A 71,336-nucleotide genomic window follows, 5' to 3' on the forward strand; every position below is an offset into this window, starting at 1 on the left:
TCAAAGTGGGGATACAGCCTTGACACAGGTACTCTCTGTGGATCACCCCACTCAATGCGTCTTCATTCTAGGAAGCAAGCCGGCTAGACAGTAAAACATCACAGGCTGCTCCCAATACTACACTCAGTGTTTCCAAAATTTGTAGACTTTATGGCCACAAGAGACCTTTAGAGCATCTCATCTAAGCCCCTGCATATCATAGGCCTCCTGTATAGTACAATAGTTACTTTTTGGGCACACACATTCCAGAAAGGCATCTAGTCTTCATTCAATGACATCAAGAGATGGAGAATCCACCACTTTCCCTTTTAGTGAGTGCCAGGGGGCTCCATTTCCCCTTCCACTAGTTCCCCATTTACAGTGAGACAGAGCAGTACCTGCAGCAGGGAGCGGGAGTTGCTGAAAGACTCAGAGGAACAACCCATGCAGTGTCTCAGGCACCTGGCGCAAGTGGCGGATGATGCGGGTGCATCACTTTGGCCGTGACGTCCTCCTGCTGCAAGGGAACGAGAACCTATCAGAGACTCAAATGCCCCGAAGAATCAGGGGGAATTAAGGGCACCGGGAACCAGCAGTATTTCCACTCAGCACCTGCCCACCGCTGAGGGATGAATTCACCTCCTGAACCCCAGAATGGAGTCTTCTTGTCCTTTCTAGTAACCTCCAGTGCCAAATCCCCTCCTTGAAGGGTGAGCTGCTGCTACCTCCCTCTCAGTGCCCTTGACAGATGTTCCACCACCAAACCACAGCTCAAGTTATCAGAACCCTCTTCTCCGCCCCCACCCAGGTTGGCCAGGGAGGCGGCTCTAGCAGGGGTGGCAGGAGGGATTCTGCCAGCAGTGAAGTGGGTTCCGGGGAGGTTGAGATCTTGCCCCAAGTCATCCCAGACACCAATGCTAATCCACACGATGGCAGCATCTAGTGTCAGTGGAGTCCAAGCACTATTTCAACCACACAGGTTTGGATGAACTCCCCACAAAGGGAGGTGAAGAGCACCCCCAGCAACACACAAACACACACAGACACACAAACCACTCCCGGTGGTGGGAGGGGAACAGGAGAAAGGACAAAAGAAGTAAGAGATGAAGAGAAAGGAAGGAGGGAGGGAGGAAAAGGTAAAATGAAAAGGACAAACACTAATGTCCCCAGTGATTCTACGGGACAAAATCACAGGGAGGGAATAAAATTCTGCGACCTTGAACTAGTGTTTTCCATGCTTAGAATTCAGCTGGCACCAGGTGGATCAGACTGAACAGGATACAAACCTCTCCGAGGCACTTACTTTCCTCAAAGAGAGACCTCAAGGAGGAGACTTGCTGAAGCAAAGCCAGAGGGGTCTCTGAGGTTTCCCTGGCCCTCATGTCAGCATCTCTCTCTGATGTCAGCATCTCTCTCTGAGGTCACCACCTCCCTAACACATTTGACCAATAAGCTGACGTCCTGCAAAAGGCCTTTGTGGTGTCACTGCCACACCCAACCAAACCCTGAAGTGCTAATGTCCTCCTGCTGGCCTGACACTTTGAAGGTTTGAGCTACTCTGTGTGAATCACCCCACTCAATGGGTCTTCATTCTAGGAAGCAAGCCGGCTAGACAATAAAACATCAGAGGCTGCTCCCAATGCTACACTCACTGTTTCCAAAATTACTACACTTTATGGTCAGAAGAGACCTTTAGAGCATCTCATCTAAGCCCCTGCATATCATGGGCTTCCTGTATAGTACAATAGTTACTTTTTGGGCACAAACATTCCAGAAAGGTATCTAGTCTAAATTAAATGACATTAAGAGATGGAGAATCCATCACTTTCCCTTTTAGTGAGTGCCAGGGGGCTCCATTTCCCCTTCCACTAGCTCCCCATTTACAGTGAGCCAGAGCAGTACCTGCAGCAGGGAGCGGGAGTTCCTGAAGGCCTCAGAGGCGCAGCCCCTGCAGTGTCTCAGGCACGTGGCGTAAGTGCAGGATGATGCGGAGCTGGTGCATCATTTTGGCCGTGACGTCCTCCTGCTGCAAGGGAACGAGAACCTGTCAGAGACTCAAACGCCCCGAGGAATCAGGGGGAATTAAGGGAACCTGGAACCAGCAGTATTTCCACCCAGCACCTGCCCATCAATGAGAGATGAATTCACCTCCTGAACCCCAAAATGGAGTCTTCTTGTCCTTTCTAGAAACCTCCAGAGCCAACCCCCCTCCTTGTAGGGTGAGCTCCTGCTACCTCCTGCTCAGTGCCCTTCACAGATATTCCACCTCCAAACCACAGCTCAAGTCATCAGAATCCTCTTCTCCACACCGACACAGGTTGGGCTGGGAGGCGGCTCTAACAGGGTGTGCAGGAGGGATTCTGACAGCAGTGAAGTGGGTTGCAGGGAGGTTGAGATCTTGACCCAAGTCATCCCAGACACTAATGCTAAGTCACACAATGGCAGCATCTACTGTCAGTGGGGTCCAAGCACTATTTCAACCCCACAGTTTTGGATCAACTCCCCACAAGGGGAGGAGAAGAGAACCATCAGCACCACACACACACACACACACACACACACACACACACACACACACACACACACACTCCTGGTGGTGTGAGGGGAACAAGAGAAAGGACAAAAGAAGTAAGAGATGAAGAGAAAGGAAGGAGGGATGGAGGAAAAGGTAAAAGGAAAAGGACAAACCCTAATGTCCCCATGTCGGACATCAGCAATGGTAACATACATAAGACAGTATGTGAACACTTCAATCTCCCTGGTCATTCTATTACAGATTTAAAAGTCACTATCATTGAACAAAAAAACTTCAGAAACAGACTTCAAAGAGAAACAGCAGAACTAAAATTCATTTGCAAATTCAACACCATTAATCTGGGCTTGAATAGGGACTGGGAGTGGCTGGCTCACTACAGAAGCAGCTTTTCCTCTCCTGGAATTGACACCTCCTCATCTATTATTTGGAGTGGACTACATCCACCCTGATTTTTGAATTGGCCCTGTCAACACTGGTTCTCCACTTGTGAAGTAACTCCCTGCTCTCCATGTGTCAGTATATAATGCCTGCATCTGTAACTTTCACTCTATGCATCCGAAGAAGTGAGGTTTTTACTCACGAAAGCTTATGCCCAAATAAATCTGTTAGTCTTTAAGGTGCCACCAGACTCCTTGTTGTTTTCCTAATATCCCCAGTGATTCTACGGGACAAAATCCCAGGGAGGGAATAAAATTCTGCCACCTTAAGCTAGTGTTTTCCATGCCTAGAATTCAGATGGCACCAGGTGGATCAGACTGAACAGGTTACAAACCTCTCCGAGGCACTTACTTTCTCAACAGGGACTTCTGTTTTCTAGTAAAATGGGTAAAAGGAAAGGAGAAAACTCGAAAGAGGCTCCTGCTCACACTCACATATGTGAACCCTAATACTCTCTCAGTCCTCAAAGAGAGCTCGAGAAGGAGACTTGCTGAAGCAAAGCCACAGGGGTCTCTGAGGTTTCCCTGGCCCTGCGGCCCTGTTTTGCCTGGCTGATGTGAGCATCTCTCTCTGAGGTCACCACCTCCCTAACAACTTTGACCAATAGGCTGAGCTCCTGCAAAAGGCCTTTGTGATGTTACTGCCACACCCACCCATCCCCTGAAGTGCTAATGTCCTGCTGCTGGCCTGACACTTTGAAGGTTTGAGCTACTCTCTGTGGATCACCCCACTCAATGCGTCTTCATTCTAGGAAGCAAGCCGGTTAGACAGTAAAACATTAGAGGCTGCTCCCAATGCTACACTCAGTGTTTCCAAAATTAATACACTTTATGGCCAGAAGAGACCTTTAGAGCATCTCATCTAACCCCCTGCATATCATAGGCTTCCTGTATAGGACAATAGTTACTTTTTGGGCACAAACATTCCAGAAAGGCATCTAGTTTCATTCAATGACTTCAAGAGATGGAGAATCCACCACTTTCCCTTTCACTGAGTGCCAGGGGGCTCCATTTCCCCTTCCACTAGCTCCCCATTTACAGTGAGCCAGAGCAGTACCTGCAACAGGGAGCGGGAGTTGCTGAAGGCCTCAGAGGCACAACCCCTGCAGTGTCTCTGGCACCTGGAGCAAGTGATGGATGATGCGGAGCTGGTGCCTCACTTTGGCCGTGACGCCCTCCTGCTGCAAGGGAATGAGAACCAGTCAGACTCAAACGCCCCGAGGAATCAGGGGGAATTAAGGGCACCTGGAACCAGCAGTATTTCCACTCAGCACCTGCCCAACACTGAGGGATAAATTCACCTCCTGAAACCCAGAATGGAGTCTTCTTGTCCTTTCTAGTAACCTCCAGTGCCAATCCCCCTCCTTCTAGGGTGAGCTCCTGCTACCTCCCCCTCAGTGTCCTTGACAGCTGTTCCACCTCCAAACCACAGCTTAAGTCATCAGAAACCTCTTCTAGACCCCCACCAAGGTTGGGCTGGGAGGCGGGTCTAGCAGTGGGGGCAGGAGGGATTCTGGCAGCAGTGAAGTGGGTTGCGGGGAGGTTGAGATCTTGCCCAAGTCATCCGAGACACTAACGCTAAGCCACAGGATGGCAGCATCTAGTGTCTGTGGAGTCCAAGCACTATTTCAACCCCACAGTTTTGGATGAACTTCCCACAAGAGGAGGTGAAGATCACCCCCAGCAACACACACACACACACACACACACACACACACACACACACACACACACCACTCCTGGTGGTGGGAGGGGAACAGGAGAAAGGACAAAAGAAGTAAGAGATGAAGAGAAAGGAAGGAGGGATGGTGGAAAAGGTAAAACGAAAAGGACAAACCCTAATGTCCCCAGTGATTCCACGGGACAAAATCCCGTGTGGACTACAAAATTCTGTCACCTTGAACTAGTGTTTTCCATGCCTAGAATTCAACGGGCACCAGGTGGATCAGACTGAGCAGGTTCAAAAACCTCTTGGAGGCTCTTACCTTCTAAACAGGGACGTCTGTTTTCTAGTAAAATCAGTAAAAGGGAAGGAGAAAACTCGAAAGAGGCTCCTGCTCGCACTCACATACGTGAACCCTAATACTCTCTCAGTCCTCAAAGAGAGACCTCGAGAAGGAGATTTGCTAAAGCAAAGCCACAGGGGTCTCTGAGTTTTCCCTGGCCCTGCACCCCTGACTGATGTCAGCATCTCTCTCTGAGGTCACCACCTCCCTAACACCTTTGACCAATACGCTGAGATACTGCATGTAGCGGGGCGGCCTGGCTCCCAGGCGCCCCAGGAAGTCAAGGCCACCGCGGCCTGTCCCCACCCCCCGGAAGTCAAGGGGCGGGACAGGAAGTATAAAGGCCAAGCCACAGCGCTCAGTAGCTGGCCGGCAGCGAGAGAGGACAGACGCTGGTGCCCGAGCTCCCGCGGACCTGAGCCTGCCGAGAGCCCGGTATCCTGAGGAACGGTCTGAGCTTCCCCCTGCCAAGGGCCCAGAGGGAGTGACAGACCTACCTGCTGCTCGGGGCCCGGAGCAGCCCATGATCTGCGACCCAGCAGACGGAACTCAGGAGGAACAGGTACCCATGGAGGAGGAGATGGGAAGTGGCCCGGGGATAGCAGACCCCGAACCCATGTCAGTGTGTTGCGGTCAGGATCCCCACTGACTGCGCGGCAGACGGACTGCTGCGGATAGGGCCCCGGGCTGGAACACAGTGGAGTGGGTGGGCCTGTGTTCCCCCCTGCCACCCCGTGCTGGGTGGCAGTCTCTCCTCCTCCTTGTCCAAGGGGCCTGGGCCTCTGACTGACGATTGGTTTGCTGCCCCGCCCTGACCTAGGGCCTGGGCTAACCCAAACTGACCCAGCTCCTGCTACAAGGCCTGGGCCGCTGACTGACTACTGGTTTGTTCCCCGCCCTGACCCAGGGCCGGAGCTGTTGATTGTGTGCTCAGTCCCTGCATAAGGGCCTGAGCTCTGAACTGTTGATTGTGTGCTCAGCCCCTACACAAAGGTCTGGGCCCTAACTGTTATTCGCTTTGTAGCGGGGCGGCCTGGCTCCCAGGTACCCCAGGAAGGGACGAGCCCCACCCCGGAACTACTACACTGCAAAAGGCCTTTGTGATGTCACTGCCACACCCACCCATCCCCTGAAGTGCTAATGTCCTGCTGCTGCCCTGACACTTTGAAGGTTTCAGCTACTCTCTGTGGATCACCCCACTCGATGCGTCTTCATTCTAGGAAGCAAGCCGGCTAGACAGTAAAGCATCAGAGGCTGCTCCCAATGCAACACTCAGTGTTTCCAAAATTACTACACTTTATGGCCAGAAGAGACCTTTAGAGCATCTCATCTAACCCCCTGCATATCATAGGCTTCCTGTATAGTACAATAGGTACTTTTTGGGCACACACATTCCAGAAAGGCATCTAGTCTTCATGAAATGACATCAAGAGATGGAGAATCCACCACTTTCCCTTTTACTGAGTGCCAGGGGGCTCCATTTCCCCTTCCACTAGCTCGCCATTTACAGTGAGCCAGAGCAGTACCTGCAGCAGGGAATGGGAGTTGCTGATGTCCACAGAGGCACAGCCCTTGCAGTGTCTAAGGCACCTGGCACAAGTGCCGGATGATGCAGAGCTGGTGCATCACTCTGGCCATGACGTCCTCCTGCTGCAAGGGAACGAGAACCTGTCAAAGACTCAAACGCCCCGAGGAATCAGGGGGAATTAAGGGCATCTGGAACCAGCAGTATTTCCACCCAGCACCTCCCCACCACTGAGGGATGAATTCACCTCCTGAACCCCAGAATGGAGTCTTCTTGTCCTTTCTAGTAACCTCCAGTGCCAACCCCCCTCCTTGAAGGATGAGATCCTGCTACTTCCCCCTCAGTGCCCTTGACAGCTGTTCCACCTCCAAACCACAGCTCAAGTTATCAGAACCCTCTTCTCCACCCCCACCCAGGTTGGGCAGGGAGGCGGCTCTAGCAGGGGGGGCAGGAGGGATTCTGCCAGCAGTGAAGTGGGTTGCGGGGAGGTTGAGATCTTGCCCCAATCATCCCAGACACTAATGCTAAGCCACAGGATGGCAGCATCTAGTGTCATTGGAGTTCAAGCACTATTTCAACCTCACAGTTTTGGATCAACTTCCCACAAGGGGAGGTGAAGAGCACCCCCAGCAACACACACACACACACACACACACACACACACACACACACACACACACACACACACACACACCCCACTCCTGGTGGTGGCAGGTGAACAGGAGAAAGGACAAAAGAAGTAAGAGATGAAGAGAAAGGAAGGAGGGATGGAGGAAAAGGTAAAACGAAAAGGACAAACACTAATGTCCCCTGTGATTCTACGGGACAAAATCCCACAGAGGGAATAAAATTCTGCCACCTTAACCTAGTGTTTTCCATGCCTAGAATTCAGCTGGCACCAGATGGATCAGACTGAGCAGGTTCCAAAACCTCTTGGAGGCTCTTACCTTCTAAATAGGGACGTCTGTTTTCTAGTAAAATCCGTCAAAGGAAAGGAGAAAACTCCAAAGAGGCTCCTGCTCGCACTCACACATGTGAACACTAATACTCTCTCAGTCCTCAAAGAGAGACCTCGAGAAGGAGACTTGCTGAAGCAATAACAGACACTTGGTGGGATAACTCACATGACTGGAGTACTGTCATGGATGGATATAAACTGTTCAGGAAGGACAGGCAGGGCAGAAAAGGTGGGGGAGTTGCATTGTATGTAAGAGAGGAGTATGAGTGCTCAGAGGTCCAGTATGAAACTGTAGAAAAACCTGAGAGTCTCTGGATAAAGTTGAGAAGTGTGAGCAACAAGGGGGATGTCACGGTTGGAGTCTGGTATAGACCACCAGACCAGGGGGATGAGGTGGACGAGGCTTTCTTCTGACAACTAGCAGAAGTTGCTAGATCGCAGGCCCTGGTTCTCATGGGAGACTTTAATCACCCTGATATCTGCTAGGAGAGCAATACAGCGGTGCACAGACAATCCAGGAAGTTTTTGGAAAGTGTAGGGCACAATTTCCTGGTGCAAGTGCTGGAGGAACCAACTAGGGGCAGAGCTTTTCTCGACCTGCTGCTCACAAACAGGGAAGAATTAGTAGGGGAAGCAAAAGTGGATGGGAACCTGGGAGGCAGTGACCATGAGATGGTCGAGTTCAGGATCCTGACACAAGGAAGAAAGGAGAGCAGCAGAATACGGACCCTGGACTTCAGAAAAGCAGACTTTGACTCCCTCAGGGAACAGATGGGCAGGATCCCCTGGGAGAATAACATGAAGGGCAAAGGGGTCCAGGAGAGCTGGCTGTATTTTAAAGAATCCTTATTGCGGTTGCAGGAACAAACCATCCCGATGTGTAGAAAGAATAGTAAATATGGCAGGCGACCAGCTTGGCTAAACAGTGAAATCCTTGCTGATCTTAAACGCAAAAAAGAAGCTTACAAGAAGTGGAAGATTGGACAAATGACCAGGGAGGAGTATAAAAATATTGCTCAGGCATGCAGGAGTGAAATCAGGAAGGCCAAATCACACTTGGAGTTGCAGCTAGCAAGAGATGTTAAGAGTAACAAGAAGGGTTTCTTCAGGTATGTTAGCAACAAGAAGAAAGTCAAGGAAAGTGTGGGCCCCTTACTGAATGAGGGAGGCAACCTAGTGACTGAGGATGTGGAAAAAGCTAATGTACTCAATGCTTTTTTTGCCTCTGTCTTCACGAACAAGGTCAGCTCCCAGACTGCTGCACTGGGCAGCACAATATGGGGAGAAGGTGACCAGCCCTCTGTGGAGAAAGAAGTGGTTCGGGACTATTTAGAAAAACTGGACGTGCACAACTCCATGGGGCTGGATGCGCTGCATCCGAAGGTGCTAAAGGACTTGGCGGATGAGATTGCACAGCCATTAGCCATTATTTTTGAAAACTCATGGCGATCGAGGGAGGTCCCGGATGACTGGAAAAAGGCTAATGTCGTGCCCATCTTTAAAAAAGGGAAGGAGGAGGATCCGGGGAACTACAGGCCAGTCAGCCTCACCTCAGTCCCTGGAAAAATCATGGAGCAGGTCCTCAAGGAATCAATTATGAAACACTTAGAGGAGAGGAAAGTGATCAGGAACAGTCAGCATGGATTCACCAAGGGGAAGTCGTGCCTGACTAACCTAATTGCCTTCTATGATGAGATAACTGGCTCTGTGGATGAGGGGAAAGCAGTGGATGTGTTATTCCTTGACTTTAGCAAAGCTTTTGATACGCTCTCCCACAGTATTCTTGCCACCAAGTTAAAGAAGTATGGGCTGGATGAATGGACTGTAAGGTGGATAGAAAGCTGGCTGGATCGTCGGGCTCAACGGGTAGTGATCAATGGCTCCATGTCTAGTTGGCAGCCGGTTTCAAGCGGAGTAGTGCCCCAAGGGTCGGTCCTGGGGCCGGTTTTGTTTAATATCTTTATTAATGATCTGGAGGATGGTGTGGACTGCACTCTCAGCAAGTTTGCAGATGACACTAAACTAGGAGGCGTGGTAGATACGCTAGAGGGTAGGGATCGGATACAGAGGGACCTAGACAAATTAGAGGATTGGGCCAAAAAAAACCTGATGAAGTTCAACAAGGACAAGTGCAGAGTCCTGCACTTAGGACGGAAGAATCCCATGCACTGCTACAGACTAGGGACCGAATGGCTAGGTAGCAGTTCTGCAGAAAAGGACCTAGGGGTCACAGTGGACGAGAAGCTGGATATGAGTCAACAGTGTGCTCTTGTTGCCAAGAAGGCTAACGGCATTTTGGGCTGTATAAGTAGGGGCATTGCCAGCAGATCGAGGAACGTGATCGTTCCCCTTTATTCGACATTGGTGAGGCCTCATCTGGAATACTGTGTCCAGTTTTGGGCCTGTGGAAGCAGAGAAAGAGCTCACAGGAAGGGGATGCAATGCATGACAGTTCGTTAGCAAGAGTTAGGCTAACTGTAACCCTAATAACGCGAGATTTGTAGAAGCGAGGAATGTGTGAGGCGGGTGAGAAAGAACTGTGTAAGAAGTCATTATGACCTGGTATAGATAAGGTGTAGAAGACCTTGTGTAGATAAGGTATAGAAAATATTGTATGTTGGCAAGAGTCAAAACAAGTGAAGAAATGAGATATCAAGATGGCCTATGTATAAACAAAACGCAGCTGTCCCTCGTTATTTCTGTAATGAAAGGTATAAATGCTTGCTGTAATTAGTTACCTGGGAGAGACCTGCTTAGCTCTCTCCCTCTGGGCAATTGTGAGAGTTAATAAAGCATCTGACTTGCTGTACCTAAACAAATAGTGAGAACTCTGTTTTTCTCCAACAGGCCCGACACTACAAGAAGGATGTGGAAAAATTGGAAAGAGTCCAGTGGAGAGCAACAAAAATGATTAGGGGTCTGGAGCACATGACTTATGAGGAGAGGCTGAGGGAACTGGGATTGTTTAGTCTCCAGAAGAGAAGAATGAGGGGGGATTTGATAGCAGCCTTCAACTACGTGAAGGGGGGTTCCAAAGAGGATGGAGCTCGGTTGTTCTCAGTGGTGGCAGATGACAGAACAAGGAGCAATGGTCTCAAGTTGCAGTGGGGGAGGTCCAGGTTGGATATTAGGAAACACTATTTCACTAGGAGGGTGGTGAAGCACTGGAATGCGTTAACTAGGGAGGTGGTGGAGTCTCCTTCCTTGGAGGTTTTTAAGGCCCGGCTTGACAAAGCCCTGGCTGGGATGATTTAGTTGGGAATTGGTCCTGCTTTGAGGACGGGGTTGGAGTAGATGACCTCTTGAGGTCCCTTCCAACCCTGATATTCTATGATTCTATGAAAGTCACAGGGGTCTCTGAGGTTTCCCTGGCCCTAAGCCCCTGTCCTGCCTGGCTGATGTCAGCATCTCTCTCTGAGGTTACCACCTCCCTAACACCTTTGACCAATAGGCTGAGGTCCTGAAAAGGCCTTTGTGATGTCACTGCCACACCCACCCATCCCTGGAAGTGCTAATGTCCTGCTGCTGGCCTGACACTTTGAAGGTTTGAGGTTGTCATAACTATAAAGGGAAGGGTAACAGCTGTCCTGTGTACAGTACTATAAAATCCTCCTGGCCAGAGACTCCAAAATCCTTTTCCCTCTAAAGGGTTAAGAAGCTCAGGTAACCTGGCTGGCATCTGACCTAAAGGACCAATAAGGGGACAAGATACTTTCAAATCTTGGGGAGGGGAAGGCTTTTGTTTGTGTTCTTTGTTTGTGTGGGTGTTCGCCCTCGGGACTGAGAGGGACCAGACATCAATCCAGGTTCTCCACATCTTTCTAAACAAGTCTCTCCTATTTCAAACAAGGCGTGTTAGTTTTCCTTTGTTTTCTCAACTTGTAAATGTACCTTTTACTAGAGTGTTTATCTTTGTTTGCTGTACTTTGAACCTAAGACTAGAGGGGAGTCCTCTGAGCTCTTTAAGTTTGATTACCCTGTAAGGTTAATTTCCATACTGATTTTACAGAGATGATTTTTACCTTTTTCTTTAATTAAAAGCCTTATTTTTAAGAACCGGATTGATTTTTCCTTGTTTTAAGATCCAAGGAGTTTGGATCTTGATTCACCAGGAGTTGGTGGGAGGAAGGAGGGGAATGGTTAATTCCTCCTTCTTTTAGATCCAAGGGGGTTGGATCTGTATTCACCAGAAGTTGGTGGGAGGAAGGAGGGGGGATGGTTTATTTCTCCTTGTTTTAAGATCCAAGGGGTTTGGATCTGTATTCACCAGGGAATTGGTGAAAGGTTTCTCAAGGCTACCCAGGGGAGGAAATTAGCCTTTGGATGGTGGTTAAGCTTAGACGTTTTCATGCAGGCCCCTACATTTGTACCCTAAACTTCAAAGTGGGGATACAGCCTTGACACAGGTACTCTCTGTGGATCACCCCACTCAATGCGTCTTCATTCTAGGAAGCAAGCCGGCTAGACAGTAAAACATCAGAGGCTGCTCCCAATACTACACTCGGTGTTTCCAAAATTTGTACACTTTATGGCCACAAGAGACCTTTAGAGCATCTCATCTAAGCCCCTGCATATCATAGGCCTCCTGTATAGTACAATAGTTACTTTTTGGGCACACACATTCCAGAAAGGCATCTAGTCTTCATTCAATGACATCAAGAGATGAGAATCCACCACTTTCCCTTTTAGTGAGTGCCAGGGGGCTCCATTTCCCCTTCCACTAGCTCGCCATTTACAGGGAGACAGAGCAGTACCTGCAGCAGGGAGCGGGAGTTGCTGAAGGCCTCAGAGGCGCAGCCCCTGCAGTGTCTCAGACACCTGGCGCAAGTGGCGGATGATGCGGGTGCATCACTTTGGCCGTGACGTCCTCCTCCTGCAAGGGAACGAGAACCTGTCAGAGACTCAAACGCCCCGAGGAATCAGGGGGAATTAAGGGCACCTGGAACCAGCAGTATTTAAACTGACTACCTGCCCACCACTGAGGGATGAATTCACCTCCTGAACCCCAGAATGGAGTCTTCTTGTCCTTTCTAGTAACCTCCAGTGCCAACCCACCACCTTGTAGGGTGAGCTCCTGCTACCTCCCCCTCAGTACCCTTGACAGCTGTTCTACCTCCAAATCACAGCTCAAGTTATCAGAACCCTCTTCTCCACCCCAACCCAGGTTGCGCAGGGAGGCGGCCCTAGCAGGGGGGGCAGGAGCGATTCTGCCAGCAGTGAAGTGGGTTGCGGGAAAGTTGAGATCTTGCCCCAAGTTGTCCCAGACACTAATGCTAAGCCACAGGATGGCAGCATCTAGTGTCAGTGGAGTCCAAGCACTATTTGAACCCGACAGTTTTGGATCAACTTCCCACAAGGGGAGGTGAAGAGCACCCCCAGCAACACACACACCACTCCTGGAGGTGGGAGGGGAACAAGAGAAAGGACAAAAGAAGTAACAGATGAAGAGAAAGGAAGGAGGGATGGAGGAAAAGGTAAAACGAAAAGGACAAACCCTAGTCTCCCCAGTGATTCCACGGGACAAAATTCCAGGGAGGGAAGAAAATTCTGCCACCTTAAACTACTGTTTTCCATGCCGAGAATTCAGCTGGCACCAGATGGATCAGACTGAGCAGGTTCCAAAACCTCTTGGAGGCTCTTACCTTCTAATTTTCAAGTAAAATCAGTAAAAGGAAAGGAGAAAACTCGAAAGAGGCTCCTGCTCGCACTCACATACGTCAACCCTAACACTCTCTCAGTCCTCAAAAAGAAACCTCGAGAAGGAGACTTGCTGAAGCAAAGCCACAGGGGTCTCTGAGGTTTCCCTGGTCGTAAGCCCCTGTCCTCCCTGGCTGAAGACAGCATCTCTCTCTGAGGTCACCACCTCCCTAACACCTTTGACCAGTACGCTGAGGTCCTTGAAAAAGCCTTTGTGATATCACTGCCACACCCAACCAAACCCTAAAGTGCTCATGTCCTGCTGCTGGCCTGACACTTTGAAGGTTTGAGCTACGCTCTGTGGATCACACCACAAAATTCGTCTTCATTCTAGGAAGCAAGCTAGCTAGACAGTAAAACATCAGAGGCTGCTCCCAATACTACACTCAGTGTTTCCAAAAGTAGGAGACTTTCTGGCCAGAAGAGACCTTTACAGCATCTCATCTAACCCCCTCCATATCATAGGCTTCCAGTATAGTACAATAGTTACTTTTTGGGCACACACATTCCAGAAAGGCATCTAGTTTCATTCAATGACATCAAGAGATGGAGAATCCACCACTTTCCCTTTTAGTGAATGCCAGGGGGCTCCATTTCCCCTTCCACTAGCTCCCCATTTACAATCAGCCAGAGCAGTACCTGCAGCAGGGAGCGGGAGTTCCTGAAGGCCTCAGAGGCGCAGCCCCTGCAGTGTCTCAGGCACCTGGCGCAAGTGCCGGATGATGCGGAGCTGGTGCATCACTCTGGCCATGACGTCCTCCTGCTGCAAGGGAACGAAAACCTGTCAGAGACTCAAACGCTCCGAGGAATCAGGAGGAATTAAGGGCAAATGGAACCAGCAGTATTTCCACCCAGCACCTGCCCACCACTGAGGGATGAATTCACCTCCTCAACCCCAGAATGGAGTCTTCTCCTTTCTAGTAACCTCCAGTGTCCACCCCCCTCCTTGTAGGGTGAGTTCCTGCTACCTCCCCGTCGGTGTCCTTGACAGCTGATCCAGGAGGGATTCTGGCAGCAGTGAAGTGGGTTGCGGGGAGGTTGAGATCTTGCCCCAAGTCATCCCAGACACTAATGCTAAGCCACACGATGGCAGCATCTAGTGTCAATGGTGTCCAAGCACTATTTCAACCCCACAGTTTTCGATGAACTTCCCACAAAGGGCAACAGAGGGTCCTGTGGCACCTTTGAGACTAACAGAAGTACTGGGAGCATAAGCTTTCGTGGGTCAGAACCTCACTTCTTCAGATGCAAGTAATGGAAATCTCCAGAGGCAGGTATATATCAGTGTGGAGATAACGAGGTTAGTTCAATCAGGGAGGGTGAGGTGCTCTGCTAGCAGTTGAGGTGTGAACACCAAGGGAGGAGAAACTGTTTCTGTAGTTGGATAGCCATTCACAGTCTTTGTTTAATCCTGATCTGATGGTGTCAAATTTGCAGATGAACTGAAGCTCAGCAGTTTCTCTTTGGAGTCTGGTCCTGAAGTTTTTTTGCTGTAAGATGGCTACCTTAACATCTGCTATTGTGTGGCCAGGGAGGTTGAAGTGTTCTCCTACAGGTTTTTGTATATTGCCATTCCTGATATCTGACTTGTGTCCATTTATCCTCTTGCGTAGTGACTGTCCAGTTTGGCCAATGTACATAGCAGAGGGGCATTGCTGGCATATGATGGCATATATAACATTGGTGGACGTGCAGGTGAATGAGCCGGTGATGTTGTAGCTGATCTGGTTAGGTCCAGTGATGGTGTTGCTGGTGTAGATATGTGGGCAGAGTTGGCATCGAGGTTTGTTGCATGGGTTGGTTCCTGAGTTAGAGTTGTTATGGTGCGATGCGTGGTTGCTGGTGAGAATATGCTTAAGGTTGGCAGGTTGTCTGTGGGCGAGGACTGGCCTGCCTCCCAAGGTCTGTGAAAGTGAGGGATCATTGTCCAGGATGGGTTGTAGATCACTGATGATGCGTTGGAGAGGTTTAAGCTGAGGACTGTAGGTGATGGCCAGTGGAGTTCTGTTGGTTTCTCTTCTGGGCCTGTCTTGTAGCAGGAGTCTTCTGGGTACACGTCTGGCTCTGTTGATTTGTTTCTTTATTTCCTTGTGTGGGTATCGTAGTTTTGAGAATGCTTGGTGAAGATCTTGTAGGTGTTGGTCTCTGTCTGAGGGGTTGGAGCAGATGCGATTGTACCTCAGTGCTTGGCTGTAGACGATGGATCGTGTGGTGTGACCGGGGTGGAAGCTGGAGGCATGAAGGTAGGTGTAGCGGTTGGTGGGCTTTCGGTATAGGGTGGTGTTAATGTGGCCATCGCTTATTTGTACGGTGGTGTCCAGGAAGTGGACCTCCCGTGTAGATTGCTCCAGGCTGAGGCTGATGGTGGGGTGGAAGCTGTTGAAAGCATGGTGGAATTCTTCCAGGGCCTCCTTCCCATGGGTCCAGATGATGAAGGTGTCATCAATATAGCGTAGGTAGAGAAGGGGCATGAGTGGACGAGAGCTGAGGAAGCGTTGTTCCAGGTCAGCCATAAAAATGTTGGCATATTGTGGGGCCATGCGGGTGCCCATAGCGGTGCCACTGGTCTGGAGGTATATATTGTCACCAAATTTGAAATAATTGTGCGTGAGGATAAAGTCACAGAGCTCAGCAATAAGTTGTGCTGTGTCATCATCAGGGATACTGTTCCTGACAGCTTGTATTCCATCTGTATGCGGGATGTTTGTGTAGAGAGCCTCTACATCCATGGTGGCTAGGATGGTGTTTTCTGGGAGGTCACCAATGCATTGTAGTTTTCTCAGGAAATCTGTGGTGTCACGGAGATAGCTGGGAGTGCTGGTGGCGTAGGGTCTGAGTAGGGAGTCCACATATCCAGACAGTCCTTCAGTGAGAGTGCCAATGCCCGAGATGATGGGGCGTCCAGGATTTCCAGGTTTGTGGATCTTAGGTAGTAGATAGAATAACCCCGGTCGGGGCTCTAAGGGTATGTTGATTTGTTCCTGTGTTAGTGTAGGGAGTGTCCTGAGTAGATGGTGCAGTTTCTTAGTGTATTCCTCAGTGGGATCTGAGGAAAGCGGCCTGTAGAATTTGGTATTGGAGAGTTGTCTGGCAGCCTCCTTCTGGTAGTCAGACCTGTTCATGATGACAACAGCACCTCCTTTATCAGCCTCTTTGATGATAATGTCAGGGTGGTTTCTGAGGCTGTGGATGGCATTGCGTTCTGCACGACTTAGGTTATGAGGCAAGCGATGTTGTTTTTCCACAATTTCTGCCGGTGCACGTTGGCGGAAGCATTCTATGTATAGGTCCAGACTGTCATTTCGACCCTCAGGAGGAGTCCATGTGGAGTTCTTCTTCCTGTGTTGTTGGTGGGAGGGTATCTGTGTATCAGTGCGCTGTTCAGTGTTATCATGAAAGTATTCTTTGAGTCGGAGGCGGCGAAAGTAGGCTTCCAGATCACCACAGAACTGTATCATGTTCGTGGGGGTGCTGGGGCAAAAGGAGAGTCCCCGAGATAGGACAGACTCTTCTGCTGGGTTGAGTGTGTAGCTGGATAAATTGACGATATTGCTGGGTGAGTTCGGGGTACCCCTGTTGTGGCCCCATGTGGCAGGTAGGATTTTAGACAGCTTACGGTCCTTTTTCCTTTGTAGAGAGGTGAGGTGTGTAACGTAGATCTCCTGTCTTATTTTAGTAAAGTCCATTTGTGTGGAGGGTTGGTTATTTATGAAAGTCTCCAGGTTGGAGAGCTCTTTCTTGATGTTTTTCTGTTTGCTGTATAGGATGCTGATCAGGTGGTTCCTCAGTTTCTTTGATAATGTATGGCATAATCTCTCACTGTGGTCTGTGCAGTATGTAGATAGCAATGGATTTTTCACCTTCAGTCCATTTGGTATGATGTCCATCCGTTTGCATTTGGAAAGGAAGATGATATCTGTCTGTATTTGTGCAAGTTTCTTCATGAGGTTGATAGATTTCCATTCCATACGGCTAAATGCAGTGCCTTGCATGGTGTCAAGTATCAGAGGGGTAGGCGTGTTAGTCTGAATCTGTAAAAAGCAACAGAGGGTCCTGTGGCACCTTTGAGACTAACAGAAGTACTGGGAGCATAAGCTTTCGTGGGTCAGAACCTCACTTCTTCAGATGCAAGTAATGGAAATCTCCAGAGGCAGGTATATATCAGTGTGGAGATAACGAGGTTAGTTCAATCAGGGAGGGTGAGGTGCTCTGCTAGCAGTTGAGGTGTGAACACCAAGGGAGGAGAAACTGTTTCTGTAGTTGGATAGCCATTCACAGTCTTTGTTTAATCCTGATCTGATGGTGTCAAATTTGCAGATGAACTGAAGCTCAGCAGTTTCTCTTTGGAGTCTGGTCCTGAAGTTTTTTTGCTGTAAGATGGCTACCTTAACATCTGCTATTGTGTGGCCAGGGAGGTTGAAGTGTTCTCCTACAGGTTTTTGTATATTGCCATTCCTGATATCTGACTTGTGTCCATTTATCCTCTTGCGTAGTGACTGTCCAGTTTGGCCAATGTACATAGCAGAGGGGCATTGCTGGCATATGATGGCATATATAACATTGGTGGACGTGCAGGTGAATGAGCCGGTGATGTTGTAGCTGATCTGGTTAGGTCCAGTGATGGTGTTGCTGGTGTAGATATGTGGGCAGAGTTGGCATCGAGGTTTGTTGCATGGGTTGGTTCCTGAGTTAGAGTTGTTATGGTGCGATGCGTGGTTGCTGGTGAGAATATGCTTAAGGTTGGCAGGTTGTCTGTGGGCGAGGACTGGCCTGCCTCCCAAGGTCTGTGAAAGTGAGGGATCATTGTCCAGGATGGGTTGTAGATCACTGATGATGCGTTGGAGAGGTTTAAGCTGAGGACTGTAGGTGATGGCCAGTGGAGTTCTGTTGGTTTCTCTTCTGGGCCTGTCTTGTAGCAGGAGTCTTCTGGGTACACGTCTGGCTCTGTTGATTTGTTTCTTTATTTCCTTGTGTGGGTATCGTAGTTTTGAGAATGCTTGGTGAAGATCTTGTAGGTGTTGGTCTCTGTCTGAGGGGTTGGAGCAGATGCGATTGTACCTCAGTGCTTGGCTGTAGACGATGGATCGTGTGGTGTGACCGGGGTGGAAGCTGGAGGCATGAAGGTAGGCGTAGCGGTCGGTGGGCTTTCGGTATAGGGTGGTGTTAATGTGGCCATCACTTATTTGTACGGTGGTGTCCAGGAAGTGGACCTCCCGTGTAGATTGGTCCAGGCTGAGGCTGATGGTGGGGTGGAAGCTGTTGAAAGCATGGTGGAATTCTTCCAGGGCCTCCTTCCCATGGGTCCAGATGATGAAGGTGTCATCAATATAGCGTAGGTAGAGAAGGGGCATGAGTGGACGAGAGCTGAGGAAGCGTTGTTCCAGGTCAGCCATAAAAATGTTGTCATATTGTGGGGCCATGCGGGTGCCCATAGCGGTGCCACTGGTCTGGAGGTATATATTGTCACCAAATTTGAAATAATTGTGCGTGAGGATAAAGTCACAGAGCTCAGCAATAAGTTGTGCTGTGTCATCATCAGGGATACTGTTCCTGACAGCTTGTATTCCATCTGTATGCGGGATGTTTGTGTAGAGAGCCTCTACATCTATGGTGGCTAGGATGGTGTTTTCTGGGAGGTCACCAATGCATTGTAGTTTTCTCAGGAAATCTGTGGTGTCACGGAGATAGCTGGGAGTGCTGGTGGCGTAGGGTCTGAGTAGGGAGGCCACATATCCAGACAGTCCTTCAGTGAGAGTGCCAATGCCCGAGATGATGGGGCGTCCAGGATTTCCAGGTTTGTGGATCTTAGGTAGTAGATAGAATAACCCCGGTCGGGGCTCTAAGGGTATGTTGATTTGTTCCTGTGTTAGTGTAGGGAGTGTCCTGAGTAGATGGTGCAGTTTCTTAGTGTATTCCGCAGTGGGATCTGAGGAAAGCGGCCTGTAGAATTTGGTATTGGAGAGTTGTCTGGCAGCCTCCTTCTGGTAGTCAGACCTGTTCATGATGACAACAGCACCTCCTTTATCAGCCTCTTTGATGATAATGTCAGGGTGGTTTCTGAGGCTGTGGATGGCATTGCGTTCTGCACGACTTAGGTTATGAGGCAAGCGATGTTGTTTTTCCACAATTTCTGCCGGTGCACGTCGGCGGAAGCATTCTATGTATAGGTCCAGACTGTCATTTCGACCCTCAGGAGGAGTCCATGTGGAGTTCTTCTTCCTGTGTTGTTGGTGGGAGGGTATCTGTGTATCAGTGCGCTGTTCAGTGTTATCATGAAAGTATTCTTTGAGTCGGAGGCGGCGAAAGTAGGCTTCCAGATCACCAAAGAACTGTATCATGTTCGTGGGGGTGCTGGGGCAAAAGGAGAGTCCCCGAGATAGGACAGACTCTTCTGCTGGGTTGAGTGTGTAGCTGGATAAATTGACGATATTGCTGGGTGAGTTCGGGGTACCCCTGTTGTGGCCCCATGTGGCAGGTAGGATTTTAGACAGCTTACGGTCCTTTTTCCTTTGTAGAGAGGTGAGGTGTGTAACGTAGATCTCCTGTCTTATTTTAGTAAAGTCCATTTGTGTGGAGGGTTGGTTATTTATGAAAGTCTCCAGGTTGGAGAGCTCTTTCTTGATGTTTTTCTGTTTGCTGTATAGGATGCTGATCAGGTGGTTCCTCAGTTTCTTTGATAATGTATGGCATAATCTCTCACTGTGGTCTGTGCAGTATGTAGATAGCAATGGATTTTTCACCTTCAGTCCATTTGGTATGATGTCCATCCGTTTGCATTTGGAAAGGAAGATGATATCTGTCTGTATTTGTGCAAGTTTCTTCATGAGGTTGATAGATTTCCATTCCATACGGCTAAATGCAGTGCCTTGCATGGTGTCAAGTATCAGAGGGGTAGGCGTGTTAGTCTGAATCTGTAAAAAGCAACAGAGGGTCCTGTGGCACCTTTGAGACTAACAGAAGTACTGGGAGCATAAGCTTTCGTGGGTCAGAACCTCACTTCTTCAGATGCAAGTAATGGAAATCTCCAGAGGCAGGTATATATCAGTGTGGAGATAACGAGGTTAGTTCAATCAGGGAGGGTGAGGTGCTCTGCTAGCAGTTGAGGTGTGAACACCAAGGGAGGAGAAACTGTTTCTGTAGTTGGATAGCCATTCACAGTCTTTGTTTAATCCTGATCTGATGGTGTCAAATTTGCAGATGAACTGAAGCTCAGCAGTTTCTCTTTGGAGTCTGGTCCTGAAGTTTTTTTGCTGTAAGATGGCTACCTTAACATCTGCTATTGTGTGGCCAGGGAGGTTGAAGTGTTCTCCTACAGGTTTTTGTATATTGCCATTCCTGATATCTGACTTGTGTCCATTTATCCTCTTGCGTAGTGACTGTCCAGTTTGGCCAATGTACATAGCAGAGGGGCATTGCTGGCATATGATGGCATATATAACATTGGTGGACGTGCAGGTGAATGAGCCGGTGATGTTGTAGCTGATCTGGTTAGGTCCAGTGATGGTGTTGCTGGTGTAGATATGTGGGCAGAGTTGGCATCGAGGTTTGTTGCATGGGTTGGTTCCTGAGTTAGAGTTGTTATGGTGCGATGCGTGGTTGCTGGTGAGAATATGCTTAAGGTTGGCAGGTTGTCTGTGGGCGAGGACTGGCCTGCCTCCCAAGGTCTGTGAGAGTGAGGGATTATTGTCCAGGATGGGTTGTAGATCACTGATGATGCGTTGGAGAGGTTTAAGCTGAGGACTGTAGGTGATGGCCAGTGGAGTTCTGTTGGTTTCTCTTCTGGGCCTGTCTTGTAGCAGGAGTCTTCTGGGTACACGTCTGGCTCTGTTGATTTGTTTCTTTATTTCCTTGTGTGGGTATCATAGTTTTGAGAATGCTTGGTGAAGATCTTGTAGGTGTTGGTCTCTGTCTGAGGGGTTGGAGCAGATGCGATTGTACCTCAGTGCTTGGCTGTAGACGATGGATCGTGTGGTGTGACCGGGGTGGAAGCTGGAGGCATGAAGGTAGGCGTAGCGGTTGGTGGGCTTTCGGTATAGGGTGGTGTTAATGTGGCCATCGCTTATTTGTACGGTGGTGTCCAGGAAGTGGACCTCCCGTGTAGATTGGTCCAGGCTGAGGTTGATGGTGGGGTGGAAGCTGTTGAAAGCATGGTGGATTTCTTCCAGGGCCTGCTTCCCATGGGTCCAGATGATGAAGGTGTCATCAATATAGCGTAGGTAGAGAAGGGGCATGAGTGGACGAGAGCTGAGGAAGCGTTGTTCCAGGTCAGCCATAAAAATGTTGGCATATTGTGGGGCCATGCGGGTGCCCATAGCGGTGCCACTGGTCTGGAGGTATATATTGTCACCAAATTTGAAATAATTGTGCGTGAGGATAAAGTCACAGAGCTCAGCAATAAGTTGTGCTGTGTCATCATCAGGGATACTGTTCCTGACAGCTTGTATTCCATCTGTATGCGGGATGTTTGTGTAGAGAGCCTCTACATCCATGGTGGCTAGGATGGTGTTTTCTGGGAGGTCACCAATGCATTGTAGTTTTCTCAGGAAATCTGTGGTGTCACGGAGATAGCTGGGAGTGCTGGTGGCGTAGGGTCTGAGTAGGGAGTCCACATATCCAGACAGTCCTTCAGTGAGAGTGCCAATGCCCGAGATGATGGGGCGTCCAGGATTTCCAGGTTTGTGGATCTTAGGTAGTAGATAGAATAACCCCGGTCGGGGCTCTAAGGGTATGTTGATTTGTTCCTGTGTTAGTGTAGGGAGTGTCCTGAGTAGATGGTGCAGTTTCTTAGTGTATTCCGCAGTGGGATCTGAGGAAAGCGGCCTGTAGAATTTGGTATTGGAGAGTTGTCTGGCAGCCTCCTTCTGGTAGTCAGACCTGTTCATGATGACAACAGCACCTCCTTTATCAGCCTCTTTGATGATAATGTCAGGGTGGTTTCTGAGGCTGTGGATGGCATTGCGTTCTGCACGACTTAGGTTATGAGGCAAGCGATGTTGTTTTTCCACAATTTCTGCCGGTGCACGTCGGCGGAAGCATTCTATGTATAGGTCCAGACTGTCATTTCGACCCTCAGGAGGAGTCCATGTGGAGTTCTTCTTCCTGTGTTGTTGGTGGGAGGGTATCTGTGTATCAGTGCGCTGTTCAGTGTTATCATGAAAGTATTCTTTGAGTCGGAGGCGGCGAAAGTAGGCTTCCAGATCACCAAAGAACTGTATCATGTTCGTGGGGGTGCTGGGGCAAAAGGAGAGTCCCCGAGATAGGACAGACTCTTCTGCTGGGTTGAGTGTGTAGCTGGATAAATTGACGATATTGCTGGGTGAGTTCGGGGTACCCCTGTTGTGGCCCCATGTGGCAGGTAGGATTTTAGACAGCTTACGGTCCTTTTTCCTTTGTAGAGAGGTGAGGTGTGTAACGTAGATCTCCTGTCTTATTTTAGTAAAGTCCATTTGTGTGGAGGGTTGGTTATTTATGAAAGTCTCCAGGTTGGAGAGCTCTTTCTTGATGTTTTTCTGTTTGCTGTATAGGATGCTGATCAGGTGGTTCCTCAGTTTCTTTGATAATGTATGGCATAATCTCTCACTGTGGTCTGTGCAGTATGTAGATAGCAATGGATTTTTCACCTTCAGTCCATTTGGTATGATGTCCATCCGTTTGCATTTGGAAAGGAAGATGATATCTGTCTGTATTTGTGCAAGTTTCTTCATGAGGTTGATAGATTTCCATTCCATACGGCTAAATGCAGTGCCTTGCATGGTGTCAAGTATCAGAGGGGTAGGCGTGTTAGTCTGAATCTGTAAAAAGCAACAGAGGGTCCTGTGGCACCTTTGAGACTAACAGAAGTACTGGGAGCATAAGCTTTCGTGGGTCAGAACCTCACTTCTTCAGATGCAAGTAATGGAAATCTCCAGAGGCAGGTATATATCAGTGTGGAGATAACGAGGTTAGTTCAATCAGGGAGGGTGAGGTGCTCTGCTAGCAGTTGAGGTGTGAACACCAAGGGAGGAGAAACTGTTTCTGTAGTTGGATAGCCATTCACAGTCTTTGTTTAATCCTGATCTGATGGTGTCAAATTTGCAGATGAACTGAAGCTCAGCAGTTTCTCTTTGGAGTCTGGTCCTGAAGTTTTTTTGCTGTAAGATGGCTACCTTAACATCTGCTATTGTGTGGCCAGGGAGGTTGAAGTGTTCTCCTACAGGTTTTTGTATATTGCCATTCCTGATATCTGACTTGTGTCCATTTATCCTCTTGCGTAGTGACTGTCCAGTTTGGCCAATGTACATAGCAGAGGGGCATTGCTGGCATATGATGGCATATATAACATTGGTGGACGTGCAGGTGAATGAGCCGGTGATGTTGTAGCTGATCTGGTTAGGTCCAGTGATGGTGTTGCTGGTGTAGATATGTGGGCAGAGTTGGCATTGAGGTTTGTTGCATGGGTTGGTTCCTGAGTTAGAGTTGTTATGGTGCGAGGCGTGGTTGCTGGTGAGAATATGCTTAAGGTTGGCAGGTTGTCTGTGGGCGAGGACTGGCCTGCCTCCCAAGGTCTGTGAGAGTGAGGGATTATTGTCCAGGATGGGTTGTAGATCACTGATGATGCGTTGGAGAGGTTTAAGCTGAGGACTGTAGGTGATGGCCAGTGGAGTTCTGTTGGTTTCTCTTCTGGGCCTGTCTTGTAGCAGGAGTCTTCTGGGTACACGTCTGGCTCTGTTGATTTGTTTCTTTATTTCCTTGTGTGGGTATCGTAGTTTTGAGAATGCTTGGTGAAGATCTTGTAGGTGTTGGTCTCTGTCTGAGGGGTTGGAGCAGATGCGATTGTACCTCAGTGCTTGGCTGTAGACGATGGATCGTGTGGTGTGACCGGGGTGGAAGCTGGAGGCATGAAGGTAGGCGTAGCGGTCGGTGGGCTTTCGGTATAGGGTGGTGTTAATGTGGCCATCGCTTATTTGTACGGTGGTGTCCAGGAAGTGGACCTCCCGTGTAGATTGGTCCAGGCTGAGGTTGATGGTGGGGTGGAAGCTGTTGAAAGCATGGTGGATTTCTTCCAGGGCCTGCTTCCCATGGGTCCAGATGATGAAGGTGTCATCAATATAGCGTAGGTAGAGAAGGGGCATGAGTGGACGAGAGCTGAGGAAGCGTTGTTCCAGGTCAGCCATAAAAATGTTGTCATATTGTGGGGCCATGCGGGTGCCCATAGCGGTGCCACTGGTCTGGAGGTATATATTGTCACCAAATTTGAAATAATTGTGCGTGAGGATAAAGTCACAGAGCTCAGCAATAAGTTGTGCTGTGTCATCATCAGGGATACTGTTCCTGACAGCTTGTATTCCATCTGTATGCGGGATGTTTGTGTAGAGAGCCTCTACATCCATGGTGGCTAGGATGGTGTTTTCTGGGAGGTCACCAATGCATTGTAGTTTTCTCAGGAAATCTGTGGTGTCACGGAGATAGCTGGGAGTGCTGGTGGCGTAGGGTCTGAGTAGGGAGTCCACATATCCAGACAGTCCTTCAGTGAGAGTGCCAATGCCCGAGATGATGGGGCGTCCAGGATTTCCAGGTTTGTGGATCTTAGGTAGTAGATAGAATAACCCCGGTCGGGGCTCTAAGGCTATGTTGATTTGTTCCTGTGTTAGTGTAGGGAGTGTCCTGAGTAGATGGTGCAGTTTCTTAGTGTATTCCTCAGTGGGATCTGAGGAAAGCGGCCTGTAGAATTTGGTATTGGAGAGTTGTCTGGCAGCCTCCTTCTGGTAGTCAGACCTGTTCATGATGACAACAGCACCTCCTTTATCAGCCTCTTTGATGATAATGTCAGGGTGGTTTCTGAGGCTGTGGATGGCATTGCGTTCTGCACGACTTAGGTTATGAGGCAAGCGATGTTGTTTTTCCACAATTTTTGCCTGTGCACGTCGGCGGAAGCATTCTATGTATAGGTCCAGACTGTCATTTCGACCCTCAGGAGGAGTCCATGTGGAGTTCTTCTTCCTGTGTTGTTGGTGGGAGGGTATCTGTGTATCAGTGCGCTGTTCAGTGTTATCATGAAAGTATTCTTTGAGTCGGAGGCGGCGAAAGTAGGCTTCCAGATCACCACAGAACTGTATCATGTTCGTGGGGGTGCTGGGGCAAAAGGAGAGTCCCCGAGATAGGACAGACTCTTCTGCTGGGTTGAGTGTGTAGCTGGATAAATTGACGATATTGCTGGGTGAGTTCGGGGTACCCCTGTTGTGGCCCCATGTGGCAGGTAGGATTTTAGACAGCTTACGGTCCTTTTTCCTTTGTAGAGAGGTGAGGTGTGTAAAGTAGATCTCCTGTCTTATTTTAGTAAAGTCCATTTGTGTGGAGGGTTGGTTATTTATGAAAGTCTCCAGGTTGGAGAGCTCTTTCTTGATGTTTTTCTGTTTGCTGTATAGGATGCTGATCAGGTGGTTCCTCAGTTTCTTTGATAATGTATGGCATAATCTCTCACTGTGGTCTGTGCAGTATGTAGATAGCAATGGATTTTTCACCTTCAGTCCATTTGGTATGATGTCCATCCGTTTGCATTTGGAAAGGAAGATGATATCTGTCTGTATTTGTGCAAGTTTCTTCATGAGGTTGATAGATTTCCATTCCATACGGCTAAATGCAGTGCCTTGCATGGTGTCAAGTATCAGAGGGGTAGGCGTGTTAGTCTGAATCTGTAAAAAGCAACAGAGGGTCCTGTGGCACCTTTGAGACTAACAGAAGTACTGGGAGCATAAGCTTTCGTGGGTCAGAACCTCACTTCTTCAGATGCAAGTAATGGAAATCTCCAGAGGCAGGTATATATCAGTGTGGAGATAACGAGGTTAGTTCAATCAGGGAGGGTGAGGTGCTCTGCTAGCAGTTGAGGTGTGAACACCAAGGGAGGAGAAACTGTTTCTGTAGTTGGATAGCCATTCACAGTCTTTGTTTAATCCTGATCTGATGGTGTCAAATTTGCAGATGAACTGAAGCTCAGCAGTTTCTCTTTGGAGTCTGGTCCTGAAGTTTTTTTGCTGTAAGATGGCTACCTTAACATCTGCTATTGTGTGGCCAGGGAGGTTGAAGTGTTCTCCTACAGGTTTTTGTATATTGCCATTCCTGATATCTGACTTGTGTCCATTTATCCTCTTGCGTAGTGACTGTCCAGTTTGGCCAATGTACATAGCAGAGGGGCATTGCTGGCATATGATGGCATATATAACATTGGTGGACGTGCAGGTGAATGAGCCGGTGATGTTGTAGCTGATCTGGTTAGGTCCAGTGATGGTGTTGCTGGTGTAGATATGTGGGCAGAGTTGGCATCGAGGTTTGTTGCATGGGTTGGTTCCTGAGTTAAAGTTGTTATGGTGCGATGCGTGGTTGCTGGTGAGAATATGCTTAAGGTTGGCAGGTTGTCTGTGGGCGAGGACTGGCCTGCCTCCCAAGGTCTGTGAAAGTGAGGGATCATTGTCCAGGATGGGTTGTAGATCACTGATGATGCGTTGGAGAGGTTTAAGCCGAGGACTGTAGGTGATGGCCAGTGGAGTTCTGTTGGTTTCTCTTCTGGGCCTGTCTTGTAGCAGGAGTCTTCTGGGTACACGTCTGGCTCTGTTGATTTGTTTCTTTATTTCCTTGTGTGGGTATCGTAGTTTTGAGAATGCTTGGTGAAGATCTTGTAGGTGTTGGTCTCTGTCTGAGGGGTTGGAGCAGATGCGATTGTACCTCAGTGCTTGGCTGTAGACGATGGATCGTGTGGTGTGACCGGGGTGGAAGCTGGAGGCATGAAGGTAGGCGTAACGGTCGGTGGGTTTTCGGTATAGGGTGGTGTTAATGTGGCCATCACTTATTTGTACGGTGGTGTCCAGGAAGTGGACCTCCCGTGTAGATTGGTCCAGGCTGAGGCTGATGGTGGGGTGGAAGCTGTTGAAAGCATGGTGGAATTCTTCCAGGGCCTCCTTCCCATGGGTCCAGATGATGAAGGTGTCATCAATATAGCGTAGGTAGAGAAGGGGCATGAGTGGACGAGAGCTGAGGAAGCGTTGTTCCAGGTCAGCCATAAAAATGTTGGCATATTGTGGGGCCATGCGGGTGCCCATAGCGGTGCCACTGGTCTGGAGGTATATATTGTCACCAAATTTGAAATAATTGTGCGTGAGGATAAAGTCACAGAGCTCAGCAATAAGTTGTGCTGTGTCATCATCAGGGATACTGTTCCTGACAGCTTGTATTCCATCTGTATGCGGGATGTTTGTGTAGAGAGCCTCTACATCCATGGTGGCTAGGATGGTGTTTTCTGGGAGGTCACCAATGCATTGTAGTTTTCTCAGGAAATCTGTGGTGTCACGGAGATAGCTGGGAGTGCTGGTGGCGTAGGGTCTGAGTAGGGAGGCCACATATCCAGACAGTCCTTCAGTGAGAGTGCCAATGCCCGAGATGATGGGGCGTCCAGGATTTCCAGGTTTGTGGATCTTAGGTAGTAGATAGAATAACCCCGGTCGGGGCTCTAAGGCTATGTTGATTTGTTCCTGTGTTAGTGTAGGGAGTGTCCTGAGTAGATGGTGCAGTTTCTTAGTGTATTCTTCAGTGGGATCTGAGGAAAGCGGCCTGTAGAATTTGGTATTGGAGAGTTGTCTGGCAGCCTCCTTCTGGTAGTCAGACCTGTTCATGATGACAACAGCACCTCCTTTATCAGCCTCTTTGATGATAATGTCAGGGTGGTTTCTGAGGCTGTGGATGGCATTGCGTTCTGCACGACTTAGGTTATGAGGCAAGCGATGTTGTTTTTCCACAATTTCTGCCGGTGCACGTCGGCGGAAGCATTCTATGTATAGGTCCAGACTGTCATTTCGACCCTCAGGAGGAGTCCATGTGGAGTTCTTCTTCCTGTGTTGTTGGTGGGAGGGTATCTGTGTATCAGTGCGCTGTTCAGTGTTATCATGAAAGTATTCTTTGAGTCGGAGGCGGCGAAAGTAGGCTTCCAGATCACCAAAGAACTGTATCATGTTCGTGGGGGTGCTGGGGCAAAAGGAGAGTCCCCGAGATAGGACAGACTCTTCTGCTGGGTTGAGTGTGTAGCTGGATAAATTGACGATATTGCTGGGTGAGTTCGGGGTACCCCTGTTGTGGCCCCATGTGGCAGGTAGGATTTTAGACAGCTTACGGTCCTTTTTCCTTTGTAGAGAGGTGAGGTGTGTAACGTAGATCTCCTGTCTTATTTTAGTAAAGTCCATTTGTGTGGAGGGTTGGTTATTTATGAAAGTCTCCAGGTTGGAGAGCTCTTTCTTGATGTTTTTCTGTTTGCTGTATAGGATGCTGATCAGGTGGTTCCTCAGTTTCTTTGATAATGTATGGCATAATCTCTCACTGTGGTCTGTGCAGTATGTAGATAGCAATGGATTTTTCACCTTCAGTCCATTTGGTATGATGTCCATCCGTTTGCATTTGGAAAGGAAGATGATATCTGTCTGTATTTGTGCAAGTTTCTTCATGAGGTTGATAGATTTCCATTCCATACGGCTAAATGCAGTGCCTTGCATGGTGTCAAGTATCAGAGGGGTAGGCGTGTTAGTCTGAATCTGTAAAAAGCAACAGAGGGTCCTGTGGCACCTTTGAGACTAACAGAAGTACTGGGAGCATAAGCTTTCGTGGGTCAGAACCTCACTTCTTCAGATGCAAGTAATGGAAATCTCCAGAGGCAGGTATATATCAGTGTGGAGATAACGAGGTTAGTTCAATCAGGGAGGGTGAGGTGCTCTGCTAGCAGTTGAGGTGTGAACACCAAGGGAGGAGAAACTGTTTCTGTAGTTGGATAGCCATTCACAGTCTTTGTTTAATCCTGATCTGATGGTGTCAAATTTGCAGATGAACTGAAGCTCAGCAGTTTCTCTTTGGAGTCTGGTCCTGAAGTTTTTTTGCTGTAAGATGGCTACCTTAACATCTGCTATTGTGTGGCCAGGGAGGTTGAAGTGTTCTCCTACAGGTTTTTGTATATTGCCATTCCTGATATCTGACTTGTGTCCATTTATCCTCTTGCGTAGTGACTGTCCAGTTTGGCCAATGTACATAGCAGAGGGGCATTGCTGGCATATGATGGCATATATAACATTGGTGGACGTGCAGGTGAATGAGCCGGTGATGTTGTAGCTGATCTGGTTAGGTCCAGTCCAGTTTGGCCAATGTACATAGCAGAGGGGCATTGCATATCATAGGCTTCATCTATAGTACTGTCATAACTATAAAGGGAAGGGTAACAGCTGTCCTGTGTACAGTACTATAAAATCCCTCCTGGCCAGAGACTCCAAAATCCTTTTCCCTGTAAAGGGTTAAGAAGCTCAGGTAACCTGGCTGGCATCTGAGCTAGAGGACCAATAAGGGGACAAGATACTTTCAAATCTTGGGGGGGGGGAAGGCTTTTGTTTGTGTTCTTTGTTTTGGTTGTGCGTTCGCTCTCGGGACTGAGAGGGACCAGACATCAATCCAGGTTCTCCACATCTTTCTAAACAAGTCTCTCCTATTTCAAACTTGTAAGCAAATAGCCAGGCAAGGCGTGTTAGTTTTCCTTTGTTTTCTCAACTTGTAAATGTACCTTTTACTAGAGTGTTTATCTTTGTTTGCTGTACTTTGAACCTAAAACTAAAGGGGAGTCCTCTGAGCTCTTTAAGTTTAATTACCCTGTAAGGTTATTTCCATACTGATTTTACAAAAATAATTTTTACCTTTTTCTTTAATTAAAAATCTTCTTTTTAAAAACCTAATTATTTTTTTCCTTGTTTTAAATCCAAGGGGGTTGGATCTGTATTCACCAGGAGTTGGTGGGAGAAAGAAGGGGGGATGGTTAATTTCTCCTTCTTTTAAAATCCCAGGGGGGTTGGAACTGTATTCACGAAAAGTTGGTGGGAGGAAGGAGGGGAATGGTTACTTTCTCCTTGTTTTAAGATCCAAGGGGTTTGGATCTGTATTTACCAGGGAATTGGTGAAGGTCTCTCAAGGCTACCCAGGGAAGGAAATTAGCCTTGGAATGGTGGCAGCGAACCAGAGCTAAGCTGGTAGTTAAGCTTAAAAGTTTTCATGCAGGCCCCTACATTTGTACCCTAAAGTTCAAAGTGGGAATACAGCCTTAACAACCTGTCAGAGACTCAAACGCCCCGAGGAATCAGGGGGAATTCAGGGCACCTGGAACCAGCAGCATTTCCACTCAGCACCTGCCCACCACTGAGGGATGAATTCACCACCTGAACCCCAGAATGGAGTCTTCTTCTCCTTTCTAGTAACCTCCAGTGCCAACCCGCCTCCATGTAGGGTGAGCTCCTGCTACCTCCCCCTCAGTGCCCTTGACAGCTGTTCCACCTCCAAACCACGGCTCAAGTTATCAGAACCCTCTTCTATACCCCCACCCAGGTTGGGCAGGGAGGCGGCTCTAGCATGGGGGGCAGGAGGGATTCTGCCAAGAGTGAAGTAGGTTGCAGGGAGGTTGAGATCTTGCTCCAAGTCATCCCAGACACTAATGCGAAGCCACAGGATGGCAGCATCTAGTGTCAGTGGAGTCCAAGCACTATTTCAACCCCACAGTTTTGGATCAACTTCCCACAAGGGGAGGTGAAGAGCACCCCCAGCAACCCACACACACACACACCACTCCTGGTGGTGGGAGGGGAACAGGAGAAAGGACAAAAGAAGTAAGAGATGAAGAGAAAGGAAGGAGGGATGGAGGAAAAGGTAAAACGAAAAGGACAAACCCTAATGTCCCCAGTGATTCTACGGGACAAAATCCCAGGTGGACTATAAAATTCTGACACATTAAACTAGTGTTTTCCATGCCTAGAATTCAGCTGGCAACAGATGGATCAGACTGAGCAGCTTCCAAAACCTCTTGGAGGCTCTTACCTTCTAAACAGGGACGTCTGTTTTCTAGTAAAATCAGTAAAAGGAAAGGAAAAAACTCGAAAGAGGCTCCTGCTTGCACTCAAATACGTGAACCCTAATACTCTCTCAGTCCTCAAAGAGAGAGACTTGGAGAAGGAGCGGCAAACAGCAGAGGCTAAGAGCGGGAGTTTGCCTGGGAGTTCGCTTGGGGAGAGCTCACTGAGGCTTACATCTGCAGGTTTCTCTGAGTAGTTCCTGCAACAGTTGAGGAAGTTCTTAAGAGGACGGTGATGTGGAAGGTGAGCGATCAGCTGTTGTCACCTGCACAGGCTGTGCCATGTTTGTCTTTCTTCCACAGGACAGAAGCGACTTTGTCTGTACGAAGGGCAAGCTGGTCTCCATATTGGAAGAGAAGCTTCGAGGCCTGGAGAAACGAGTATCGACTCTGCGTTGCATAAGGGAAAATGAAGATTTCCTGGACAGACGTCAGGAGATGCTTCTACGGCCACAATGTTCTTAAGATTCAGAGCAGGCGCAGCAGGGACAGAAGGATTGTGAAGAGGTTTGGCAGCATGTGACTTCCAGAAGGAGAAAGAGGAGCGTCCATGCACCAGCAATGGAGATACAGGTGAGCAATCGTTTCCATGTTCTCTCTACAGGTACTAATGCGGAGAGTGGACTAGATGACCCATCTGAGGGAAGGGAGCAGAAGGAGACTCCACCGATTGGAAGGCAAAAGATGCACTGTCCTAGGGATGGGGGTTCCACGACCACCACTCCCAAGAGGAGGAGGAGGGTGGTGGTGGTCGGGGACTCCCTCCTCAGGGGGACTGAGTCATCTATCTGCCGCCCCGACTGGGAAAACCAAGAGGTCTGCTGCTTGCCCGGAGCTAGGATACACGATGTGACGGAGAGACTGCCGAGACTCATCAAGCCCTCGGATCGCTACCCCTTCCTGCTTCTCCACGTGGGCACCAATGATACTGCCAAGAATGACCTTGAGCAGATCACTGCAGACTACGTGGCTCTGGGAAGAAGGATAAAGGAGTTTGAGGCGCAAGTGGTGTTCTCGTCCATCCTCCCTGTGCAAGGAAAAGGCCGGGGTAGAGACCGTCGAATCGTGGAAGTCAACGAATGGCTATGCAGGTGGTGTCGGAGAGAAGGCTTTGGATTCTTCAACCATGGGATGGTGTTCCAAGAAGGAGGAGTGCTAGGCAGAGACGGGCTCCACCTAACGAAGAGAGGGAAGAGCATCTTCGCCAGCAGGCTGGCTAACCTAGTGAGGAGGGCTTTAAACTAGGTTCACCGGGGGAAGGAGACCAAAGCCCTGAGGTAAGTGGGGAAATGGGATCCTGGGAGGAAGCACAAGCAGGAGAGCGCAAGGGGGGAGGACTCCTGTCTCATGCTGAGAAAGAGGGACGATCGATGAGTTATCTTAAGTGCCTATACACAAATGCAAGAAGCCTGGGAAACAAGCTGGGAGAACTGGAAGTCCTGGCACAGTCAGGGAACTATGATGTGATTGGAATAACAGAGACTTGGTGGGATAACTCACATGACTGGAGTACTGTCATGGATGGATATAAACTGTTCAGGAAGGACAGGCAGGGTAGAAAAGGTGGGGGAGTTGCGTTGTATGTAAGAGAGGAGTATGACTGCTCAGAGCTCCGGTATGAAACTGCAGAAAAACCTGAGAGTCTCTGGATAAAGTTGAGAAGTGTGAGCAACAAGGGGGATGTCACGGTTGGAGTCTGGTATAGACCACCAGACCAGGGGGATGAGGTGGACGAGGCTTTCTTCTGGCAACTAGCAGAAGTTGCTAAATCGCAGGCCCTGGTTCTCATGGGAGACTTTAATCACCCTGATATCTGCTGGGAGAGCAATACAGCGGTGCACAGACAATCCAGGAAATTTTTGGAAAGTGTAGGGGACAATTTCCTGGTGCAAGTGCTGGAGGAACCAACTAGGGGCAGAGCTTTTCTTGACCTGCTACTCACAAACAGGGAAGAATTAATAGGGGAAGCAAAAGTGGATGGGAACCTGGGAGGCAGTGGCCATGAGATGGTCTAGTTCAGGATCCTGTCACAAGGAAGAAAGGAGAGCAGCAGAATACGGACCCTGGACTTCAGAAAAGCAGACTTTGACTCCCTCAGGGAACAGATGGGCAGGATCCCCTGGGAGAATAACATGAAGGGCAAAGGGGTCCAGGAGAGCTGGCTGTATTTTAAAGAATCCTTATTGAGGTTGCAGGAACAAACCATCCCGATGTGTAGAAAGAATAGTAAATATGGCAGACCAACTTGGCTAAACAGTGAAATCCTTGCTGATCTTAAACGCAAAAAAGAAGCTTACAAGAAGTGGAAGATTGGACAAATGACCAGGGAGGAGTATAAAAATATTGCTCAGGCATGCAGGAGTGAAATCAGGAAGGCCAAATCACATTTGGAGTTGCAGTTAGCAAGAGATGTTAAGAGTAACAAGAAGGGTTTCTACAAGTATGTTAGCAAGAAGAAGAAAATCAAGGAAAGTGTGGGCCCCCTACTGAATGAGGGAGGCAACCTAGTGACCGAGGATGTGGAAAAAGCTAATGTACTCAATGATTTTTTTGCCTCTGTCTTCACGCACAAGGTCAGCTCCCAGATTGCTGCACTGGGCAGTACAGCATGGGGAGAAGGTGACCAGCCCTCTGTGGAGAAAGAAGTGGTTCGGGACTATTTAGAAAAACTGGACATGCACAAGTCCATGGGGCCGGGTTCGCTGCATCCGAGGGTGCTAAAGGAGTTGGCGGGTGAGATTGCAGAGCCATTAGCCATTATTTTTGAAAACTCATGGCGATCGGGGGAGGTCCCAGATGACTGGAAAAAGGCGAATGTCGTGCCCACCTTTAAAAAAGGGAAGGAGGAGGATCCGGGGAACTATAGGCCAGTCAGCCTCACCTCAGTCCCTGGAAAAATCATGGAGCAGGTCCTCAAGGAATCAATTATGAAACATTTAGAGGAGAGGAAAGTGATCAGGAACAGTCAGCATGGATTCACAAAGGGGAAGTCGTGCCTGACTAACCTAATTGCCTTCTATGATGAGATAACTGGCTCTGTGGATGAGGGGAAAGCAGTGGATGTGTTATTCCTTGACTTTTGCAAAGCTTTTGATACGGTCTCCCACAGTATTCTTGCCGCCAAGTTAAAGAAGTATGGGCTGGATGAATGGACTGTAAGCTGGATAGAAAGCTGGCTAGATCGTCGGGCTCAACGGGTAGTGATCAATGGCTCCATGTCTAGTTGGCAGCCGGTTTCAAGCGGAGTGCCCCAAGGGTCGGTCCTGAACCGGTTTTGTTTAATATCTTTATTAATGATCTGGAGGATGGTGTGGACTGCACTCTCAGCAAGTTTGCAGATGACACTAAACTAGGAGGCGTGGTAGATACACTAGAGGGTAGGGATAGGATACAGAGGGACCTAGACACATTAGAGGATTGGGCCGAAAAAACCTGATGAGGTTCAACAAGGACAAGTGCAGAGTCCTGCACTTAGGACGGAAGAATCCCATGCACTGCTACAAACTAGGGACCGAATGGCTAGGTAGCAGTTCTGCAGAAAAGGACCTAGGGGTCACAGTGGACGAGAAGCTGGATATGAGTCAACAGTGTGCTCTTGTTGCCAAGAAGGCTAACGGCATTTTGGGCTGTATAAGTAGGGGCATTGCCAGCAGATCGAGGAACGTGATCATTCCCCTTTATTCGACATTGGTGAGGCCTCATCTGGAATACTGTGTCCAGTTTTGGGCCCCACACTACAAGAAGGATGTGGAAAAATTGGAAAGAGTTCAGCGGAGGGCAACAAAAATGATTAGGGGTCTGGAGCACATGACTTATGAGGAGAGGCTGAGGGAACTGGGATTGTTTAGTCTCCAGAAGAGAAGAATGAGGGGGGGATTTGATAGCAGCCTTCAACTACCTGAAGGGGGGGTTCCAAAGAGGATGGAGCTCGGCTGTTCTCAGTGGTGGCAGATGACAGAACAAGGAGCAATGGTCTCAAGTTGCAGTGGGGGAGGTCCAGGTTGGATATCAGGAAAAACTATTTCACTAGGAGGGTGGTGAAACACTGGAATGCGTTACCTAGGGAGGTGGTGGAGTCTCCTTCCTTGGAGGTTTTTAAGGCCCGGCTTGACAAAGCCCTGGCTGGGATGATTTAGCTGGGAATTGGTCCTGCTTTGAGCAGGGGGTTGGACTAGATGACCTCTTGAGGTCCCTTCCAACTCTGATATTCTATGATTCTATGATTCTAACAGGGACGTCTGTTTTCTAGTAAAATCAGTAAAAGGAAAGGAGAAAACTTTAAACAGGCTCCTGCTGGCACTCAAATACGTGAACCCTAATACTCTCTCAGTCCTCAAAGAGAGACCTGGAGAAGGAGACTTGCTGAAGTAAAGCCACAAGGGTCTCTGAGGTGTCCCTGGCCCTGCGCCCCTGTCCTGCCTTGCTGATGTCAGCATCTCTCTCTGAGGTAACCACCTCCCTAACACCTTTGACCAATAGGCTGAGCTCCTGCAAAAGGCCTTTGTGATGTCACTGCCACACCCAACCAAACGCTGAAGTGCTAATGTCCTGCTGCTGGCCTGACACTTTGAAGGTTTGAGCTACTCTCTGTGGATCACCCCACTCAATGCGTCTTCATTCTAGGAAGCAAGCCGGCTCGACAGTAAAACATCAGAGGCTGCTTCCAATGCTACACTCACTGTTTCCAAAATTAGTAGACTTTATGGCCAGAAGAGACCTTTAGAGCATCTCATCTAAGCCCCTGCATATCATAGGCTTCCTCTATAGTACAATAGTTACTTTTTGGGCACACACATTCCAGAAAGGCATCTAGTCTTCATTCAATGACATCAAGAGATGGAGAATCCACCACTTTCCCTTTTAGTGAGTGCCAGGGGGCTCCATTTCCCCTTCCACTAGCTCCCCGTTTACAGTGAGCCAGAGCAGTACCTGCAGCAGGGAGCGGGAGTTGCTGATGGCCTCAGAGGAACAGCCCCTGCAGTGTCTCAGGAAGCTGGCGCAAGTGCCGGATGATGCTGGTGCATCACTTTGGCCATGACGTTCTCCTGCTGCAAGGGAACGAGAACCTGTCAGAGACTCAAACGCCCCGAGGAATCAGGGGGAATTAAGGGAACCATGAACCAGCAGTATTTCCACTTAGCACCTGCCCACCACTGAGGGATGAATTCACCTCCTGAACCCCAGAATGGAGTCTTCTTGTCCTTTCTAGTAACCTCCAATACCAACCCCCGTTCTTGTAGGGTGAGCTCCTGCTACCTCCCCCTCAGTGCCCTTGACCGCTGTTCCACCTCCAAACCACAGCTCAAGTTATCAGAACCCTCTTCTCCACCCCCACCCAGGTTGGGCAGGGAGGTGGCTCTAGCAGGGGGGGCAGGAGGGATTCTGGCAGCAGTGAAGTGGGTTGCGGGAAGGTTGAGATCTTGCCACAATTTTGGATCAACTTCCCACAAGGGGAGCTGAAGAGCACCCCCAGCAACAAACACATACACACACACACACCACTCCTGGTAGTGGGAGGGGAACAGGAGAAAGGACAAAAGAAGTAAGAGATGAAGAGAAAGGAAGGAGAGATGGAGGAAAAGGTAAAACGAAAAGGACAAACCCTAATGTCCCCAGTGATTCTACGGCACAAAATCCCAGGTGGGCTATAAAATTCTGCCACCTTGAACTAGTGTTTTCCATGCCTAGAATTCAGCTGGCACCAGATGGATCAGACTGAGCAGCTTCCAAAACCTCTTGGAGGCTCTTACCTTCTAAACAGGGACGTCTGTTTTCTAGTAAAATCAGTAAAAGGAAAGGAGACAACTCGAAAGAGGCTCCTGCTCTAACTCAAATACGTGAAGCCTAATACTCTCTCAGTCCTCAAAGAGAGACGTCGAGAAGGAGACTTGCTGAAGCAAAGCCACAGGGGTCTCTGAGGTTTCCCTGGCCCTGCGCCCCTCTCCTGCCTGGCTAATGTCAGCATCTCTCTCTGAGGTCACCACCTCCCTAACACCTTTGACGAATAGGCTGAGGTCCTGGGAAAGGCCTTTGTGATATCACTGCCACACCCAACCAAACCCTAAAGTGCTAATATCCTGCTACTGGCCTGACACTTTGAAGGTTTGAGCTACTCTCTGTGGATCACCCCACTCAATGCGTCCTCATTCTAGGAAGCAAGCGGGCTAGACAGTAAAACATCAGAGGCTGCTCCCAATGCTACACTCAGTGTTTCCAAAATTAGTAGACTTTATGGCCACAAGAGACCTTTAGAGCATCTAATCTAAGCCCCTGCATATCACAGGCTTCCTGTATAGTACAATAGTTACTTTTTGGGCACACACATTCCAGACAGGCATCTAGTCTTCATTCAATGACATCAAGAGATGGAGAATCCACCACTTTCCCTTTTAGTGAGTGCCAGGGGGCTCCATTTCCCCTTCCACTAGCACCCCGTTTACAGTGAGCCAGAGCAGTACATGCAGCAGGGAGTGGGAGTTGCTGATGTCCACAGAGGCACAGCCCCTGCAGTGTCAACTTCCCATAAGGGGAGGTGAGGAGCACCCCCAGCAACACACACACACGCACCACTCCTGGTGGTGAGAGGGGAACAAGAGAAAGGAAGGAGGGATGGAGGAAAAGGTAAAACGAAAAGGAAAAACCCTAATGTCCCCAGTGATTCTACGGCACAAAATCCCAGGTGGTCTATAAAATTCTGCCACCTTGAACTAGTGTTTTCCATGCCTAGAATTCAGCTGGCACCAGATGGATCAGACTGAGCAGGTTAAAAACCTCTCCAAGGCTCTTACCTTCTCAACAGGCACGTCTGTTTTCTAGTAAAATCAATAAAAGGAGAAAACCCGAAAGAGGTTCCTCCTCGCACTCACATACTTGAACCCTAATACTCTCTGAGTCCTAAAGGGAGACGTCGAGAAGGAGACTTGCTGAAGCAAAGCCACAGGGGTCTCTGAGGTTTCCCAGGCCCTGCGCTCCTGTCCTGCCTGGCTGATGTCAGCATCTCTCTCTCAGGTAACCACCTCCCTAACACCTTTGACATATAGGCTGAGGTCCAGGATAAGGCCTTTGTGATATCACTGCCACACCCAACCAAACCCTAAAGTGCTAATGTCCTGCTACTGGCCTGACACTTTGAAGGTTTGAGCTACTCTCTGTGGATCACCGCACTCAATGCGTCCTCATTCTAGGAAGCAAGCGGGCTAGACAGTAAAACATCAGAGGCTGCTCCCAATGCTACACTCAGTGTTTCCAAAATTAGGAGACTTTATGGCCACAAGAGACCTTTAGAGCATCTAATCTAACCCGCTGCTGATGGCCTCAGAGGCACAAACCCTGCAGTGTCTCTGGAACCTGGCGCAAGTGCCGGATGATGCTGGTGCATCACTTTGGCCGTGACGTCCTCCTGCTGCAAGGGAACGAGAACCTGTCAGAGACTCAAACGCCCCGAGGAATCAGCGGGAATTAAGGGCACCTGGAACCAGCAGTATTTCCACCCAGCACCTGCCCACCACTGAGGAATGAATTCACCTCCTGAACCCCAGAATGGAGTCTTCTTGTCCTTTCTAGTAACCGCCAGTGCCAACCCCCCTCCTTGAAGGATGAACTCCTGCTATCTCCCCCTCAGTGCCCTTGACAGCTGTTCCACCTCCAAACCACAGCTCAAGTTATTAGTACCTTTGGACACAGACTGGCTAACCTAGTGAGGAGGGCTTTAAACTAGGTTCGACAGGGTCAGGTGAGCAAAACCCACAGGTAAGTGGGGAACATGGAGACCGGGGAGATGGGTCAAAAACGAGAGGGAGTGTGGGCTATATTGTCAGAGGGAAAGGAGGGTCAGGACAAAACTGGGAGGAAAGATCAAACCAGTATCTTAGATGCCTATATACAAATGCGAGAAGTATGGGGAATAAGCAGGAAGAACTGGAAGTGCTAATAAATAAATACAGCTATGACATTGTTGGCATCACTGAAACTTGGTGGGATAATACACATGATTGGAATGTTGGTGTGGATGGGTACAGCTTGCTCAGGAAGGATAGACAGGGGAAAAAGGGAGGAGGTGTTGCCTTGTATATTAAAAATGTACACACTTGGACTGAGGTAGAGATGGACATAGAAGACGGAAGTGTTGAGAGTCTCTGGGTTAGGCTAAAAGGGGTAAAAAACAAGGGAGATGTCATGCTAGGAGTCTACTACAGGCCACCTAACCAGGTGGAAGAGGTGGATGAGGCTTTTTTTAAGCAACTAACAAAATCATCCAAAGCCCAAGATTTGGTGGTGATGGGGGACTTCAACTATCCGGCTATATGTTGGGAAAATAACACAGCGGGGCACAGACTATCCAACAAATTCCTGGACTGCATTGGAGACAACTTTTTATTTCAGAAGGTTGAAAAAGCTACTAGGGGGAAGCTGTTCTAGACTTGATTTTAACAAATAGGGAGGAACTCGTTGAGAATTTGAAAGTAGAAGGCAGCCTGGGTGAAAGTGATCATGAAATCATAGAGTTTGCAATTCTAAGGAAGGGTAGAAGGGAGAACAGCAAAATAGAGACAATGGATTTCAGGAAGGCAGATTTTGGTAAGCTCAGAGAGCTGATAGGTAAGGTCCCATGGGAATCAAGACTGAGGGGAAAAACAACTGAGGAGAGTTGGCAGTTTTTCAAAGGGACACTATTAAGGGCCCAAAAGCAAGCTATTCCGCTGGTTAGGAAAGATAGAAAATGTGGCAAAAGACCACCTTGGCTTAACCATGAGATCTTGCATGATCTAAAAAATAAAAAGGAGTCATATAAAAAATGGAAACTGGGACAGATTACAAAGGATGAATATAGGCAAACAACACAGGAATGCAGGGGCAAGATTAGAAAGGCAAAGGCACAAAATGAGCTCAAACTAGCTACGGGAATAAAGGGAAACAAGAAGACTTTTTATCAATACATTAGAAGCAAGAGGAAGACCAAAGACAGGGTAGGCCCGCTGCTTAGTGAAGAGGGAGAAACAGTAACAGGAAACTTGGAAATGGCGGAGATGCTTAATGACTTCTTTGTTTCGGTCTTCACCGAGAAGTCTGAAGGAATGCCTAACATAGTGAATGCTAAAGGGAAGGGGGTAGGTTTAGCAGATAAAATAAAAAAAGAACAAGTTAAAAATCACTTAGAAAAGTTAGATGCCTGCAAGTCACCCGGGCCTGATGAAATGCATCCTAGAATACTCAAGGAGCTAATAGAGGAGGTATCTGAGCCTCTAGCTATTATCTTTGGAAAATCATGGGAGACGGGAGAGATTCCAGAAGACTGGAAAAGGGCAAATATAGTGCCCATCTATAAAAAGGGAAATAAAAACAACCCAGGAAACTACAGACTCCAGTGAGTTTAACTTCTGTGCCAGGGAAGATAATGGAGCAAGTAATTAAGGAAATCATCTGCAAACACTTGGAAGGTGGTAAGGTGATAGGGAACAGCCAGCATGGATTTGTGAAGAACAAATCATGTCAAACCAATCTGATAGCTTTCTTTGATAGGATAACGAGCCTTGTGGATAAGGGTGAGGCTGTGGATGTGGTATACCTAGACTTTAGTAAGGCATTTGATACGGTCTCGCATGATATTCTTATTGATAAACTAGGCAAATACAATTTAGATGGGGCTACTATAAGGTGGGTGCATAACTGGCTGGATAACCGTACTCAGAGAGTTGTTATTAATAGTTCCCAATCCTGCTGGAAAGCCATAACGAGTGGGGTATCGCAGGGGTCTGTTTTGGGACCGGCGCTGTTCAATATCTTCATCAACGACTTAGATATTGGCATAGAAAGTATGCTTATTAAGTTTGCGGATGATACCAAACTGGGAGGGATTGCAACTGCTTTGGAGGACAGGGTCATAATTCAAAATGATCTGGACAAATTGGAGAAATGGTCTGAGTTAAACAGGATGAAGTTTAACAAAGACAAATGCAAAGTGCTCCACTTAGGAAGGAACAATCAGTTTCACACATACAGAATGGGAAGAGACTGTCTAGGAAGGAGTACGGCAGAAAGGGATCTAGGGGCTATAGTGGACCACAAGCTAAATATGAGTCAACAGTGTGATGCTGTTGCAAAAAAAGCAAACCTGATTCTGGGATGTATTAACAAGTGTGTTGTGAGCAAGACACGAGAAGTCATTCTTCCGCTCTACTCTGCTCTGGTTTGGCCTCAGCTGGAGTATTGTGTCCAGTTCTGGGCACCGCATTTTAAAAAAGATGTGGAGAAATTGGAAAGGGTCCAGAGAAGAGCAACAAGAATGATTAAAGGTCTTGAGAACATGACCTATGAAGGAAGGCTGAAAGAATTGGCTTTGTTTAGTTTGGAAAAGAGAAGACTGAGAGGAGACATGATAGCAGTTTTCAGGTATTTAAAAGGGTGTCATAAGGAGGAGGGAGAAAACTTGTTCACCTTAGCCTCTAAGGATAGAACCAGAAGCAATGGGTTTAAAGTGCAGCAAGGGAGGTCTAGGTTGGACATTAGGAAAAAGTTCCTAACTGTCAGGGTGGTTAAACACTGGAATAAATTGCCGAGGGAGGTTGTGGAATCTCCATCTCTTGAGATATTTAAGAGTAGGTTAGATAAATGTCTATCAGGGATGGTCTAGATGGTATTTGGTCCTGCCATGCGGGCAGGGGACTGGACTCGATGACCTCTGGAGGTCCCTTCCAGTCCTAGAATCTATCTATTTCAACCCCACAGTTTTGGATGAACTCCCCACAAGGGGAGGTGAAGAGCACCCCCAGCAACACACACACACACACACCACTCCTGGTGGTGGGAGGGGAACAGGAGAAAGGACAAAAGAAGTAAGAGATGAAGAGAAAGGAAGGAGGGATGGAGGAAAAGGTAAAACGAAAAGGACAAACACTAATGTCCCCAGTGATTCTACGGGACAAAATCCCAGGTGGACTATAAAATTCTGCCACCTTGAACTACTGTTTTCCATGCCTAGAATTCAGCTGGCACCAGGTGGATCAGACTGAGCAAGTACCAAAACCTCTTGGAGGCTCTTACCTTCTCAACAGGACGTCTGTTTTCTAGTAAAATCCGTCAAAAGGAAAGGAGAAAACTCGAAAGAGGCTCCTGCTCACACTCACATACGTCAACCCTAACACTCTCTCAGTCCTCAAAGAGAGACCTCGAGAAGGAGACTTGCTGAAGCAAAGCCACAGGGGTCTCTGAGGTTTCCCTGGCCCTGTGCTCCTGTCCTGCCAGGCTGATGTCAGCATCTCTCTCGGAGGTCACCACCTCCCTAACACCTTTGACCAATAGGCTGACGTCCTGCAAAAGGCCTTTGTGATATCACTGCCACACCCACCCTTCCCCGGAAGTGCTAATGTCCTGTTACTGGGCTGACACTTTGAAGGTTTCAGCTACTCTCTGTGGATCACCCCACTCAATGCCTGTTCATTCTAGGAAGCAAGCCGGCTAGACGGTAAAACATCAGAGGCTGCTCCCAATGCTACACTCAGTGTTTCCAAAATTAATACACTTTATGGCCAGAAGAGACCTTTAGAGCATCTCATCTAACCCCTTGCATACCATAGGCTTGCTGTATAGTACAATAGTTACTTTTTGGGCACACACTTTGCAGAAAGGCATGTAGTCTTCCTTCAATGACATCAAGAGATGTAGAATCCACCACTTTCCCTTTTGGTGAGTGCCACGGGGCTCCATTTCCCCTTCCACTAGCTCCCCATTTACAGTGAGACAGAGCAGTACCTGCAGCAGGGAGCGGGAGTTGCTGATGGCCTCAGAGGCACAGCCCCTGCAGTGTCTCAGGAATCTGGCGCAAGTGCCGGATGATGCGGAGCTGGTGCATCACTTTTGGCCGTGACGTCCTCCTGCTGCAAGGGAACGAGAACCTGTCAGAGACTCAAACGCCCCGAGGAATCAGCGGGAATTAAGGGCACCTGGAACCAGCACTACTTCCACCCATCACCTGCCCACCACTGAGGGATAAATTCACCTCCTGAACCCCAGAATGGAGTCTTCTTGTCCTTTCTAGTAACCTCCAGTGACAACCCCCCTCCTTGAAGGATGAGCTCCTGCTATCTCCCCCTCAGTGCCCTTGACAGCTGTTCCACCTCCAAACCACAGCTCAAGTTATTAGTACCTTTGGACACAGACTGGCTAACCTAGTGAGGAGGGCTTTAAACTAGGTTCGACGGGGACAGGTGAGCAAAGCCCAAAGGTAAGTGGGGAACATGGAGACCGGGGAGATGGGTCAAAAACGAGAGGGAGTGTGGGCTATATTGTCAGAGAGAAAGGAGGGTCAGGACAAAACTGGGAGGAAAGATCAAACCAGTATCTTAGATGCCTATATACAAATGCGAGAAGTATGGGGAATAAGCAGGAAGAACTGGAAGTGCTAATAAATAAATACAACTATGACATTGTTGGCATCACTGAAACTTGGTGGGATAATACACGTGATTGGAATGTTGGTGTGGATGGGTACAGCTTGCTCAGGAAGGATAGACAGGGGAAAAAGGGAGGAGGTGTTGCCTTGTATATTAAAAATGTACACACTTGGACTGAGGTAGAGATGGACATAGGAGACGGAAGTGTTGAGAGTCTCTGGGTTAGGCTAAAAGGGGTAAAAAACAAGGGAGATGTCATGCTAGGAGTCTACTACAGGCCACCTAACCAGGTGGAAGAGGTGGATGAGGCTTTTTTTAAGCAACTAACAAAATCATCCAAAGCCCAAGATTTGGTGGTGATGGGGGACTTCAACTATCCGGATATATGTTGGGAAAATAACACAGCGGGGCACAGACTATCCAACAAATTCCTGGACTGCATTGGAGACAACTTTTTATTTCAGAAGGTTGAAAAAGCTACTGGGGGGAAGCTGTTCTAGACTTGATTTTAACAAATAGGGAGGAACTCGTTGAGAATTTGAAAGTAGAAGGCAGCCTGGGTGAAAGTGATCATGAAATCATAGAGTTTGCAATTCTAAGGAAGGGTAGAAGGGAGAACAGCAAAATACAGACAATGGATTTCAGGAAGGCAGATTTTGGTAAGCTCAGAGAGCTGATAGGTAAGGTCCCATGGGAATCAAGACTGAGGGGAAAAACAACTGAGGAGAGTTGGCAGATTGTCAAAGGGACACTATTAAGGGCCCAAAAGCAAGCTATTCCGCTGGTTAGGAAAGATAGAAAATGTGGCAAAAGACCACCTTGGCTTAACCATGAGATCTTGCATGATCTAAAAAATAAAAAGGAGTCATATAAAAAATGGAAACTGGGACAGATTACAAAGGATGAATATAGGCAAACAACACAGGAATGCAGGGGCAAGATTAGAAAGGCAAAGGCACAAAATGAGCTCAAACTAGCTACGGGAATAAAGGGAAACAAGAAGACTTTTTATCAATACATTAGAAGCAAGAGGAAGACCAAAGACAGGGTAGGCCCACTGCTTAGGGAAGAGGGAGAAACAGTAACAGGAAACTTGGAAATGGCGGAGATGCTTAATGACTTCTTTGTTTCGGTCTTCACCGAGAAGTCTGAAGGAATGCCTAACATAGTGAATGCTAATGGGAAGGGGGTAGGTTTAGCAGATAAAATAAAAAAAGAACAAGTTAAAAATCACTTAGAAAAGTTAGATGCCTGCAAGTCACCCGGGCCTGATGAAATGCATCCTAGAATACTCAAGGAGCTAATAGAGGAGGTATCTGAGCCTCTAGCTATTATCTTTGGAAAATCATGGGAGACGGGAGAGATTCCAGAAGACTGGAAAAGGGCAAATATAGTGCCCATCTATAAAAAGGGAAATAAAAACAACCCAGGAAACTACAGACCCCAGTGAGTTTAACTTCTGTGCCAGGGAAGATAATGGAGCAAGTAATTAAGGAAATCATCTGCAAACACTTGGAAGGTGGTAAGGTGATAGGGAACAGCCAGCATGGATTTGTGAAGAACAAATCATGTCAAACCAATCTGATAGCTTTCTTTGAGAGGATAACGAGCCTTGTGGATAAGGGTGAGGCTGTGGATGTGGTATACCTAGACTTTAGTAAGGCATTTCATACGGTCTCGCATGATATTCTTATTGATAAACTAGGCAAATACAATTTAGATGGGGCTACTATAAGGTGGGTGCATAACTGGCTGGATAACCGTACTCAGAGAGTTGTTATTAATAGTTCCCAATCCTGCTGGAAAGCCATAACGAGTGGGGTATCGCAGGGGTCTGTTTTGGGACCGGCGCTGTTCAATATCTTCATCAACGACTTAGATATTGGCATAGAAAGTACGCTTATTAAGTTTGCGGATGATACCAAACTGGGAGGGATTGCAACTGCTTTGGAGGACAGGGTCATAATTCAAAATGATCTGGACAAATTGGAGAAATGGTCTGAGTTAAACAGGATGAAGTTTAACAAAGACAAATGCAAAGTGCTCCACTTAGGAAGGAACAATCAGTTTCACACATACAGAATGGGAAGAGACTGTCTAGGAAGGAGTACGGCAGAAAGGGATCTAGGGGTTATAGTGGACCACAAGCTAAATATGAGTCAACAGTGTGATGCTGTTGCAAAAAAAGCAAACCTGATTCTGGGATGTATTAACAGGTGTGTTGTGAGCAAGACACGAGAAGTCATTCTTCCGCTCTACTCTGCTCTGGTTAGGCCTCAGCTGGAGTATTGGGTCCAGTTCTGGGCACCGCATTTTAAAAAAGATGTGGAGAAATTGGAAAGGGTCCAGAGAAGAGCAACAAGAATGATTAAAGGTCTTGAGAACATGACCTATGAAGGAAGGCTGAAAGAATTGGCTTTGTTTAGTTTGGAAAAGAGAAGACTGAGAGGAGACATGATAGCAGTTTTCAGGTATTTAAAAGGGTGTCATAAGGAGGAGGGAGAAAACTTGTTCACCTTAGCCTCTAAGGATAGAACCAGAAGCAATGGGTTTAAAGTGCAGCAAGGGAGGTCTAGGTTGGACATTAGGAAAAAGTTCCTAACTGTCAGGGTGGTTAAACACTGGAATAAATTGCCGAGGGAGGTTGTGGAATCTCCATCTCTTGAGATATTTAAGAGTAGGTTAGATAAATGTCTATCAGGGATGGTCTAGATGGTATTTGGTCCTGCCACGCGGGCAGGGGACTGGACTCGATGACCTCTCGAGGTCCCTTCCAGTCCGATAATCTATGAATGTATGAAAAAAACACTGTTCTTCACCCCCACCCAGGTTGGCCAGGGAGGCGGCTCTAGCAGGGGGGGCAGGAGGGATTCTGGCAGCAGTGAAGTGGGTTGCGGGGAAGTTGAGATCTTGACCCAAGTCATCCCAGACACTAATGCTAAGCCACAGGATGGCAGCATCTAGTGTTAGTGGAGTCCAAACACTATTTCAACCCCACAGTTTTCGAGGAACAGGAGAAAGGACAAAAGAAGTAAGAGATGAAGAGAAAGGAAGGAGGGATGGAGGAAAAGGTAAAACAAAAAGGACAAACCCTAATGTCCCCAGTGATTCTACGGCACAAAATCCAAGGGATGGAATAAAATTCTGCCATCTTAAACTACTGTTTTCCATGCCTAGAATTCAGCTGGCACCAGATGGATCAGACTGAGCAGCTGCCAAAACCTCTTGGAGGCTCTTACCTTCTAAACAGGGACGTCTGTTTTCTAGTAAAATCAGTAAAAGGAAAGGAGAAAACTCGAAAGAGGCTCCTGCACGCACTCACGTACGTGAACCCTAATACTCTCTCAGTCCTCAAAGAGAGACCTCGAGAAGGAGACTTGCTGAAGCAAAGCCACAGGGGTCTCTGAGGTTTCCCTGGCCCTGTGCTCCTGTCCTGCCAGGCTGATGTCAGCATCTCTCTCTGAGCTCACCACCTCCCTAACACATTTGACCAATAAGCTGACATCCTGCAAAAGGCCTTTGTGATGTCACTGCCACACCCAACCAAACTCTCAAGTGCTAATGTCCTGCTGCTGGCCTGACACTTTGAAGGTTTGAGGTTGTCATAACTATAAAGGGAAGGGTAACAGCTGTCCTGTGTACAGTACTATAAAATCCCTCCTGGCCAGAGACTCCAAAATCCTTTTCCCTCTAAAGGGTTAAGAAGCTCAGGTAACCTGGCTGGCATCTGACCTAAAGGACCAATAAGGGGACAAGATACTTTCAAATCTTGGGGAGGGGAAGGCTTTTGTTTGTGTTCTTTGTTTGTGTGGGTGTTCGCCCTCGGGACTGAGAGGGACCAGACATCAATCCAGGTTCTCCACATCTTTCTAAACAAGTCTCTCCTATTTCAAACAAGGCGTGTTAGTTTTCCTTTGTTTTCTCAACTTGTAAGTGTACCTTTTACTAGAGTGTTTATCTTTGTTTGCTGTACTTTGAACCTAAGACTAGAGGGGAGTCCTCTGAGCTCTTTAAGTTAGATTACCCTGTAAGGTTAATTTCCATACTGATTTTACAGAGATGATTTTTACCTTTTTCTTTAATTAAAAGCCTTATTTATAAGAACCTGATTGATTTTTCCTTGTTTTAAGATCCAAGGAGTTTGGATCTTGATTCACCAGGAGTTGGTGGGAGGAAGGAGGGGGGATGGTTAATTTCTCCTTGTTTTAAGATCCAAGGGGGTTGGATCTGTATTCACCAGGGAATTGGTGAAAGGTTTCTCAAGGCTACCCAGGGGAGGAAATTAGCCTTGGGATGGTGGTTAAGCTTAGAAGTTTTCATGCAGGCCCCTACATTTGTACCCTAAACTTCAAAGTGGGGATACAGCCTTGACACAGGTACTCTCTGTGGATCACCCCACTCAATGCGTCTTCATTCTAGGAAGCAAGCCGGCTAGACAGTAAAACATCACAGGCTGCTCCCAATACTACACTCAGTGTTTCCAAAATTTGTAGACTTTATGGCCACAAGAGACCTTTAGAGCATCTCATCTAAGCCCCTGCATATCATAGGCCTCCTGTATAGTACAATAGTTACTTTTTGGGCACACACATTCCAGAAAGGCATCTAATCTTCATTCAATGACATCAAGAGATGGAGAATCCACCACTTTCCCTTTTAGTGAGTGCCAGGGGGCTCCATTTCCCCTTCCACTAGTTCCCCATTTACAGTGAGACAGAGCAGTACCTGCAGCAGGGAGCGGGAGTTGCTGAAAGACTCAGAGGAACAACCCATGCAGTGTCTCAGGCACCTGGCGCAAGTGGCGGATGATGCGGGTGCATCACTTTGGCCGTGACGTCCTCCTGCTGCAAGGGAACGAGAACCTGTCAGAGACTCAAATGCCCCGAGGAATCAGGGGCAATTAAGGGCACCTGGAACCAGCAGTATTTCCACTCAGCACCTGCCCACCGCTGAGGGATGAATTCACCTCCTGAACCCCAGAATGGAGTCTTCTTGTCCTTTCTAGTAACCTCCAGTGCCAAATCCCCTCCTTGAAGGGTGAGCTGCTGCTACCTCCCTCTCAGTGCCCTTGACAGATGTTCCACCACCAAACCACAGCTCAAGTTATCAGAACCCTCTTCTCCACCCCCACCCAGGTTGGCCAGGGAGGCGGCTCTAGCAGGGGTGGCAGGAGGGATTCTGCCAGCAGTGAAGTGGGTTCCGGGGAGGTTGAGATCTTGCCCCAAGTCATCCCAGACACCAATGCTAATCCACACGATGGCAGCATCTAGTGTCAGTGGAGTCCAAGCACTATTTCAACCACACAGGTTTGGATGAACTCCCCACAAAGGGAGGTGAAGAGCACCCCCAGCAACACACAAACACACACAGACACACAAACCACTCCCGGTGGTGGGAGGGGAACAGGAGAAAGGACAAAAGAAGTAAGAGATGAAGAGAAAGGAAGGAGGGAGGGAGGAAAAGGTAAAATGAAAAGGACAAACACTAATGTCCCCAGTGATTCTACGGGACAAAATCACAGGGAGGGAATAAAATTCTGCCACCTTGAACTAGTGTTTTCCATGCTTAGAATTCAGCTGGCACCAGGTGGATCAGACTGAACAGGATACAAACCTCTCCGAGGCACTTACTTTCCTCAAAGAGAGACCTCAAGGAGGAGACTTGCTGAAGCAAAGCCAGAGGGGTCTCTGAGGTTTCCCTGGCCCTCATGTCAGCATCTCTCTCTGATGTCAGCATCTCTCTCTGAGGTCACCACCTCCCTAACACATTTGACCAATAAGCTGACGTCCTGCAAAAGGCCTTTGTGGTGTCACTGCCACACCCAACCAAACCCTGAAGTGCTAATGTCCTCCTGCTGGCCTGACACTTTGAAGGTTTGAGCTACTCTGTGTGAATCACCCCACTCAATGGGTCTTCATTCTAGGAAGCAAGCCGGCTAGACAATAAAACATCAGAGGCTGCTCCCAATGCTACACTCACTGTTTCCAAAATTACTACACTTTATGGTCAGAAGAGACCTTTAGAGCATCTCATCTAAGCCCCTGCATATCATGGGCTTCCTGTATAGTACAATAGTTACTTTTTGGGCACAAACATTCCAGAAAGGTATCTAGTCTAAATTAAATGACATTAAGAGATGGAGAATCCATCACTTTCCCTTTTAGTGAGTGCCAGGGGGCTCCATTTCCCCTTCCACTAGCTCCCCATTTACAGTGAGCCAGAGCAGTACCTGCAGCAGGGAGCGGGAGTTCCTGAAGGCCTCAGAGGCGCAGCCCCTGCAGTGTCTCAGGCACGTGGCGTAAGTGCAGGATGATGCGGAGCTGGTGCATCATTTTGGCCGTGACGTCCTCCTGCTGCAAGGGAACGAGAACCTGTCAGAGACTCAAACGCCCCGAGGAATCAGGGGGAATTAAGGGAACCTGGAACCAGCAGTATTTCCACCCAGCACCTGCCCATCAATGAGAGATGAATTCACCTCCTGAACCCCAAAATGGAGTCTTCTTGTCCTTTCTAGAAACCTCCAGAGCCAACCCCCCTCCTTGTAGGGTGAGCTCCTGCTACCTCCTGCTCAGTGCCCTTCACAGATATTCCACCTCCAAACCACAGCTCAAGTCATCAGAATCCTCTTCTCCACCCCGACACAGGTTGGGCTGGGAGGCGGCTCTAACAGGGTGTGCAGGAGGGATTCTGACAGCAGTGAAGTGGGTTGCAGGGAGGTTGAGATCTTGACCCAAGTCATCCCAGACACTAATGCTAAGTCACACAATGGCAGCATCTACTGTCAGTGGGGTCCAAGCACTATTTCAACCCCACAGTTTTGGATCAACTCCCCACAAGGGGAGGTGAAGAGAACCATCAGCACCACACACACACACACACACACACACACACACACACACACACACACACACACACACACACACACACACACACACACCACTCCTGGTGGTGTGAGGGGAACAAGAGAAAGGACAAAAGAAGTAAGAGATGAAGAGAAAGGAAGGAGGGATGGAGGAAAAGGTAAAAGGAAAAGGACAAACCCTAATGTCCCCATGTCGGACATCAGCAATGGTAACATACATAAGACAGTATGTGAACACTTCAATCTCCCTGGTCATTCTATTACAGATTTAAAAGTCACTATCATTGAACAAAAAAACTTCAGAAACAGACTTCAAAGAGAAACAGCAGAACTAAAATTCATTTGCAAATTCAACACCATTAATCTGGGCTTGAATAGGGACTGGGAGTGGCTGGCTCACTACAGAAGCAGCTTTTCCTCTCCTGGAATTGACACCTCCTCATCTATTATTTGGAGTGGACTACATCCACCCTGATTTTTGAATTGGCCCTGTCAACACTGGTTCTCCACTTGTGAAGTAACTCCCTGCTCTCCATGTGTCAGTATATAATGCCTGCATCTGTAACTTTCACTCTATGCATCCGAAGAAGTGAGGTTTTTACTCACGAAAGCTTATGCCCAAATAAATCTGTTAGTCTTTAAGGTGCCACCAGACTCCTTGTTGTTTTCCTAATATCCCCAGTGATTCTACGGGACAAAATCCCAGGGAGGGAATAAAATTCTGCCACCTTAAGCTAGTGTTTTCCATGCCTAGAATTCAGATGGCACCAGGTGGATCAGACTGAACAGGTTACAAACCTCTCCGAGGCACTTACTTTCTCCACAGGGACTTCTGTTTTCTAGTAAAATGGGTAAAAGGAAAGGAGAAAACTCGAAAGAGGCTCCTGCTCACACTCACATATGTGAACCCTAATACTCTCTCAGTCCTCAAAGAGAGCTCGAGAAGGAGACTTGCTGAAGCAAAGCCACAGGGGTCTCTGAGGTTTCCCTGGCCCTGCGCCCCTGTTTTGCCTGGCTGATGTGAGCATCTCTCTCTGAGGTCACCACCTCCCTAACAACTTTGACCAATAGGCTGAGCTCTTGCAAAAGGCCTTTGTGATGTTACTGCCACACCCACCCATCCCCTGAAGTGCTAATGTCCTGCTGCTGGCCTGACACTTTGAAGGTTTGAGCTACTCTCTGTGGATCACCCCACTCAATGCGTCTTCATTCTAGGAAGCAAGCCGGTTAGACAGTAAAACATTAGAGGCTGCTCCCAATGCTACACTCAGTGTTTCCAAAATTAATACACTTTATGGCCAGAAGAGACCTTTAGAACATCTCATCTAACCCCCTGCATATCATAGGCTTCCTGTATAGTACAATAGGTACTTTTTGGGCAAACACATTCCAGAAAGGCATCTAGTCTTCATGAAATGACATCAAGAGATGGAGAATCCACCACTTTCCCTTTTACTGAGTGCCAGGGGGCTCCATTTCCCCTTCCACTAGCTCGCCATTTACAGTGAGCCAGAGCAGTACCTGCAGCAGGGAATGGGAGTTGCTGATGTCCACAGAGGCACAGCCCTTGCAGTGTCTAAGGCACCTGGCACAAGTGCCGGATGATGCAGAGCTGGTGCATCACTCTGGCCATGACGTCCTCCTGCTGCAGGGGAACGAGAACCTGTCAAAGACTCAAACGCCCCGAGGAATCAGGGGGAATTAAGGGCATCTGGAACCAGCAGTATTTCCACCCAGCACCTCCCCACCACTGAGGGATGAATTCACCTCCTGAACCCCAGAATGGAGTCTTCTTGTCCTTTCTAGTAACCTCCAGTGCCAACCCCCCTCCTTGAAGGATGAGATCCTGCTACTTCCCCCTCAGTGCCCTTGACAGCTGTTCCACCTCCAAACCACAGCTCAAGTTATCAGAACCCTCTTCTCCACCCCCACCCAGGTTGGGCAGGGAGGCGGCTCTAGCAGGGGGGGCAGGAGGGATTCTGCCAGCAGTGAAGTGGGTTGCGGGGAGGTTGAGATCTTGCCCCAATCATCCCAGACACTAATGCTAAGCCACAGGATGGCAGCATCTAGTGTCATTGGAGTTCAAGCACTATTTCAACCTCACAGTTTTGGATCAACTTCCCACAAGGGGAGGTGAAGAGCACCCCCAGCAACACACACACACACACACAAACACACACACACACACACACACACACACACACACACACACACACCCCACTCCTGGTGGTGGCAGGTGAACAGGAGAAAGGACAAAAGAAGTAAGAGATGAAGAGAAAGGAAGGAGGGATGGAGGAAAAGGTAAAACGAAAATGACAAACACTAATGTCCCCTGTGATTCTACGGGACAAAATCCCACAGAGGGAATAAAATTCTGCCACCTTAACCTAGTGTTTTCCATGCCTAGAATTCAGCTGGCACCAGATGGATCAGACTGAGCAGGTTCCAAAACCTCTTGGAGGCTCTTACCTTCTAAATAGGGACGTCTGTTTTCTAGTAAAATCCGTCAAAGGAAAGGAGAAAACTCCAAAGAGGCTCCTGCTCGCACTCACACATGTGAACACTAATACTCTCTCAGTCCTCAAAGAGAGACCTCGAGAAGGAGACTTGCTGAAGCAATAACAGACACTTGGTGGGATAACTCACATGACTGGAGTACTGTCATGGATGGATATAAACTGTTCAGGAAGGACAGGCAGGGCAGAAAAGGTGGGGGAGTTGCATTGTATGTAAGAGAGGAGTATGAGTGCTCAGAGGTCCGGTATGAAACTGTAGAAAAACCTGAGAGTCTCTGGATAAAGTTGAGAAGTGTGAGCAACAAGGGGGATGTCACGGTTGGAGTCTGCTATAGACCACCAGACCAGGGGGATGAGGTGGACGAGGCTTTCTTCTGGCAACTAGCAGAAGTTGCTAGATCGCAGGCCCTGGTTCTCATGGGAGACTTTAATCACCCTGATATCTGCTAGGAGAGCAATACAGCGGTGCACAGACAATCCAGGAAGTTTTTGGAAAGTGTAGGGCACAATTTCCTGGTGCAAGTGCTGGAGGAACCAACTAGGGGCAGAGCTTTTCTCGACCTGCTGCTCACAAACAGGGAAGAATTAGTAGGGGAAGCAAAAGTGGATGGGAACCTGGGAGGCAGTGACCATGAGATGGTCGAGCTCAGGATCCTGACACAAGGAAGAAAGGAGAGCAGCAGAATACGGACCCTGGACTTCAGAAAAGCAGACTTTGACTCCCTCAGGGAACAGATGGGCAGGATCCCCTGGGAGAATAACATGAAGGGCAAAGGGGTCCAGGAGAGCTGGCTGTATTTTAAAGAATCCTTATTGCGGTTGCAGGAACAAACCATCCCGATGTGTAGAAAGAATAGTAAATATGGCAGGCGACCAGCTTGGCTAAACAGTGAAATCCTTGCTGATCTTAAACGCAAAAAAGAAGCTTACAAGAAGTGGAAGATTGGACAAATGACCAGGGAGGAGTATAAAAATATTGCTCAGGCATGCAGGAGTGAAATCAGGAAGGCCAAATCACACTTGGAGTTGCAGCTAGCAAGAGATGTTAAGAGTAACAAGAAGGGTTTCTTCAGGTATGTTAGCAACAAGAAGAAAGTCAAGGAAAGTGTGGGCCCCTTACTGAATGAGGGAGGCAACCTAGTGACTGAGGATGTGGAAAAAGCTAATGTACTCAATGCTTTTTTTGCCTCTGTCTTCACGAACAAGGTCAGCTCCCAGACTGCTGCACTGGGCAGCACAATATGGGGAGAAGGTGACCAGCCCTCTGTGGAGAAAGAAGTGGTTCGGGACTATTTAGAAAAACTGGACGTGCACAACTCCATGGGGCTGGATGCGCTGCATCCGAAGGTGCTAAAGGACTTGGCGGATGAGATTGCACAGCCATTAGCCATTATTTTTGAAAACTCATGGCGATCGAGGGAGGTCCCGGATGACTGGAAAAAGGCTAATGTCGTGCCCATCTTTAAAAAAGGGAAGGAGGAGGATCCGGGGAACTACAGGCCAGTCAGCCTCACCTCAGTCCCTGGAAAAATCATGGAGCAGGTCCTCAAGGAATCAATTATGAAACATTTAGAGGAGAGGAAAGTGATCAGGAACAGTCAGCATGGATTCACCAAGGGGAAGTCGTGCCTGACTAACCTAATTGCCTTCTATGATGAGATAACTGGCTCTGTGGATGAGGGGAAAGCAGTGGATGTGTTATTCCTTGACTTTAGCAAAGCTTTTGATACGCTCTCCCACAGTATTCTTGCCACCAAGTTAAAGAAGTATGGGCTGGATGAATGGACTGTAAGGTGGATAGAAAGCTGGCTGGATCGTCGGGCTCAACGGGTAGTGATCAATGGCTCCATGTCTAGTTGGCAGCCGGTTTCAAGCGGAGTAGTGCCCCAAGGGTCGGTCCTGGGGCCGGTTTTGTTTAATATCTTTATTAATGATCTGGAGGATGGTGTGGACTGCACTCTCAGCAAGTTTGCAGATGACACTAAACTAGGAGGCGTGGTAGATACGCTAGAGGGTAGGGATCGGATACAGAGGGACCTAGACAAATTAGAGGATTGGGCCAAAAAAAACCTGATGAAGTTCAACAAGGACAAGTGCAGAGTCCTGCACTTAGGACGGAAGAATCCCATGCACTGCTACAGACTAGGGACCGAATGGCTAGGTAGCAGTTCTGCAGAAAAGGACCTAGGGGTCACAGTGGACGAGAAGCTGGATATGAGTCAACAGTGTGCTCTTGTTGCCAAGAAGGCTAACGGCATTTTGGGCTGTATAAGTAGGGGCATTGCCAGCAGATCGAGGAACGTGATCGTTCCCCTTTATTCGACATTGGTGAGGCCTCATCTGGAATACTGTGTCCAGTTTTGGGCCTGTGGAAGCAGAGAAAGAGCTCACAGGAAGGGGATGCAATGCATGACAGTTCGTTAGCAAGAGTTAGGCTAACTGTAACCCTAATAACGCGAGATTTGTAGAAGCGAGGAATGTGTGAGGCGGGTGAGAAAGAACTGTGTAAGAAGTCATTATGACCTGGTATAGATAAGGTGTAGAAGACCTTGTGTAGATAAGGTATAGAAAATATTGTATGTTGGCAAGAGTCAAAACAAGTGAAGAAATGAGATATCAAGATGGCCTATGTATAAACAAAACGCAGCTGTCCCTCGTTATTTCTGTAATGAAAGGTATAAATGCTTGCTGTAATTAGTTACCTGGGAGAGACCTGCTTAGCTCTCTCCCTCTGGGCAATTGTGAGAGTTAATAAAGCATCTGACTTGCTGTACCTAAACAAATAGTGAGAACTCTGTTTTTCTCCAACAGGCCCGACACTACAAGAAGGATGTGGAAAAATTGGAAAGAGTCCAGTGGAGAGCAACAAAAATGATTAGGGGTCTGGAGCACATGACTTATGAGGAGAGGCTGAGGGAACTGGGATTGTTTAGTCTCCAGAAGAGAAGAATGAGGGGGGATTTGATAGCAGCCTTCAACTACGTGAAGGGGGGTTCCAAAGAGGATGGAGCTCGGTTGTTCTCAGTGGTGGCAGATGACAGAACAAGGAGCAATGGTCTCAAGTTGCAGTGGGGGAGGTCCAGGTTGGATATTAGGAAACACTATTTCACTAGGAGGGTGGTGAAGCACTGGAATGCGTTAACTAGGGAGGTGGTGGAGTCTCCTTCCTTGGAGGTTTTTAAGGCCCGGCTTGACAAAGCCCTGGCTGGGATGATTTAGTTGGGAATTGGTCCTGCTTTGAGGACGGGGTTGGAGTAGATGACCTCTTGAGGTCCCTTCCAACCCTGATATTCTATGATTCTATGAAAGTCACAGGGGTCTCTGAGGTTTCCCTGGCCCTAAGCCCCTGTCCTGCCTGGCTGATGTCAGCATCTCTCTCTGAGGTTACCACCTCCCTAACACCTTTGACCAATAGGCTGAGGTCCTGAAAAGGCCTTTGTGATGTCACTGCCACACCCACCCATCCCCGGAAGTGCTAATGTCCTGCTGCTGGCCTGACACTTTGAAGGTTTGAGCTACTCTGTGTGGATCACCCCACTCAATGCGTCTTCATTCTAGGAAGCAAGCCGGCTAGACAGTAAAACATCAGAGGCTGCTCCCAATACTACACTCAGTGTTTCCAAAATTTGTAGACTTTATGGCCACAAGAGACCTTTAGAGCATCTCATCTAAGCCCCTGCATATCATAGGCCTCCTGTATAGTACAATAGTTACTTTTTGGGCACACACATTCCAGAAAGGCATCTAGTCTTCATTCAATGACATCAAGAGATGGAGAATCCACCACTTTCCCTTTTAGTGAGTGCCAGGGGGCTCCATTTCCCCTTCCACTAGTTCCCCATTTACAGTGAGACAGAGCAGTACCTGCAGCAGGGAGCGGGAGTTGCTGATGGCCTCAGAGGCACAGCCCCTGCAGTGTCTCAGGAATCTGGCGCAAGTGCCGGATGATGCGGAGCTGGTGCATCACTTTTGGCCGTGACGTCCTCCTGCTGCAAGGGAACGAGAACCTGTCAGAGACTCAAACGCCCCGAGGAATCTGGAGGAATTAAGGGCACCTGGAACCAGCAGTATTTCCACCCAGCACCTGCCGACCACTGAGGGATAAATTCACCTCCTGAACCCCAGAATGGAGTCTTCTTGTCCTTTCTAGTAACCTCCAGTGCCAACCCCCCTCCTTGAAGGATGAGCTCCTGCTATCTCCCCCTCAGTGCCCTTGACAGCTGTTCCACCTCCAAACCACAGCTCAAGTTATTAGTACCTTTGGACACAGACTGGCTAACCTAGTGAGGAGGGCTTTAAACTAGGTTCGACGGGGACAGGTGAGCAAAGCCCACAGGTAAGTGGGGAACATGGAGACCGGGGAGATGGGTCAAAAACGAGAGGGAGTGTGGGCTATATTGTCAGAGAGAAAGGAGGGTCAGGACAAAACTGGGAGGAAAGATCAAACCAGTATCTTAGATGCCTATATACAAATGCGAGAAGTATGGGGAATAAGCAGGAAGAACTGGAAGTGCTAATAAATAAATACAACTATGACATTGTTGGCATCACTGAAACTTGGTGGGATAATACACATGATTGGAATGTTGGTGTGGATGGGTACAGCTTGCTCAGGAAGGATAGACAGGGGAAAAAGGGAGGAGGTGTTGCCTTGTATATTAAAAATGTACACACTTGGACTGAGGTAGAGATGGACATAGGAGACGGAAGTGTTGAGAGTCTCTGGGTTAGGCTAAAAGGGGTAAAAAAACAAGGGAGATGTCATGCTAGGAGTCTACTACAGGCCACCTAACCAGGTGGAAGAGGTGGATGAGGCTTTTTTTAAGCAACTAACAAAATCATCCAAAGCCCAAGATTTGGTGGTGATGGGGGACTTCAACTATCCGGATATATGTTGGGAAAATAACACAGCGGGGCACAGACTATCCAACAAATTCCTGGACTGCATTGGAGACAACTTTTTATTTCAGAAGGTTGAAAAAGCTACTGGGGGGAAGCTGTTCTTGACTTGATTTTAACAAATAGGGAGGAACTCGTTGAGAATTTGAAAGTAGAAGGCAGCCTGGGTGAAAGTGATCATGAAATCATAGAGTTTGCAATTCTAAGGAAGGGTAGAAGGGAGAACAGCAAAATAGAGACAATGGATTTCAGGAAGGCAGATTTTGGTAAGCTCAGAGAGCTGATAGGTAAGGTCCCATGGGAATCAAGACTGAGGGGAAAAACAACTGAGGAGAGTTGGCAGTTTTTCAAAGGGACACTATTAAGGGCCCAAAAGCAAGCTATTCCGCTGGTTAGGAAAGATAGAAAATGTGGCAAAAGACCACCTTGGCTTAACCATGAGATCTTGCATGATCTAAAAAATAAAAAGGAGTCATATAAAAAATGGAAACTGGGACAGATTACAAAGGATGAATATAGGCAAACAACACAGGAATTCTGGCAGCAGTGAATTCTAGGCATGGAAAACACTAGTTCAAGGTGGCAGAATTTTAATCCCTCCCTGTAATTTTGTCTGGTAGAATAATTGGGGACATTAGGGTTTGTCCTTTTCGTTTTACCTTTTCCTCCATCCCTCCTTCCTTTCTCTTTATCTCTTACTTCTTTTGTCCTTTCTCTTGTTCCCCTCCCACCACCAGGAGTGGCATATGTGTGTGTGTGTGTGTGTGTGTTGCTGGGGGTGCTCTTCACCTCCCCTTGTTGGGAGTTGATCCAAAACTGTATGGTTGAAATAGTGCTTGGACTCCACTGACACTAGATGCTGCCATCGTGTGGTTTAGCATTAGTGTCTGGGATGACTTGGGGCAAGATCTCAACCTCCCCGCAACCCACTTCACTGCTGCCAGAATCCCACCTGCCCACCCTGCTAGAGCCGCCTCCCTGCCCAACCTGGGTTGGGGTGGAGAAGAGGGTTCTGATAACTTGAGCTGTGGTTTGGAGGTGGAACAGCTGTCAAGGGCACTGAGGGGGAGGTAGCAGGAGCTCACCCTACAAGGACGGGGGTTGGCACTGGAGATTACTAGAAAGGAGAAGACGACTCCATTCTGGGGTTCAGGAGGTGAATTCATCCCTCAGTGGTGGGCAGGCGCTGGGTGTAAATACTGCTGGTTCCAGGTGTCCTTAATTGCCCCTGATTCCTCGGGGCATTTGAGTCTCTGACAGGTTCTCGTTCCCTTGCAGGAGGAGGACCTCACGGCCAAAGGGATGCACCAGCTCCGCATCATCCGGCACTTACGCCATGTGCCTGAGACACTGCAGGGGCTGTTCCTCTGAGGCCTTAGCAACTCCCTCTCCCTGCTGCAGGTACTGCTCTGGCTCACTGTAAATGGGGAGCTAGTGGAAGGGGAAATGGAGCCCCGTGGCACTCACTAAAAGGGAAAGTGGTGGATTCTCCATCTCTTGATGTCATTGAATGAAGACTAGATGCCTTTCTGGAATGTGTGTGCCCAAAGAGTAACTATTGTACTATACAGGAAGCCTATGATATGCAGGGGCTTAGATTAGATGCTCTAAAGGTCTCTTGTGGCCATAAAGTCTACTAATTTTGGAAACACTGAGTGTAGCATTGGGAGCAGCCTCTGATGTTTTACTGTCTAGCCCACTTGCTTCCTAGAATGAAGACGCATTGAGTGGGGTGATCCACAGAGAGTACCTGTGTCAAGGCTGTATCCCCACTTTGAAGTTTAGGGTACAAATGTAGGGGCCTGCATGAAAACTTCTAAGCTTAACTTGAGAAACCTTTCACCAATTCCCTGGTGAATACAGATCCAAACCCCTTGGATCTTAAAACAAGGAGAAATAAACCATCCCCCCTCCTTCCTCCCACCAACTTCTGGTGAATACAGATCCAACCCCCTTGGATCTAAAAGAAGGAGAAATTAACCATTCCCCTCCTTCCCCCCACCAACTCATGGTGAATCCAGATCCAAACTCCTTGGATCTTAAAACAAGGAAAAAACAATCCGGTTCTTAAAAATAAGGCTTTTAATTAAAGGAAAAGGTAAAAATCATCTCTGTAAAATCAGTATGGAAATTAACCTTACAGGGTAATCAAACTTAAAGAGCTCAGAGGACTCCCCTCTAGTCTTAGGTTCAAAGTACAGCAAACAAAGATAAACACTCTAGTAAAAGGTACATTTATAAGTTGAGAAAACAAAGGAAAACTAACACGCCTTGTTTGAAATAGGAGAGACTTGTTTAGAAAGATGTGGAGAACCTGGATTGATGTCTGGTCCCTCTCAGTCCCGAGGGCGAACACCCACACAAACAAAGAACACAAACAAAAGCCTTCCCCTCCCCAAGATTTGAAAGTATCTTGTCCCCTTATTGGTCCTTTAGGTCAGATGCCAGCCAGGTTACCTGAGCTTCTTAACCCTTTACAGGGAAAAGGATTTTGGAGTCTCTGGCCAGGAGGATTTTATAGTACTGTACACAGGACAGCTGTTACCCTTCCCTTTATAGTTATGACAACCTCAAACCTTCAAAGTGTCAGGCCAGCAGCAGGACATTAGCACTTCAGGGTTTGGTTGGGTGTGGCAGTGACATCACAAAGGCCTTTTGCAGGATGTCAGCTTATTGGTCAAATGTGTTAGGGAGGTGGTGACCTCAGAGAGAGATGCTGACATCAGCCTGGCAGGACAGGAGCACAGGGCCAGGGAAACCTCAGAGACCCTGTGGCTTTGCTTCAGCAAGTCTCCTTCTCGGGGTCTTTCTTTGAGGACTGAGAGAGTATTAGGGTTCACGTACGTGAGTGCGTGCAGGAGCCTCTTTCGAGTTTTCTCCTTTCCTTTTACTGATTTTACTAGAAAACAGACGTCCCTGTGTAGAAGGTAAGAGCCTCCAAGAGGATTTGGCAGCTGCTCAGTCTGATCCACGTGGTGCCAGCTGAATTCTAGGCATGGAAAACAGTAGTTTAAGATGGCAGAATTTTTTTCCATCCCTTGGATTTTGTGCCATAGAATCACTGGGGACATTAGGGTTTGTCCTTTTTGTTTTACCTTTTCCTCCATCCCTCCTTCCTTTCTCTTCATCTCTTACTTCTTTTGTCCTTTCTCCTGTTCCCCTCCCACCACCAGGAGTGGGGTGTGTGTGTGTGTGTGTGTGTGTGTTGCTGGGGGTGCTCATCACCTCTCCTTGTGGGAAGTTCATCGAAAACTGTGGGGTTGAAATAGTGTTTGGACTCCACTGACACTAGATGCTGCCATCCTGTGGCTTAGCATTAGTGTCTGGGATGACTTGGGTCAAGATCTCAACTTCCCCGCAACCCACTTCACTGCTGCGAGAATCCCTCCTGCCCCCCCTGCTAGAAAACCTGTCGTATGAAAAGAGATTAGAGGAGCTCGGGTTGTTTAGTCTGACAAAACGAAGGCTGAGGGGGGAATTTGATTGCTATCTTTAAATATATCAGAGGGATAAATACAAGGGAGGGAGAGGAATTATTTCATCTGAGTACTAATGTGGACACGAGAACCAATGGATATAAACTGGCCGTGGGGAAGTTCAGGCTTGAAATCAGACGAAGGTTTCTGACCGTCAGAGGGGTGAAATATTGGAATGGCCTTCCGAGGGAAACGGTGGGGGCAACGGACCTGTCTGGTTTTAAGATTAAGTTGGATAAGTTTATGGAGGGAATGGTTTAATGGTAAAACATAGTAGCCGAGGAAAACCAAGCAATGGTACGTAAATAGCATAATGGCAAACAAGGGTCAGGCTAGAGACTCTTGCCTACATGCTCGGGGTATTACTGATCGCCATATTTGGGGTCGGGAAGGAATTTTCCTCCAGGGTAGATTGGCTGAGCCTCTGGAGGTTTTTCGCCTTCCTCCGCAGCATGGGGCAGGGATCACTAGCAGGAGGGTCCCTGCCGATTGAAGTCACTAAAACACAGGATTGGGGACTTCAACGGCACAGTCCAGGGAAGGGTCTTGTGGCCTGCAGCATGCAGGGGGTCAGACCAGATGATCATAATGGTCCCTTCTGACCTTAAAGTCTATGAGTCTATAAGACCAAATACCATCCCTGATAGACATTTATCTAACCTACTCTTAAATATCTCAAGAGATGGAGATTCCACAACCTCCCTCGGCAATTTATTCCAGTGTTTAACCACCCTGACAGTTAGGAACTTTTTCCTAATGTCCAACCTAGACCTCCCTTGCTGCACTTTAAACCCATTGCTTCTGGTTCTATCCTTAGAGGCTAAGGTGAACAAGTTTTCTCCCTCCTCCTTATGACACCCTTTTAAATACCTGAAAACTGCTATCATGTCTCCTCTCAGTCTTCTCTTTTCCAAACTAAACAAAGCCAATTCTTTCAGCCTTCCTTCATAGGTCATGTTCTCAAGACCTTTAATCATTCTTGTTGCTCTTCTCTGGACCCTTTCCAATTTCTCCACATCTTTTTTAAAATGCGGTGCCCAGAACTGGACACAATACTCCAGCTGAGGCCTAACCAGAGCAGAGTAGAGCGGAAGAATGACTTCTCGTGTCTTGCTCACAACACACCTGTTAATACATCCCAGAATCAGGTTTGCTTTTTTTGCAACAGCATCACACTGTTGACTCATATTTAGCTTGTGGTCCACTATAACCCCTAGATCCCTTTCTGCCGTACTCCTTCCTAGACAGTCTCTTCCCATTCTGTATGTGTGAAACTGATTGTTCCTTCCTAAGTGGAGCACTTTGCATTTGTCTTTGTTAAAATTCATCCTGTTTAACTCAGACCATTTCTCCAATTTGTCCAGATCATTTTGAATTATGACCCTGTCCTCCAAAGCAGTTGCAATCCCTCCCAGTTTGGTATCATCCGCAAACTTAATAAGCGTACTTTCTATGCCAATATCTAAGTCGTTGATGAAGATATTGAACAGCGCCGGTCCCAAAACAGACCCCTGCGATACCCCACTCGTTATGCCTTTCCAGCAGGATTGGGAACTATTAATAACAACTCTCTGAGTACGGTTATCCAGCCAGTTATGCACCCACCTTATAGTAGCCCCATCTAAATTGTATTTGCCTAGTTTATCAATAAAAATATCATGCGAGACCGTATCAAATGCCTTACTAGGGTCTAGGTATACCACATCCACAGCCTCACCCTTATCCACAAGGCTCGTTATCCTATCAAAGAAAGCTATCGGATTGGTTTGACATGATTTGTTCTTCACAAATCCATGCTGGCTGTTCCCTATCACCTTACCACCTTCCAAGTGTTTGCAGATGATTTCCTTAATTACTTGCTCCATTATCTTCCCTGGCACAGAAGTTAAACTCACTGGGGTCTGTAGTTTCCTGGGTTGTTTTTATTTCCCTTTTTATAGATGGGCACTATATTTGCCCTTTTCCAGTCTTCTGGAATCTCTCCCGTCTCCCATGATTTTCCAAAGATAATAGCTAGAGGCTCAGATACCTCCTCTATTAGCTCCTTGAGTATTCTAGGATGCATTTCATCAGGCCCGGGTGACTTGCAGGCATCTAACTTTTCTAAGTGATTTTTAACTTGTTCTTTTTTTATTTTATCTGCTAAACCTACCCCCTTCCCATTAGCATTCACTATGTTAGGCATTCCTTCAGACTTCTCGGTGAAGACCGAAACAAAGAAGTCATTAAGCATCTCCGCCATTTCCAAGTTTCCTGTTACTGTTTCTCCCTCTTCACTAAGCAGTGGGCCTACCCTGTCTTTGGTCTTCCTCTTGCTTCTAATGTATTGATAAAAAGTCTTCTTGTTTCCCTTTATTCCCGTAGCTAGTTTGAGCTCATTTTGTGCCTTTGCCTTTCTAATCTTGCCCCTGCATTCCTGTGTTGTTTGCCTATATTCATCCTTTGTAATCTGTCCCAGTTTCCATTTTTTATTTGACTCCTTTTTATTTTTTAGATCATGCAAGATCTCATGGTTAAGCCAAGGTGGTCTTTTGCCACATTTTCTATCTTTCCTAACCAGCGGAATAGCTTGCTTTTGGGCCCTTAATAGTGTCCCTTTGAAAAACTGCCAACTCTCCTCAGTTGTTTTTCCCCTCAGTCTTGATTTCCATGGGACCTTACCTATCAGCTCTCTGAGCTTACCAAAATCTGCCTTCCTGAAATCCATTGTCTCTATTTTGCTGTTCTCCCTTCTACCCTTCCTTAGAATTGCAAACTCTATGATTTCATGATCACTTTCACCCAGGCTGCCTTCTACTTTCAAATTCTCAACGAGTTCCTCCCTATTTGTTAAAATCAAGTCAAGAACAGCTTCCCCCCAGTAGCTTTTTCAACCTTCTGAAATAAAAAGTTGTCTCCAATGCAGTCCAGGAATTTGTTGGATAGTCTGTGCCCCGCTGTGTTATTTTCCCAACATATAGCCGGATAGTTGAAGTCCCCCATCACCACCAAATCTTGGGCTTTGGATGATTTTGTTAGTTGCTTAAAAAAAGCCTCATCCACCTCTTCCACCTGGTTAGGTGGCCTGTAGTAGACTCCTAGCATGACATCTCCCTTGTTTTTTACCCCTTTTAGCCTAACCCAGAGACTCTCAACACTTCCGTCTCCTATGTCCATCTCTACCTCAGTCCAAGTGTGTACATTTTTAATATACAAGGCAACACCTCCTCCCTTTTTCCCCTGTCTATCCTTCCTGAGCAAGCTGTACCCATCCACACCAACATTCCAATCATGTGTATTATCCCACCAAGTTTCAGTGATGCCAACAATGTCATAGTTGTATTTATTTATTAGCACTTCCAGTTCTTCCTGCTTATTCCCCATACTTCTTGCATTTGTATATAGGCATCTAAGATACTGGTTTGATCTTTCCTCCCAGTTTTGTCCTGACCCTCCTTTCCCTCTGACAATATAGCCCACACTCCCTCTCGTTTTTGACCCATCTCCCCGGTCTCCATGTTCCCCACTTACCTGTGGGCTTTGCTCACCTGTCCCCGAAGAACCTAGTTTAAAGCCCTCCTCACTAGGTTAGCCAGTCTGTGTCCAAAGGTACTAATAACTTGAGCTGTGGTTTGGAGGTGGAACAGCTGTCAAGGGCACTGAGGGGGAGATAGCAGGAGCTCATCCTTCAAGGAGGGGGGTTGTCACTGGAGGTTACTAGAAAGGATAAGAAGACTCCATTCTGGGGTTCAGGAGGTGAATTTATCCCTCAGTGGTGGGCAGGTGATGGGTGTAAATACTGCTGGTTCCAGGTGTCCTTAATTGCCCTTGATTCCTCGGGGCATTTGAGTCTCTGACAGGTTCTCGTTCCCTTGCAGGAGGAGGACGTCACGGCCAAAAGTGATGCACCAGCTCCGCATCATCCGGCACTTGCGCCAGATTCCTGAGACACTGCAGGGGCTGTTCCTCTGAGGCCTTAGCAACTCCCTCTCCCTGCTGCAGGTACTGCTCTGGCTCACTGTAAATGGGGAGCTAGTGGAAGGGGAAATGGAGCCCCGTGGCACTCACTAAAAGGGAAAGTGGTGGATTCTCCATCTCTTGATGCCATTGAAGGAAGACTAGATGCCTTTCTGCAATGTGTGTGCCCAAAAAGTAACTATTGTACTATACAGCAACCCTATGGTATGCAAGGGGTTAGATGAGATGCTCTAAAGGTCTCTTCTGGCCATAAAGTCCCCTAATTTTGGAAACACTGAGTGTAGCATTGGGAGCAGCCTCTGATGTTTTACCGTCTAGCCGGCTTGCTTCCTAGAATGAACAGGCATTGAGTGGGGTGATCCACAGAGAGTAGCTGAAACCTTCAAAGTGTCAGGCCAGCAGCAGGACATTAGCACTTCCGGGGAAGGGTGGGTGTGGCAGTGATATCACAAAGGCCTTTTGCACGACGTCAGCCTATTGGTCAAAGGTGTTAGGGAGGTGGTGACCTCCGAGAGAGATGCTGACATCAGCCTGGCAGGACAGGAGCACAGGGCCAGGGAAACCTCAGAGACCCATGTGGCTTTGCTTCAGCAAGTCTCCTTCTCGAGGTCTCTCTTTGAGGACTGAGAGAGTGTTAGGGTTGACGTATGTGAGTGTGTGCAGGAGCCTCTTTCGAGTTTTCTCCTTTCCTTTGACGGATTTTACTAGAAAACAGACGTCCCTATTTAGAAGGTAAGAGCCTCCAAGTGGTTTTGGAACCTGCTCAGTCTGATCCATCTGGTGCCAGCTGAATTCTAGGCATGGAAAACAGTAGTTTAAGATGGCAGAATTTTATTCCCTCCCTGGGATTTTGTCCCGTAGAATCACTGGGGACATTAGGGTTTGTCCTTTTCGTTTTACCTTTTCCTCCATCCCCCCTTCCTTTCTCTTCATCTCTTACTTCTTTTGTCCTTTCTCCTGTTCCCCTTTCACCACCAGGAGTGGTGTGTGTGTGTTTGTGTGTGTCTTGCTGGGGGTGCTTTTCACGTCCCCTTGTGGGGAGTTCATCCAAAACTGTATGGTTGAAATAGTGCTTGGACTCCACTGACACTAGATGCTGCCATCCTGTGGCTTAGCATTAGTGTCTGGGATGACTTGGGGCAAGATCTCAACCTCCCCTCAACCCACTTCACTTCTGGCAGAATCCCTCCTGCCCCCCCGCTAGAGCCGCCTCGATGCCCAACCTGGTTTGGGGTGCAGAAGAGGGTTCTGATAACTTGAGGTTTGGTTTGGAGGTGGAACAGCTGTGAAGAACACTGAGGGGGAGGTAGCAGGAGCTAATCCTACAAGGAGGGGGGTTGGCACTGGAGGATACTAGAAAGGACAAGAAGACTCCATTCTGGGGTTCAGGAGGTGAATTCATCCCTCAGCGGTGGGCAGGTGGTGGGTGGAAATACTGCTGGTTCCAGGTGCCCTTAATTCCCCCTGATTCCTCGGGGCCTTTGAGTCTCTGACAGGTTCTCGTTCCCTTGCAGCAGGAGGACGTCACGGCCAAAGTGATGCACCAGCTCCGCATCATCCGGCACTTGCGCCAGGTGCCTGAGACACTGCAGGGGCTGTTCCTCTGAGGCCTTCAGCAACTCCCGCTCCCTGCTGCAGGTACTGCTCTGGCTCACTGTAAATGGGGAGCTAGTGGAAGGGGAAATGGAGTCCCCTGGCCCTCACTAAAAGGGAAAGTGGTGGATTCTCCATCTCTTGATGTCATTGAATGAAGACTAGATGCCTTTCTGGAATGTGTGTGCCCAAAGAGTAACTATTGTACTATACAGTAAGCCTATGATATGCAGCGGGTTAGATTAGATGCTCTAAAGGTCTCTTCTGACCATAAAGTCTACTAATTTTGGAAACACTGAGTGTAGCATTGGGAGCAGCCTCTGATGTTTTACTGTCTAGCCGGCTTGCTTCCTAGAATGAGGATGCATTGAGTGGGGTGATCCACAGAGAGTAGCTCAAACCTTCTAAGTGTCAGGCCAGTAGCAGGACATGAGCACTTTAGGGTTTGGTTGGGTGTGGCAGTGATATCACAAAGGCCTTATCCTGGACCTCAGCCTATGGATCAAAGGTGTTAGGGAGGTGGTTACCTGAGAGAGAGATGCTGACATCAGCCAGGCAGGACAGGAGCGCAGGGCCAGGGAAACCTCAGAGACCCCTTTGGCTTTGCTTTAGCAAGTCTCCTTCTCGAGGTCTCCCTTTTTAGGACTCAGAGAGTATTAGGGTTCAAGTATGTGAGTGCGAGGAGGAACCTCTTTCGGGTTTTCTCCTTTTATTGATTTTACTAGAAAACAGACGTGCCTGTTGAGAAGGTAAGAACCTTGGAGAGGTTTTAACCTGCTCAGTCTGCAGTCTGATCCATCTGGTGCCAGCTGAATTCTAGGCATGGAAAACACTAGTTCAAGGTGGCAGAATTTTATAGACCACCTGGGATTTTGTGCCGTAGAATCACTGGGGACATTAGGGTTTGTCCTTTTCGTTTTACCTTTTCCTCCATCCCTCCTTGCTTTCTCTTGTTCCCCTCCCACCACCAGGAGTGGTGTGTGTGTGTGTGTTGCTGGGGGTGCTCTTCACCTCCCCTTGTGGGAAGTTGACACTGCAAGGGCTGTGCCTCTGTGGACATCAGCAACTCCCACTCGCCTGCTGCAGGTACTGCTCTGGCTCACTGTAAATGGGGTGCTAGTGGAAGGGGAAATGGAACCCCCTGGCACTCACTAAAAGGGCAAGTGGTGGATTCTCCATCTCTTGATGTCATTGAATGAAGACTAGATGCCTTTCTGGAATGTGTGTGCCCAAAGAGTAACTATTGTACTATACAGGAAGCCTATGATATGCAGGGGCTTAGATTAGATGCTCTAAAGGTCTCTTGTGGCCATAAAGTCTACTAATTTTGGAAACACTGAGTGTAGCATTGGGAGCAGCCTCTGATGTTTTACTGTCTAGCCCACTTGCTTCCTAGAATGAAGACGCATTGAGTGGGGTGATCCACAGAGAGTAGCTCAAACCTTCATAGTGTCAGGCAAGCAGGAGGACATTAGCACTTAAGGGTTTGATTGGTGGCAGTGATATCACAAAGGTCTTTTGCAGGACCTCAGCATATTGGTCAAAGGTGTTAGGGAGGTGGTAACCTCAGAGAGAGATGCTGCCATCAGCGAGGCAGGACAGGGGCGCATGGCCAGGGAAACCTCAGAGACCCCTGTGGCTTTGCTTCAGCAAGTCTCCTTCTCGAGGTTTCTCTTGAGGACTGAGAGAGTATTAGGATTCACGTATTTGAGTGAGAGCAGGAGCCTCTTTCGAGTTGTCTCCTTTCCTTTTACTGATTTTACTAGAAAACAGACATCCCTGTTTAGAAAGTAAGAGCCTCCAAGAGGTTTTGGAACCTGCTCAGTCTGATCCATCTGGTGCCAGCTGAATTCTAGGCATGGAAAACACTAGTTCAAGGTGGCAGAATTTTAATCCCTCCCTGTAATTTTGTCTGGTAGAATCACTGGGGACATTAGGGTTTGTCCTTTTCGTTTTACCTTTTCCTCCATCCCTCCTTCCTTCCTCTTTATCTCTTACTTCTTTTATCCTTTCTCTTGTTCCCCTCCCACCACCAGGAGTGGTATATGTGTGTGTGTGTGTATGTGTGTGTGTGTGTGTGTTGCTGGGGGTGCTCTTCACCTCCCCTTGTTGGGAGTTGATCCAAAACTGTATGGTTGAAATAGTGCTTGGACTCCACTGACACTAGATGCTGCCATCGTGTGGTTTAGCATTAGTGTCTGGGATGACTTGGGGCAAGATCTCAACCTCCCCGCAACCCACTTCACTGCTGCCAGAATCCCACCTGCCCCCCCTGCTAGAGCCGCCTCCCTGGGCAACCTGGGTGGGGGTGGAGAAGAGGGTTCTGATAGGGAACAGCCAGCATGGATTTGTGAAGAAGAGCAGAGGCTAACAGCAGGAGTTTGCCTGGGAGCTGTCCAAGAGGAGGTACGCTAAGTGCTGCATTAGGGGGGCTGTGTTGGTGAGTATCTGAGTGCCTGCTGCTGGGACAGTTGGTCAGTTTGACCGTGTGCTTGATTGCTTGCTTGTTTGTTTGAAAAGTGTGAATTGGGAGTGCTTTGTTCCAGGTGGGCCTTGAGTGGGCCTGACTGGTATACAAGGGCAGTCAGCAGCGAACCAGCTGAGCGGCGAACAGCAGAGGCTAACAGCAGGAGTTTGCCTGGGAGCTGTCCAAGAGGAGGTATGCTAAGTGCTGCATTAGGGGGGCTGTGTTGGTGGGCCTTGAGTGGGCCTGACTGGTATATAAGGGCAGTCAGCAGCGAACCAGCTGAGCGGTGAACAGCAGAGGCTAACAGCGGGAGTTTGCCTGGGAGTTCGCGTGGGGAGAGCGCACTGAGGCTTTCATCTGCAGGTTTCTCCGAGTAGTTCCTGCAACAGTTGAGGAAGCTCCTAAGAGGACGGTGATATGGAAGGTGAGCGATCAGCTGTTGTAACCTGCACAGGTTGTGCCATGTTTGTCTTTCTTCCGCAGGACAGAAGTGACTTTGTCTGTACGAAGGGCAAGCTGGTCTCCATATTGGAGGAGAAGGTTCGAGGGCTGGAGAAACAAGTATCGACTCTGCGTTGCATAAGGGAAAATGAAGATTTCCTGGACAGACGTCAGGAGATGCTTCTACGGCCACAATGTTCTGAAGATTCAGAGCAGGCGCAGCAGGGACAGAAGGATTGTGAGGAGGTTTGGCAGCATGTGACCTCCAGAAGAAGAAAGAGGAGCGTCCATGCACCGGCAATGTAGATACAGGTGAGCAATCGTTTCCATGTTCTCTCTACAGGTGCTAATGCGGAGAGTGGACTAGATGGCCCATCTGAGGGAAGGGAGCAGAAGGAGACTCCACCGATTGGAAGGCAAAAGATGCACTGTCCTAGGGATGGGGGTTCCACGACCACCACTCCCAAGAGGAGGAGGAGGGTGGTGGTGGTCGGGGACTCCCTCCTCAGGGGGACTGAGTCATCTATCTGCCGCCCTGACCGGGAAAACCGAGAGGTCTGCTGCTTGCCAGGAGCTAGGATACACGATGTGACGGAGAGACTGCCGAGACTCATCAAGCCCTCGGATCGCTACCCCTTCCTGCTTCTCCACGTGGGCACCAATGATACTGCCAAGAATGACCTTGAGCGGATCACTGCAGACTACGTGGCTCTGGGAAGAAGGATAAAGGAGTTTGAGGCGCAAGTGGTGTTCTCGTCCATCCTCCCTGTGCAAGGAAAAGGCCGGGGTAGAGACCGTCGAATTGTGGAAGTCAACGAATGGCTACGCAGGTGGTGTCGGAGAGAAGGCTTTGGATTCTTTGACCATGGGATGGTGTTCCAAGAAGAAGGAGTGCTAGGCAGAGACGGGCTCCACCTAACGAAGAGAGGGAAGAGCATCTTCGCCAGCAGGCTGGCTAACCTAGTGAGGAGGGCTTTAAACTAGGTTCACCGGGGGAAGGAGACCAAAGCCCTGAGGTAAGTGGGGAAATGGGATCCTGGGAGGAAGCACAAGCAGGAGAGCGCAAGAGGGGAGGACTCCTGTCTCATGCTGAGAAAGAGGGACGATCATTGAGTTATCTTAAGTGCCTATACACAAATGCAAGAAGCCTGGGAAACAAGCAGGGAGAACTGGAAGTCCTGGCACAGTCAGGGAACTATGATGTGATTGGAATAACAGAGACTTGGTGGGATAACTCACATGACTGGAGTACTGTCATGGATGGATATAAACTGTTCAGGAAGGACAGGCAGGGCAGAAAAGGTGGGGGAGTTGCGTTGTATGTAAGAGAGGAGTATGACTGCTCAGAGCTCCGGTATGATACTGCAGAAAAACCTGAGAGTCTCTGGATAAAGTTGAGAAGTGGGAGCAACAAGGGTGATGTCGTGGTCGGAGTCTGCTATAGACCACCAGACCAGGGGGATGAGGTGGACGAGGCTTTCTTCTGGCAACTAGCAGAAGTTGCTAGATCGCAGGCCCTGGTTCTCATGGGAGACTTTAATCACCCCGATATCTGCTGGGAGAGCAATACAGCGGTGCACAGGCAATCCAGGAAGTTTTTGGAAAGTCTAGGGCACAATTTCCTGGTGCAAGTGCTGGAGGAACCAACTAGGGGCAAAGCTTTTCTTGACCTGCTGCTCACAAACAGGGAAGAACTAGTAGGGGA

At 48.2% G+C, this 71,336-nt stretch overlaps 2 long non-coding RNA genes across 2 annotated transcripts in view; both read right to left on the reverse strand.

The window, feature by feature from the left end:
- Positions 1–2,015, reverse strand: part of LOC135978207 (uncharacterized) — a 7,093-nt gene extending 5,078 nt beyond the window's left edge. The window contains exons 1-2 of the long non-coding RNA XR_010595649.1: positions 1,882–2,015; positions 378–496 (exon numbers count right to left, since the gene is read on the reverse strand). This is a non-coding gene — a long non-coding RNA (uncharacterized LOC135978207). The remainder of the gene's footprint in view (positions 1–377; positions 497–1,881) is intronic.
- An 11,770-nt stretch (positions 2,016–13,785) lies between these two features.
- On the reverse strand, positions 13,786–49,778 carry LOC135978208 (uncharacterized). Its single transcript, XR_010595650.1, has 4 exons — positions 49,650–49,778; positions 48,146–48,264; positions 42,780–42,904; positions 13,786–13,901 (listed from the first exon to the last, which is right to left on the reverse strand). It is a non-coding gene; the product is annotated as an uncharacterized LOC135978208 (long non-coding RNA).
- Between the last annotated feature and the right edge of the window lie 21,558 nt (positions 49,779–71,336).

This window comes from Chrysemys picta, unplaced genomic scaffold (genome assembly GCF_011386835.1).
Source record: "Chrysemys picta bellii isolate R12L10 unplaced genomic scaffold, ASM1138683v2 scaf173, whole genome shotgun sequence".
Lineage (NCBI taxonomy): Eukaryota > Metazoa > Chordata > Testudines > Emydidae > Chrysemys > Chrysemys picta.